General features: G+C 39.4%; 11 protein-coding genes and 1 long non-coding RNA gene across 18 annotated transcripts in view; 6 read left to right on the forward strand and 6 right to left on the reverse strand.

The window, feature by feature from the left end:
• The first annotated feature begins 1,065 nt into the window (after positions 1-1,065).
• LOC116204096 (protein LNK1) lies at positions 1,066-7,553 on the forward strand. 7 transcript variants are annotated; one of them, XM_031536176.1, is made up of 9 exons: positions 1,066-1,265; positions 1,352-1,438; positions 3,401-3,518; positions 4,172-4,728; positions 4,809-5,172; positions 5,508-6,203; positions 6,587-6,735; positions 6,852-6,990; positions 7,188-7,553. In XM_031536176.1, exons 3-9 carry the CDS (start codon positions 3,495-3,497, stop codon positions 7,281-7,283), a joined length of 2,025 nt encoding a protein of 674 aa, XP_031392036.1. In that variant the 5' UTR covers positions 1,066-1,265; positions 1,352-1,438; positions 3,401-3,494; the 3' UTR covers positions 7,284-7,553. The 7 variants fall into 7 exon arrangements, with proteins under 7 accessions (XP_031392036.1, XP_031392035.1, XP_031392034.1 ...); XM_031536175.1 differs by having other exon boundaries at positions 1,371-1,438; XM_031536179.1 differs by lacking the exon at positions 1,352-1,438 and having other exon boundaries at positions 1,068-1,265; positions 5,508-5,660; positions 5,730-6,203.
• Positions 7,554-11,977: 4,424 nt separating this feature from the next.
• Positions 11,978-16,728, forward strand: LOC116204687 (endoplasmic reticulum-Golgi intermediate compartment protein 3-like). The gene is made up of 13 exons (XM_031536889.1): positions 11,978-12,432; positions 13,304-13,377; positions 13,612-13,695; positions 13,848-13,928; positions 14,422-14,502; positions 14,686-14,778; positions 14,909-15,088; positions 15,194-15,261; positions 15,349-15,400; positions 15,681-15,734; positions 15,849-15,941; positions 16,206-16,272; positions 16,413-16,728. Exons 1-13 carry the CDS (start codon positions 12,291-12,293, stop codon positions 16,502-16,504), a joined length of 1,161 nt encoding a protein of 386 aa, XP_031392749.1. The 5' UTR covers positions 11,978-12,290; the 3' UTR covers positions 16,505-16,728.
• Positions 16,729-16,831: 103 nt separating this feature from the next.
• On the reverse strand, positions 16,832-19,598 carry LOC116204686 (5'-3' exoribonuclease). The gene is made up of 5 exons (XM_031536888.1): positions 19,159-19,598; positions 18,274-18,401; positions 17,662-17,976; positions 17,406-17,575; positions 16,832-17,313 (listed from the first exon to the last, which is right to left on the reverse strand). Exons 1-5 carry the CDS (start codon positions 19,474-19,476, stop codon positions 16,928-16,930), a joined length of 1,317 nt encoding a protein of 438 aa, XP_031392748.1. The 5' UTR covers positions 19,477-19,598; the 3' UTR covers positions 16,832-16,927.
• Positions 19,599-21,705: 2,107 nt separating this feature from the next.
• Positions 21,706-24,324, reverse strand: LOC116205260 (probable inactive receptor kinase At1g48480). Its single transcript, XM_031537797.1, has 2 exons — positions 22,590-24,324; positions 21,706-22,410 (listed from the first exon to the last, which is right to left on the reverse strand). The coding sequence occupies exons 1-2, from the start codon at positions 23,929-23,931 to the stop codon at positions 21,731-21,733; spliced, it is 2,022 nt and encodes a 673-aa protein (XP_031393657.1). The 5' UTR covers positions 23,932-24,324; the 3' UTR covers positions 21,706-21,730.
• A 136-nt stretch (positions 24,325-24,460) lies between these two features.
• Positions 24,461-25,976, reverse strand: LOC116205262 (chlorophyll a-b binding protein CP24 10A, chloroplastic). The gene is made up of 2 exons (XM_031537798.1): positions 25,657-25,976; positions 24,461-25,134 (listed from the first exon to the last, which is right to left on the reverse strand). The coding sequence occupies exons 1-2, from the start codon at positions 25,878-25,880 to the stop codon at positions 24,585-24,587; spliced, it is 774 nt and encodes a 257-aa protein (XP_031393658.1). The 5' UTR covers positions 25,881-25,976; the 3' UTR covers positions 24,461-24,584.
• Positions 25,977-32,740: 6,764 nt separating this feature from the next.
• Positions 32,741-34,228, reverse strand: LOC116206266. The gene is made up of 2 exons (XR_004156652.1): positions 33,572-34,228; positions 32,741-33,430 (listed from the first exon to the last, which is right to left on the reverse strand). It is a non-coding gene; the product is annotated as an uncharacterized LOC116206266 (long non-coding RNA).
• A 300-nt stretch (positions 34,229-34,528) lies between these two features.
• LOC116206265 (non-specific lipid-transfer protein-like protein At5g64080) lies at positions 34,529-36,726 on the forward strand. The gene is made up of 3 exons (XM_031539090.1): positions 34,529-35,115; positions 35,883-35,909; positions 36,276-36,726. Exons 1-3 carry the CDS (start codon positions 34,749-34,751, stop codon positions 36,464-36,466), a joined length of 585 nt encoding a protein of 194 aa, XP_031394950.1. The 5' UTR covers positions 34,529-34,748; the 3' UTR covers positions 36,467-36,726.
• A 3,764-nt stretch (positions 36,727-40,490) lies between these two features.
• Positions 40,491-42,946, forward strand: LOC116205050 (F-box/kelch-repeat protein At1g22040). Its single transcript, XM_031537491.1, has 2 exons — positions 40,491-40,697; positions 41,219-42,946. Exon 2 carries the CDS (start codon positions 41,343-41,345, stop codon positions 42,774-42,776), a length of 1,434 nt encoding a protein of 477 aa, XP_031393351.1. The 5' UTR covers positions 40,491-40,697; positions 41,219-41,342; the 3' UTR covers positions 42,777-42,946.
• A 389-nt stretch (positions 42,947-43,335) lies between these two features.
• LOC116202819 (tobamovirus multiplication protein 1-like) lies at positions 43,336-46,655 on the reverse strand. The gene is made up of 11 exons (XM_031534439.1): positions 46,150-46,655; positions 45,422-45,512; positions 45,258-45,310; positions 45,021-45,113; positions 44,838-44,909; positions 44,634-44,706; positions 44,390-44,435; positions 44,253-44,316; positions 44,029-44,082; positions 43,855-43,932; positions 43,336-43,749 (listed from the first exon to the last, which is right to left on the reverse strand). The coding sequence occupies exons 1-11, from the start codon at positions 46,336-46,338 to the stop codon at positions 43,657-43,659; spliced, it is 906 nt and encodes a 301-aa protein (XP_031390299.1). The 5' UTR covers positions 46,339-46,655; the 3' UTR covers positions 43,336-43,656.
• Positions 46,656-51,801: 5,146 nt separating this feature from the next.
• On the forward strand, positions 51,802-55,578 carry LOC116205193 (probable protein phosphatase 2C 9). The gene is made up of 6 exons (XM_031537704.1): positions 51,802-52,000; positions 52,133-52,255; positions 52,929-53,168; positions 53,927-54,203; positions 54,766-54,920; positions 55,014-55,578. The coding sequence occupies exons 2-6, from the start codon at positions 52,217-52,219 to the stop codon at positions 55,152-55,154; spliced, it is 852 nt and encodes a 283-aa protein (XP_031393564.1). The 5' UTR covers positions 51,802-52,000; positions 52,133-52,216; the 3' UTR covers positions 55,155-55,578.
• Positions 55,579-58,011: 2,433 nt separating this feature from the next.
• On the forward strand, positions 58,012-60,484 carry LOC116203201 (monoacylglycerol lipase ABHD6). The gene is made up of 4 exons (XM_031534865.1): positions 58,012-58,899; positions 59,250-59,342; positions 59,523-59,590; positions 59,745-60,484. The coding sequence occupies exons 1-4, from the start codon at positions 58,276-58,278 to the stop codon at positions 59,854-59,856; spliced, it is 897 nt and encodes a 298-aa protein (XP_031390725.1). The 5' UTR covers positions 58,012-58,275; the 3' UTR covers positions 59,857-60,484.
• A 4,993-nt stretch (positions 60,485-65,477) lies between these two features.
• LOC116204643 (cytochrome P450 89A2-like) overlaps positions 65,478-67,273 on the reverse strand; it is a 2,060-nt gene continuing 264 nt past the window's right edge. The window contains exon 2 of the mRNA XM_031536824.1: positions 65,478-67,221. Coding sequence (XP_031392684.1) covers positions 65,667-67,221 — 1,555 coding nt within the window. The 3' untranslated portion in view covers positions 65,478-65,666. The remainder of the gene's footprint in view (positions 67,222-67,273) is intronic.

The following is a 67,273-nucleotide window of genomic DNA, read 5'->3' on the forward strand; positions in this document are numbered from 1 at the left end:
TTCGACACCTCCGAAGGAGGGAGGTCAAAATATATAAGATTCTAATGACGGCCTATACCATATCTAGCTAGTCCATCCGCTGCTGCATTGGCCTCACGAAAGCTATGCTTTACCACGAATGAGCGAAAGCCGGTCGATCCCCTTGCAATCATGGATAAAAGCAGTAAGCAACGTACATCATTCAACAAAACCGAAATCAGCTTCAAAGCAACCTTAGCATCCAACTCCACTAAAAGACATTGGATATTAAGGCTATGAGCCATAATCAACCCATCTTGCACTGCCCATAACTCGGCTATACCGAGCAGAATCTTGCATCCAATTCCCATTATCATCCCGTAGGGCGCCCCCTAATTAGGCACTAAATCAAACCCCTTATTTTTGTTAAAACAAAAATTCTCCTACTGAACTTACTGAAATTAGTATGGTGGTAAAAGAGTGATTTTCTAGAAAAATTATAGATTCGAACCAATCCGCAAGTTATATAGGAGACTGCTCTCTATAAGATTACTTGCACGGCATGTGGTCGGATTGATCTATTTCGTGGACTCGTATTCACTTTGATCATGAAATTAGTCGAGCCAAACCCCCTCATTATTTGGGGGGAAAAAAATCTCATTTTGTCTCTGCTATAAATCCCGTCCCATTCGCGGCACCAAACACAGTGGACTGTAGTTCAGCGGTTTCTGACTTCGTTTAAACGATGAACACGTGGCACGCACTCACCATTAAATAACTGAAAAACAATAAAAGAATTCAATTAAAACAGTTGGGCAAACTGGTAGCACGGGTAGCACGTGGCTTGTGGGCCCGACCTCCCCGAGTAAAAAATGAGGTAGGGAGACGGAGCTCCTGAAGCAACTTGCGCCGGACAAGTGTCAGAATCAGGGGAGCTGCCATGGTACGTGGACCAATGATGCCGAGGAAACTGATTGGATCTCCTAACCCGCTCTCGTCCACGAATTCTGATATCCTCCACTTGCGTTCGGCCGGAACCCGTGACACGTGGCGCCACCTCGTCGACGTCCTTTATTTAATTAATAAAAAAATTGAAAATTATTTTTTTTTTCGCCCACCCCACCCTCTCTCTCTGTTTGAGGGGCTTTGGTCGCTTGGAGGACTGTCGAAGCTCCCAGAAATCGCAGATAATTGGACGAAAGAGGAGAGTATTAGGGTTTTCTGAGCAAGCAGGTGCCGTTGCTGCGATATTTACCAGTTTCTGCGCCTCCGGATTTCTCGCTCTGCTCGTGGAATTGGGATTTGAGGTCAGTATGACTTGCAGATCTGTGCTTTCGTTGTTTTGGAGCTAAAATTTTCTGATTTGATTGATTTCTGATTGTTCGGAGCTCAGTGGAAGCTTAATTTGTCAGGATGGATTTGGTGGGGCTAGCAGAAGACTAATTAGAGCCACTGTCGACTGCTGGCTCTGCTTGCTTAGGTGATTTGGTTGATGATGTTTAGATCTTCTCTTCTTCATATAAGTCCGACAGCGGGCTGCAACAGATTTGCAGCACCTGTTATTCAGGGCAACGGTTAATTTTATTCTTTTCGTGGAAATTTGTGAGCTTGGGAATTGCTGAAATTGTTGCGGGGGTGAAAGTTTTGCTCCTTAAATGCTTTCCCGGTTTCTTTTTTGTTTTGGTGGGTTGTTAATTGGGAAAATGATGGACTGGAAATTGAAGTAATGAGGAAATTGGGGCTCAATGTTGCTTATTCTGTGAATTGGATTCCTTCTCTCCTTTTTTTCTTGTTTTTGTTTTTGTTTTTTTTTTTTTGGGGGGGGGGGGGTTGAAGTACTGCAGTTCATAGTCAATCCGCTTTGCCGGAATGATAAGATGGTTATGGATAATGTATGAGGATGGATATCTGTTTACCTGTTTGACCATTTGAGAATTGGTGGAGTTGACACTTCTTCATCAGTGGATCCAGTTTATTGTGTTTATTCCAGTCTAGCTTGTGAATAGGAGAATCAACAATTGAGAATTGGACTAGAAATACTTATCCTTGAATAGGAACCGGCGTGTGTTCTCATGAGAACCCATCCACATAAGCCAGTGGGGGCGGGGTTATAGTTAATAAGTTTTGCATAGATATGTTCTTATTAAAATAGGTCTTTTTACTGAAGTAGGCTTATGCTCCAAATCCCACGTTTTTTAGGATATTTTCTGGTTGATCAACATGGAACAGTGGCATTTTCTATTTTCCTGCTGTTTCTGGAGATGTATACCTTTAGATTGTGCGTCATGCGGTTCAGACCTTGGCATCGGAGTCTTTTGGAAAAGAAAGCAAAGGGTGTTGCTAGAAAAAGGATTATGATATTTAGCTGGAATCAAACTCTATGTAATGTATTCGTGGAACTAACACGATGCGAAATTCACCGATGCAAAATAATGGTGTTGGTGGGCTCCTTTGTATACTGACTCTTAAGAAGCATGATGCTTGTGTACTCTTTTGTGGTCGAGTATTAGGAGCCTCTCGGTGCTTTCATAAATAGATAGTTTCGTATTACTGATCAAAGAAAGGAATATGTGTTGGGAACCTGTTTTAAATGACTATACTCGGGGCGGAAGTGATATTTCAGAGTTAGAATGATCCTAATTCTTAAAATTTTGCAATAATCAAGTTTGCCTGAGCATGTTGAATAATAGCATCTATGGTGTACCAACCCTCGAGCATTATTAGTCATTTCATTATGAATGCTCATCACATGTCAAATAGTTAGTAAACCATTTCTTTATCTGCAAGGTTGTCCTTTTAGAGTAGATAGTTTTGGAAACCTTATAATGTAACATGGTACCTTGAGTGTTGATCGAGATGTACTGCAAGCATATGGTTCTGTTGAATTAATTTCACGCAATAGCATTTTAATTTGTTGCAGCCCATGCATGAGGGAAAGTATTAAATGTTAGCGTGTCGTTATCATTAAAAACAAAACATTTATTCCATTATACTTATAATTTTACCATTTTGGACGTTATTTCCTGAGGAAGAACATTCATTATTTGGTTGTTCTGTTTGTAGATTTTCATGATGTTATTGTTAGTTTGATTAGGCTTCAACTTCTTTCCTTTTGCATGTCTCAGCTTATCGAGAAATATTTATTCCTTGTCATATCCTGCATCGTCAATAGTTTGATGATTCAAATTCACAACCAGGTTCTACAGTAGAGATTGGTAATGAAGAACCTGGATAAATTGAATCACAATGAAATTGCTTTCTCTACTTCTTAGAGAGCATACGGTAACAGTGGTGGCAGATGTGATAATTAAATGGTAGTCAAGGTCAATCATTATTTTTCTCCATGCGACTGAGATGAATGTCAAACTGTCACTAGTGTCCAACTAATTTGAGCGACATCAGCTTGCTATACTTGTTAATAAGATGTCTATTTTCTCCCCAGATAAAAGTGCAGGTGGGTTTGAGACTTTTGGCACCAAAAATGAAATTTGATCTCTCTGTGGCGTGTGTATTCAGTGGTGGATAAAGATCTCGGAATGTCAGACTTGTGCATATATGAGGTGGGAACATTTTGTTCTGTTTCTTTTCTTTTAGAAGCACGTCTTTTAAGTGATCTTCAATTGGATAAACATTCTGATGACTCTGAGAAAATGTGCTTATTTTTTCTTTTTTGGATAAGACGGAGAAAATGTTTGGTGAAAATCCATCTTAACAATTTTCAGATATCAGTGATGAGTTGCCTATTGAAAAAAGTAAATAAATTTTAAAAAAAAAGGAAATAAAGGAAAAAAAAGGCCATGCATTAGTTATGTCACTTGAATTTTTCAAGGGTTAGGGAAGGAATTCTCATCATTGTTTTGATGTTTCTGTGTCGGGGAATGGGAATGACAATGAAAAACTTATCATTCTATATACATGATAATTTGGAGTACCGAAGTATTTCCTGGACTCTTCAATTTGATGCTACCAACAGTAACAAAAGCAATCGACATGTCTCTCTCCTATAAATCATTGTTGGGCGCTGGAAGGGGAATTTTTGTTTGCCTGGTGAGAATTGCCCATCGAAAATTTTGAAAGAAAAAATAGAGAAAATTTTAATATAAAAATTGATGAAGAGGAATTTCTGTTGGGATTGAGATTAGCTATCTGTATTATCTTCATATATGTAAGCATGAATGCAGCAGCCTTGATAACTGAAATTCTGTTGTTACAGCTTCAAGACAATGTGTGGGACGAGTTTGGTGAAAGTGATGATCATATAGTGCCACAACCTGCTGATGAAACTGGGAAGTGTGCAGTTCAGACTGATAGCCATAAAAAACTTAGAGTCGAGGTATCTGGCATTTCAAATGATGTTGACCATTCAACTAACTTTGTTGTTCTGGGAAAGAGAGAAGAAAGTTCATTGACTTCAGCAAAGAGGAACAAAATGTTGGAAAAGGGTTCATGGTCACGTGCAGCTGATGATGGGTTTCCTGCTTCATGTGATGGCGATTCAGTTAAAGAAACTGCAAGCATGACATCTGATGATTCAAGAATGTCAAATCATTGTTTTAAGAGTGGTAGTACTGGTGAATTATGTGCCAGAGATGCTGTCTTGGTTGAAGGATCTGCAGCAGTTGATGATAATTTGTATCATTATCCTCTTAATCATATTTCCCAGACAGAGAGCAGTCTCAACTTTTTCAATGATGAAGACAAGGAAGGCAATGATCTATATTACGAATGGCCTGATATTGGAAATTTTGAGGATGTTGACAAGATGTTCAGGTAGTTTAGCTGGAACATTTATAAAGATAGATACTCATTATTAAACTATGCTTCTTCTTTTTTTCCCTCTACACTAATAGCACTTCCTGCAGAAATTGTGACTCAACATTTGGAATAGGAAGTCTGAGCAATGATGATGACTTGGGCTGGTTTTCACCTTCTCATGCTATTGAAGGGTCGGAAGATGCACTAAAATCTGGATTCAAGTTCTCATGTCCAGAGTCAACTGAACTAAGAAGTGTATCAGAAAACCACAGGGATTCTGGGCCAGATAGTGGAGATCTTTCAGTCAATGATTCCCAGGCGAGAAATGCGACGCAGTCCTGTAATATGAGTTCACAGATCACTTGTGCTCATGAAACTGCTTCATTCGATCATCTGCAATTTGTGAACGGGTTGGACATGAAATCTGAAAGTAAGGAAGACTCCATGCCCACGGAAGAGGTTGTAAATTTCTTATTCTAAGCTCTGATTGATTTCTTAGATGAATTATTTCAGAATGGTTTTACTGGTCATTGCTTAGGCTTCTCCAAATCCATGAAAGAGTTTTAAAAGTACCTATTGCACATAGTAGCTGATATTATCAGAAAGAGTGATTTGATTACAATTATATGATAAAACAATTCATTTTGCAAACTCATGCAGTTTCCATATTGAGTTCGTAATAGATATAGTGCCCAAGGTGAAAATGACGAGATTTGCACTCATCTTCAGTTCTAGATTTTTAACATTTTTAATGCTCAGAGATATAATTAGATTCTGAGTTGGTGACATGACAGATGAATCCACATAGGAAGCACTCGAAGCTTCAACACCAATCAGAAGGGAAATGGAAAGACGGATGCTTGGGAAATGGTGATTCTTTCCAACATTATGATTTGTCGGAGCAGACAACGGAGGCAAAGATCCCATTTGGCGACCAAGCTCACCAGGTTCTCACTCCGTCCAACTATGTGCCGCATAAATGCGATGGAAGATCTAATTCATTCGCAAATATGCAGATGCACAGTTATACAGCTGCAGGCTACCATCAACCTGTTGGTCAAATTTCAGACTATACAACTTTATCTAGCATCAAATGTGAGAATAACGGTCAGCCGTCTCCTTCTCCAAAGGAATCGTCTTATGCATCAAATCAAGTGCAGTCCCCTCATGGCAGCTCTTTCGAGGCTCCTACTGCCAAAAACGATAAGAGAGTCAATCTCCATAGCCATCAGAACTTTCCAGCAGATAATCTCAATCATCTCGATGGAACAAGTCCAACCGCAATCTCTGACCCAGTTGCGGTTCTGAAGCGAGTCCACCAAACTGAAAATGATATTGATGGTCACAGTGAAGTCGACGGAATCAGCATTGGCGTAACGAAAGAGCTAGATCCTTCATTCGCACAGGACAACTCTTGCGTGAGCTCTATGTTGGATGAGATCTCTTTAGAAGCAACTAGTTTTCGTCAACTACAGCAAGTCACGGAACAGGTATGGGAAGTCCCAACTCTAAGGCAGTCTCCTTGAGTTTTATGTCAAAAGTGGTGCATTTGTGCTCTCTCTTGCTGATAATTTTTTAGTATGATGCATTGTTATTTCACACGCAACCAAAACCAATATATTAGAAATGCAGGACTCGTCAGTCTATATGTAATTTCACCGGGTCTTGATAATTCTATTGACTCTGCATTTGGCTCGGGGGTAGGTTTCATCGCTCACTCTGTGGTGGAAACTCGGAATACCTTTTACTTTTATAGGCCTTCCCCATACATTCTTTCTTTCTTTTTGGCAAGATATTTGTAGACTTTCGTGCTGCTTTCCGTGAGCGCCCCACGATACTAATCTACTGGGACATTTTGAATCTGTTGCATCAGTTGGACATTAGGACAAAGCTTTGTATAAGGGATAGTTTGTACAGACTGGCTAGGAGCGCTGAGCAAAGGCATCACTATGGAAATCCAAATGGTGGAAACAGAAGTGATGGGGCCCGCAGCGGTGCTCTGATTGTTAACGAATCAAATAAGTAAGTAATGGTGGAGTATCTATCAGAATGCAATCTCATCTTCTCCCGACTAACCCTCTCGAGAAGCATTTTGCTGATTCTCCCTCTTTTTCCTCCCCCCTAATGTCTTTATATAGGTGCAATGGATTCATGGACATGGAAACTGATACGAACCCCATAGATCGATCTGTAGCACATCTGCTATTTCACCGCCCCTCGGACCCATCTTTAGTGCCGGGCAGCGATGATGCTCTGTCTCCCAAGTCTCATGCCACGGTAATTAACCTCGGACTCAATTTTATAAATTTCATTAAAGGAGAAGGTGCAAAAAAAACAGCTAATTTGCGTTCTCCTCGTTCGCTTCTCTCTGCGTGGCCCTATGTCCTCCAATCGAAAAACATGTCTCATCTGAAAGCTGCTTCAATTTGTACGTTTGATTATAATAGCTCATGACTAGATCTTAAATAAAACAGATTCTCAGGTCTGTCAGTAGCACGCCTCCGACAGTTAACGAGAAGGAAAATCGCGGAGATGAAACTGCAACGGATCCTGATAAGATGACCAGCTAGATAGACGACCGGGAAAGGCAAGAGACCGAGAGAGAGAGAGAGAGAGAGAGAGAGAGAGAGAGAGACTTTCTATTGTTGGGCGATTAATGTGACCCCTGCTTCTTTTTGCTATGGTCATGTTCGTGTATAAATAACATTTCCATCAATTTTTAACTCGCTACTCTTTCTTGTGGATTCTCATTTTCTTTCTGTACGTGTGGTCTGGGACGCTACCTCACGCCTGACTTGCTCTTGATTTCGGTGAATATGGATGTTACGGATGTTCATTAATTTTCTCGATATTTCTCTTTTCTTTTGCCACATCCGAAAATCTTTCTCATATATATATATATATATGAAAGTAATATACGAGGTGGATCTAGTCAGATGGCCGCAGAACGCTTTGTTTCTAAATAAAATTTTCTCGATTTTTTTAGTTTTAAAATTTAAAATAATTTTGATTACAAAATTAGTAATAAAATCTGGTGAAATTATTTTTTCATTACAATATTCATTTTAAAAAGTTAGAAAATACAATCAAATCTTTTGGATATCACAGCAATCTCTAATTGAAGGCAATAGGAAATTTTTAAACTTAATTTTTAGTTTTTTTAATTGTTATTTACGGAATTATTTTTAGTAAAAATATTTATCGGTTTTCTAATTTTCAAAATTTGAATGAATTTTATTTTTGGAATTATATTTAATAAAAATAATTTCTCGATCTTTTGAGTTTTTTTAATTTAATTCAATTATAAAAGTAGCAACAAAATTTTTTGAAATTATTTTTGGTTATAATATTCCATTTAGAAATCGAAAATATCACAATTTTTTTTATACTATAGTATTCTCCAATTAAAGGCAATATGTATATTCTAAATGAAATTTTCTACATTTTTATTTTATTTTTTTTATTTTTTAATAAAAGTATATTTTTAAAAAATTATCATAAAATATGATTTCTTGATTTCTATAATTTTTAGAATCTACATAATAGGATGTATTCAAAATAAATGAAAAGATTTAATAATCTTGAATTTTTAAAATAAAAATAATATTTCATACATAAATAATAACATCTAAACAAGTATATATCAATATATATTCATACATAATAAAAATATATTAATACATGGTTACCACACATTTTCTTCTTAGACTTTTAAGCTTTAAAAAAGAATTCCTTAATTTATTAAAACATATAGATATATATATATGAACTTTTGAGACCATCGATTTTTTTAAAAACAATTAAATTATAAATATTTTATGAGAAGATCTAGATAAAGCAAATCATGTAATTTGCTTTTCAAAAATTAGATTAAATCATTAGAGGTGTGATGTGTTATATATATTTGCTTTTCAAAAAACAAAAAAAGATCATTTTTTTTAGATTTAGAGATGTGATTTGTTGTCTATATTATATTTCGTGTGATACGTTATAACTAATAGAGATCATACACAAACTACGATTGATTCAGCTTTGGGAAGTATTGCTACTGTTGGAGTTCTTAGGGGCCGTTTGGATTCAGAATTAAAGTTACTTTGATTTTGATTTTGATTTTGATTTTGGAAAATGACAAATGAAATGTGATTATAAATTTGACTTGGGAAACGTGTGTTTTTATTGTGTAGTGTGTTGAGTTAAAGTTAAAGTTAAAGTTAAATTTCCTTCAATCCAAACAGGGCAAATATTTTATACACACGGTCGAAGGTGTGTTCTTTAACCTTTTACTTTTTTCAGGCATAAACTTTGCTTGATTTCAAAATTTATATTGATTTCGTTTTTTTTATAATTTTTTCTTATCTTATTTGTGAAATTAAATAACCATTATCATATATATAATAATATTTTTTGATTGATTGTACATTACTATTTTCAATAGTTTATATGATAAATTAATCACATTCTATCTTGTGCAACGCACGGGCTCCATGACTTGTATATATAAGCTGGAAGAATGACTTCTTCTTAAAAGATGGCTTTCTTTTTTGTCAATGGTTTGCTTAAAAATTGCGACGATTCAATTCATTTTCATGATTCATTTCCAAACTATTATGCGTTTTTGTGAACTTTTAAATCTGCGCTCTTCTGTCCAATTTTTATGCAATGTTTTTAAACCCGATCCAGCCTGGCCGGTCGAACCAATTGGCTCACGATTCATTGCCTTGTCCGAGCCGGGTTCACACTTAAGTTGGAAAAATGGTGGATGACCATCAATAGTTGACCCACTCGTTACGGTCGAATGGCTTATTTCGGGAAAAAAAAATCTTTTCTTGCCTTAATTTTTTAACTGAAAACTAATCTCTCCAGATTGTAATCTTTTATTCTTTACATGGCAAAAATGACATTTTGATGTTTCCTTTTCAATTGAAATTCAAATTGCCATAGCATTATTATTCTAAATTTAAATTATAAGAACTAAAAAAGAAAAAAACCAAAGCAAAGGCCTAACGTAAAAACGTCATTCGCAACAAATTCAGACGCCATTTCTATTCTCTTTTTTTTTTTTGACACTTCTCGTTTCTTCTTATTCTCAAGAGATATGGCTACATTATCTTCTCAAAATCCCATCGAACCTTCTTCGCAATCTGCGCAGCCAAAGAATGATCCGACATGGGCATATGCTAGCGAAGGAGTTGCTCCCGATGGAAAATTGGTCATTAATTGATACTTTTCATTTATTTTTTAAGTCCTTAAAAATTATTGAAAATAAAAAATAAAAAAAGTTCAATCAGTGGTTGAACCGGTTAATCCATTCGATGCCGGGGCCATTTATCAAAACAATGTATTTTATGTAGTTACAAAATGGGCTATGAAACAGAGCCAAGTTGAATCCGAAGTTATCGTTGGCAATGACCCGTCGGTCTAATCAAACCAAATGATGATGCCATCTACCATAATATGAACATATGCATTCTAGATTTGGGAATTCCCTCCCACCATTTACTATGGTAGCTAAGCTATCTTAAGCAAAATCGAGCGTATATATACATAAGGATAGATGAATGGCACGAAATTACCCGAATTGAATTTTCTTTTAAATCTATCATAAACTTTAGTTAATACTTTTATTTTTTAAATATACCATGTCCCATAATTCGTCAAGTTTTCCTTTTATTTGATTAAAAAAATGCACCCCGTGTCGCAAAAAAAGAAAAAAAAGAAGATTTGACTTGGCACCACACGTGGAAAGACTGACCCTGACCGATGAAATTATAGTCCGACGCCGACCTCTAATAATTCCTTCTTCAGCAATTAGCGGGGGATGAAACGGGCACTTCTAAATTTATCTTTTTCTTTAAAATCATCAATTAAATTACATGAAATAAAAAAATTGATACAAATAACTCGAATAATTATCATTAATATTTTTTATTAAATAATTTTTATTAATTTTTTCTCGATACATAAGTACGAGGTAAGATCATTTAAGATTTTCTCATTTTAAGAATATCACGAACACACCATAAGGAGTCTCTATAATCATTTTTATTTTAGCGTTGTTTGATCTGATCTTGTGTTTGTAGAGGACATAAAAGAATTCTACTTGTTTTCCTAGAACGGTTTGAGAACACTTTTAAGAGGAATATGTTCTCTTATTATCACATATTATATTTATAATTATATCATCACGTATCTACACTCTAAACAATAATTATTACGAATCTTTCTAATATGCTCCATGATTTTTAGTATTTTTCCATTAAAAATAAGTTTCCAGCAAATAAAATATTACTTTTATTTATGTTTATATTATGATCATTTTTTGGTAAAAAATCTATACATTAAGCTAAAAAATCTGTACAAAGCGCCGTTCAGAACCAAAAGGTCATGGATTCGATCATCACCAATGGGACTTATGTGCCTATTTATTTAGTTTTAGTTTATTTCCTCATAATAGGCTTATGTGCCTCCCTTATTATCAAAAAATAAAGGATAATGATTGTGAAATAGATTCTTTAAGAGAAATATGTTTATTTATTACTAAATATTTATATTTATAATTGTGTCACATATCTATACTCTAAATAATAGTTAATACAAATGTTTCAAGTACATTTCATGATTTGTAGTATTTTCCCACTAAAAATAAGTTTTTCTACTGCAATATATTATTTTTATTTACATTTATACATGATATAATACTTTTTTTTATATAAAACACAGACATTAAATTTTTCAAATTTTATTTTCATTTGGTTATTTATTTTCAATTTTCTAAATTTTATCATCTCCTATTAAAAAATTCTTTGATAAGGAATAATCTTTTAATCTGATGTATCGATATGCCTTTATATTCTCATTGATTACCCGAAATTTTGCTAGAAATAACTAATACCATTAAATTTATTCACATTGTGATTATGACTATGATAATAAGTCCAAGTAATTTTTGATAATATAACAGTAATAAGAATAAATGAAATCTAAAAATTATTGTTGAAAGACTTCATGCTCTGCGTCGCGCGCGGATGAATTAATCTAATAGATTATAATTTAGTAAAAAAAGAAAAAAGAAAAAAGAAAAAAGAAAAAAGCGTGCGAGATATCATTCATATTGGGGAAAAGCAATATATGTATTGTATATAGATATTGCATATTATACAAATTATATTTCCAAGTTTACAAAAAAAATTAAATAAATATAAAATGGAAAATAAGAATAAGGTTGAACAGTGGACTCAGGCAGGATACTTCGGTAGGTCCGTCCATCCATCCATCGACCATCGGATGTGTTCTTTTTTTTGGTTTCAAACAGAACAATTTTCTTGAATCCATCCATTGGCATTCCCTTTTAGATTTCACGGGCCGGTCTACTCTCCCTGCCGGTGGGTGGGTTGGTTTGGTGGGCGCCTTCTAGTTTGTCGTTCTTCAGCTAACTTTACCGATTCCGTCTTCAACAGCGCGTCAACAAACGCGCCCGCCGGCCGTCCGTACGTCGTCCACCGCCGCCGCCTCTCCCCTCTCGCCCGGGGATTCGACTGGGGGCGGCTGGCCAGAGAAGCTGCAGCGGGACTAGAGGAATGGAGAAGGTGTTCAATAAGCTGAGGACGCTCGACGCGTACCCGAAGATCAATGAGGACTTCTACAGCCGGACCCTCTCGGGCGGCGTCATCACCCTCGTCTCCTCCCTCCTCACCCTCTTCCTCTTCTTCTCCGAGTTCAGTATGTCCCTGAACCCCGCCATCCATACAAATTACAATACCCCTTCTTCCCCCTTTTTCCTCTTTTCTCTGTTGTTGCCGAATCATATGCTCTGGATTTGGATTTGATTCTCCCCACCTTCCTTTGTATGGGTTTGCCTTCTGCTCTTTGGTTGGTTCAATTCATTGGTTGCTGGTTGTATATCCTTGATGTGATATGACGTCAAAATCAAGGGATATTGGAATTCTGTTTGACCCAGCATCCTACTCTGTTTAATCAACGCCTCAAAGGGCTGCTTGTGCTCTGTCTGGTCGACTAGCTAGCGGTGAAAGGTTTGAGCTTTTGCGAACTGAGCAAATCACGCGGTTTTGTGCTGTTTCTAAGCGTTACGGGTCTTCTGTGAAGTGTTTTGAGATTCAAGCAGGCTATTATTTCGATCCAGTTTGGCTCTTAATGAAGAAGTTTGGAAAAGGGTCACTTGATCCTTCAAATTCAGGCTCTTTAAAGTGTTTCATACCATATATGGTTGATGACTGACGCTTCCAAAATGTCGACTCGGCAAAGCTTTGGTGCTAGTGTATATATGCTGGATTAGGTCATATATATTGATTCTAGTTCACTTAAAAAAATTGGAGAAAGCTGTATGAGTAGCCCCGACACTCTCATTCTTGTCTTTGCATTCCCCTCAGCAGTCCGTTTCTGCTGCTTGCTTTTCTGTTATGGACATGTAGTCCTCGCCTCTGCACATTCATTGTCAATAGTTTGTTACCAGGTCTCTATCTTTAAACTATTTTCCCTTCAAATCATTCTGAGTATACTGCAACCTTGCAGGTACATCTATCTTTAAACTACTTTCCCTCTAAATCATTCTGAGTATACTGCAATATTGCAGGATTGTACCTTCACACTGTTAATGAAACGAAGCTTCTTGTTGATACTTCAAGAGGAGAAAAGCTGCGTATAAACGTAATAATCCTTTTCATTATGACTTACTGCTGCAAAAACGTGATTTTCATTTTTTCCAGAGTGAGTCTGATGAAGAAATATCTTCTGATTTATGGCTGCTGGAAAAGTTTTATTACATTAATGTATCTGACGTGGAACTGAAGTCCTAATGTGATGTTATAATGCCATTTTTCTTTCTGATAGTAAATCGGTGCTTCTTCTTCGGCTCACTCGCCCTTATGTATATAACTGCAGTTTGATGTTACCTTTCCCTCCATTCCCTGTTCGCTGCTCAGTGTTGATGCCATGGATATCAGCGGAGAGCAACATATTGATATCGTACGTGCTGTTGAACTCCCTTAGAATTGGCTTTTCCTTCATTACTTTTGCTGTGCATTTGTTGTTTGAAATGTTTTGACCATTCCCAGTGCTCTTTTCATTGTTTCTCTTGGTTCCTTCACTCAAAATAGCATTGCCTTGGTTTACTGCAGAGGCACGACATAACCAAGAAAAGAATTGATGCTCATCACAATGTTATCGAGATTCGGCCAGACGGGATAGGTTCACCAAAGGTTAGTGCAAGAAAGACTTTGTAACAGTAAAGTTTCATTTCATGCTTACTGAAAGAGCTGTTGAAATAATTAATAATAAAAAAAAACAGTTCAAAAGAGTACTGTATTGCTCATATATTTCGATGTGAGTTTAGAAGGCCAGGGTTCTATGTCCTAATAAGGCGACATATAATATAAGATATAGCTTTTTTCTAGATATCAGGCATAATTAGTTTTTATGGACAAGTTAAAAACTGCACGCTTAGATTTCTTTGTGCTAGCACTAGCATATGTGTTAAAAATTGCAATTTTTGCAGAACTTAGAATTTTATGAAAAATTTTTGTTACTTACCATCTCTGTCGCTTGACCTTGCAGTAGATATCATTCTGATTTCCCCTCTAATGCTTGGATAATTGTCTCTTGTTGTTTATTAAAAATTCATTTCTATCTTGGAGCATCATCTTCACTAATATATTTTGCATTATTTAACTTCTGCTTTTGCTGTTATATCAGATTGAGACGCCTTTGCAGAAGCATGGTGGGAGGCTTGAACACAACGAAACATACTGTGGGACGTGCTATGGCGCTGAAACGGTATACCTGTCTTATCATCTCCATCTGTCACCTCATCCTTCTGCTCACAATTTTTGGAGTTGCAGTACAATTATTGTTTTATGCGTCTAGTCTGTGATCCATACCATTTTCTCATGCTTAGTTGGAAGGTTAAGGTCCGTAGAATTATTAGTTAACCAACCCCCCCTCCCTTCTCCTGTCCAGTCAGATGAACATTGCTGTAACACATGTGAAGAGGTTCGTGAGGCATACAGGAAGAAAGGTTGGGCAATAACAAATGTGGAATTGATTGACCAGGTTCGTTTAAAGAATTTGTCGTTTATATATTGGACAAGGCTAAATCATATGTACTAAGTTTAAAGAATTTCTTGTTTATATTTCTCGTTCATATGTTCTAAGTTTCTTTTTGAACTTTTGTTTCCATTAGTGCAAGCGAGAAGGTTTTGTTCAGAAAGTGAAGGAAGAAGAAGGAGAAGGATGTAATATTTACGGTTCTCTGGAAGTGAACAAAGTGGCTGGAAATTTCCATTTTTCCCCTGGGAAAAGCTTCCATCATTCAAGTGTCAACTTGCAGGATTTGCTTGCTATCCAAAATGATATCTACAATGTAGGAACTTATAGATACATTTCATTTTCCCTTAAATTGTTTTAGCTGAATTTATTTTTCATTTTTGAAATTGAACTATTTGCTTGTTGAATACCTTTTTACCAGATAAGCCATAAGATCAATAGATTATCATTTGGTGACTACTTCCCAGGTGTGGTGAATCCTCTCGATGGGTGAGAATTTCTCTCCTTAGCTTTCAAGCCTCGTGACTGCTTCATCAAGAGACTTGTGTCTAAGTCTTTGAACTTATTTATTGTCAGGGTACAGTGGGCACACGATTCTCAGTATGGCATGTACCAGTACTTCATCAAGGTCAGTAATGTGGACAGGCTTGCATTTTAATTGTTTTTTTCTCTCTCTAGTTTCTGTTTCATAAGAAGTAGAGTGACAGGCTGAACTTCCTTTTAATTGGAACTAGTGTGGTTTCTTGGTGGGTTCTAGAAAGATCATTCGTTGTTCTTTCGGTAGCTTAAAAAAAATGAAACTTGCATGACGTAAAATTGTGATGAATATTCTGGTAAAGCAGATGTAAATAGTTTCTATCCCTAGTCCTGTTAAGTATGCCCATGCAAACATTTTCTGCAATTTTCAGGTTGTTCCGACGGTATATACAGATATCAGGGGCCGCACTATCAAGTCAAATCAGGTAACGCAGTGATTGAATAATCTTGCCAGGATAATCTCTGCCAAGAAATTTTGTAATGATTTGCTTGGTTGACTCGGATTTCCGATGATTGGGCCATATTGTCTCTATATTCAGTACTCAGTGACAGAGCACTTCAGGAGTAACGAAGTAGGACGCCCTCAAGCTTTCCCTGGAGTTTTCTTCTTCTATGACTTTAATCCGATAAAGGTAACTGGTCGGCTCCTTGTGTGTACGTCTATCATATATCAGGAGCTTTAGAGTAGAATTGATGGTCCTTCATGCCTCTTGCCCAACTGCAAAGTTTTATTCTTCGGTAGCAAATTTTTCTAGTTGATTCCACCAATGAATTTCATGTTCTCATTCTAAGAATCATTGTTCTGAAGAGGTATCAGTGTCATAATATCTGTAGATATTCTATATAACTTCACGCCAAAATAACGGTACTTGGTTATATTGGTCGCACTTGTGCAGGTTACTTTCAAGGAAGAGCACATACCATTTCTGCACTTCATCACAAATATCTGTGCCATAGTTGGAGGTTCCCCCTTCTCCCTCCCCCCTTCTCCCTCCTGTGATGTGCTTCTCGTTGATGGATAATATAATTATCGAGTTATTATTCTCAACCCTGCATCATTATAATTCAGTTATCAATGGATCCGCTTCGTTTTTTTCTCTCAGGAATATTCACGGTGGCAGGAATAGTAGATTCATTTGTGTATCATGGTCAGAGAGCAATTAAGAAGAAGAGGCAGCTCGGCAAGTTCAGTTAAATGATCTTCGTTTCCATGTATTTGCACCAGTATCGTGTTGAAGAGGGTCCTCGTCCATGTTCTCTCTCTCATTTCTTTCTAGCCTTCTAGGCAGATAGGTTTCCAGCGGGTCATGATCATGAGAATTCTGATTTTGGTCTCAGGTTTGGCAGTTTGTAAGTGACGTGATGCGCAAAATTTTGCTCAAAAACTCAGATCAGACTAATTTGTCTCCGATTATCCTGTGCCCAGATCTTATATACTTTACATAAGGTCGATCAAGTTCATAGTATGATATGATATGTTACATAGAAATGGAGTAGGATTCTATCATCGAAAGAACACATATGGAACAAAAAGACCACCTGCATCTGCAGGAATTAATTTCTCAAATTGATACATGGTGTGGTCTAAAAGCAACAAAGAGCTTAGCTGTTCTACCATCTATTGAATCGAGACGCTCGAAAACTTTGACTGAATAACTTTGAACTCCGCATTTTGCCTCTCTTCAACTGTCAACCACGAAGACAGGCAACGTTCGATCAAGTCCTCTTCACTAGATCCTGCAGAAGAGACTCCTTTCGAAACCCTGATCCTCCCAAACCTTGTGATTCTAGCTAGATTCACGTCAGAGGGCTCGTCAGCATAAGTTTGTAAAATGTCTTTTATTGCTTTGCACCAAATTGGTCTTGCAACTCGGAGGAATTCATGGAGGGCAATGATGGGGAGGTTTACGCTTCCGAGCTCGGACTCGCTGTTCCCGCCTCTCCCATGAAAATCTGATCCTCCAAGTTTCAGAAGACCGTAAGTATCGGCTAGGTCACTGTACGCTGTTTAAACCCAATCAGGAAAATACAATTAACTCCTGTAGTTCCCCATTTTCAACACCAAAGGGATGAACAATCCACAATTTGATTTATACCTGACAATTTCCCGTCACTTCTACAGACTTCTAGTCCATTAAGACCGGCTTCTCGTAGACCTCTGATGATCGGGACGGGATTTTTCAAAGCCCATGGATGTGCAAGAACAGAAACACCCCCTGTATCATGTATCAATCGCACTGTTTCTTCTGCAGAAGGCTCACTCCCTCTGAACAACCAGAAAGAGAAAAATTAACAAGGAAAGAAATCGAACAGAAGCAAATGAACAAGTGCCGAATAGCTGAGGAGAATTACGTTGAATAGGCAGGCCCACCGTCAAAAAGATACCGAGCAAAGGCCTGCTTCAGATTCTCCACATAGCCTGCTTCAACCATCGCACGGGCAACGTGCAATCTTCCTGGTGCTACACCTTTGCCGGCAATTCGGGCAACGCTCTCCCATTTGAGGGGAAGCTTTAGCTTATTGAGCTTCGCGACCATGTCCCGAGCACGGATAAATCGGCCTTCCCGTATGTTGGAGAGGAGCTTATCTAGCTCCTCATACCTCGTGGGCCCACAGCTGCTGTAGTACGCGAGTATGTGCACTGGTTCCTCTGTCTGGGGATCCAATCTGTTGATAATCAGTTACTAGTAAGAGATATCACTGTTTACCAGCATCATAAAAAGGGAATGAAAATTCGTGTAACATATATTTGTCTCTAAGATTTCGATAAATATCAAATTTTGCTTCCCCCACGTCCCTCTTACCCTCTCTCTATGAACCTCTCCAATCTCTAATAGACCTAACTACCTATCCCAAGATCCTTGTTCCATTCCTGAATTTGGGACTGATCATTCTAGATCCTTTGCATGCAAGAAGATTATACAAAAGGAAGAGAAAAAATCAGCAAGAGATCAAGAGCGAGACCCAGAAGAAGTGAATATAGTGCTGATCTCTACACCAGGGATAATCTTGATATTGAGTCTCCGAGCTGCTTCTAGGGCCTCAGGTATACCCGATAATGTGTCGTGATCTGTCAGAGCAAGAACTTTCACCTGTTATAAGCACATTGTCACTTACATAATTAGTTGAATGCTGCATCCCCACTGGACAGAAAGCTTAGATATGCTAAAAAAGCTGTGTTAAACAAGAAAAAAATTGAATTCACGAGCAGTGCTTCAGGGAGTTCCATAGAAAAGATAAAACAGAAAAAGAAAATAATCGAAGCTTTTCTTGTCCAGTCATAAAGATCTGTAGTCTGTCAGTCCTTGGAGGAATTTCCTTCTCAAACTATAGAATATTAAGCCAATCTACCCGAGGGACACCATAAACTGGGTGATGTGTCTTCGACTTCATAATCTGGAAACAGATATAGGGTTTATATATGCGAAAATATTGCTCATCGGACCCGCCAGAAAGTAACGTCTGTGATCTCTACTCTACATGGGAGCTTTCATCCTAAGCACTGTCAACACACTATGCCCGACCATGTCCTTCGAATACCAGATCATTTTGGTAAGACACTGCAAATTGCTATTTATCTTAATTCCTTCGACACCATTTAAAGTACGAACAACACAGTAAATCCAATGCAACCTAGTATTGAGTCAAGAACATGTACCCCATCTATAATACATATGTACACACTCAAAATCAAAACTTTCCATTATATATTAACAAAATGACAGCTTTCCATCGACAACTGTTCCTTCTCTCTCTAATTCCCAATTTCCAAGTCACTTCAAGGTCACATTTTGTGCAAGCTATTCGCAGAATAAGCACAGACACATAACTCAAAGGTTTTTGACTTACGCCATTGCGGTGAGCTCTCTCAATGAGCTTAGTAGGGGACAAGAACCCATCACTGAACTTGGAGTGACAGTGCAATTCGAACACCACCCTCTGCCCACCTCTCCCCAGGCTCTTCTGAACACCAAAATCATCCACCATGAAAGAAGCGGCAGCGTCAGCTGATGAAGATGGGGACTGAGAATCCAAGAAGACCCACTCTGTCACTGACCTGAAGGCCGCGCTCTGCTCGACCGTCATCTTCTTCTTCGTCCCACCGCGCTTGTTCTTCTTCTTCCGGCTCTTGTTCTTGGGATTGCTTCGTACCGCATCGCCCGCCATGGTTTGTTGGGTTTCTTGATTTATCAGTGGATCAAGAAAAGCAGAGGATTGGGTTTGGCGACGTTGGTCTCTTCGATTTTTGCCGACTGCTTGTCCTTCAAAGAAAAAGAGTTTTTTTTTTACTAGCATAAACATTTTTCCTTAACCTAAAAAAACACAAAATTAAAACAATCAAACATGGCGTCAAACTTTTAGTTAATTTAAATAGAATAGAGACTACATAGGGCGTCACAATTCCAATCAAGAGGAGGGCGACGACGATCATAATCGGGAGTGGTGACCGAAATCGAGGCCCCTTTCTCCCGGAATCAGGAGAATCCTCAACGGTAGGTGAAGTCACGATTCCGGTCATCACCCCAATTGGAGTTGCCGGTGACCTCCCCTGTTTGGGATCGCCGACGCCTTTTGCTACCTCGATTCCGTCCAAATTAATAAAAAATTTGACGCTATATTAGAATTATTATCAAATAGAAAATTTGTGTGTTAAGTTAATAAAAAAAATTGTATTATGGTTAAAATGTGAAAATTTTATTTTTTTGTTATTAATCCAAAAAAATTAGTAATTTTTTGATTTGCCCCACAACTTTATTATTTTTCATTTCATTCTTATAGATTGGAACATCCTTTAGTATGGCCTAAATTATGGAACATCTTCGAAGGTCCTTGACCCTTTATTTTAGGGTTAATAACCTAAAAAAACACGACATTTACACTTTTCTCTTATTCGAGCACGACATTTCGAAAATTGTTTGGAAAAGCACGGCCTTTCATTTTAGTCTCAAATCTAGCACGACGTTAAATTTTCCGTCAATTTTAACGGTAATGCCATGTGTGGTTACGTTATTAGATAAGTGGGTCCCACTTATTGTTATTTAATAAAAACTTCTAAAAATTCAAAAAAAAGGGAGGGGTCGACTAAGGCTCAAAGAAGGAGGGGGCTGGCGATGGTGGCCTTGATTGCAGCCACCACTGTCCCAATTGGGTCGATGATGACCCCTGCTATCGTCGCCGACCCTAATTGAGGCGGCGGTGGCCGTGAGCCGGAATCGAACGAGCTCAAAATTGGGGCTCCTTCAATTCTGACGGTGATGGTCTCGATTGCGGCCACCACCACCTCAATCCGTTATTGTCGACCTTGATTGGGGTAGTGCTAGCCGCAATCAAGGCCGCCACCACTGGAATCGAAGGAACCTCAATCGGGGTCGGCAACGATGCAGGATTCATCACCCCTGCTATCGTCACCGATCTCGATTGGGGCGATGGTGGTTGCAATCGAGGCCACCACCGTCGTTTCCTCCTTCTTCGGGCCTCAGCCCATCAGCTAATCCTTTTTTTTCCACAAAGTTTTTAATTAAATAAAAAGAAATGGGATCCACTCACCTAATATCGTGATGATATGTGGTACTATCGTCTAAAATTGACGAAAAATTTAAAGCCGTGTTATATTTAAGATTAAAATGAAAGGTCGTGCATTTTTTGGTAATTTTTAAAAGGTTGCGCTAGAATTAAAAAAAAAGTGTAAATTTCGTGAGTTTTTTTTTTACTATTAACACTTTATTTTATTGGGATAGATGGAAAATGGAGAAAATGGTTCCTGATAGGGCACGTTGTTCATCAAGATATCTCCATGCATATCACAAAATCTCTTTTTCTTTGAAGAAAAATTCTTAGAAATCTTTTCTATCGAGCAAAAAGATTATCAAACAAATAAGATGAATTTCCAGCACTTTTGTTGAATAGGAATTTCAGTAGTATAGCACAATTGATGTTTGACATCACAAGATACAAAGTTGCATAGATCGTTATCTTTGTCACTTTCCAAACCGACATCTCAAGGGAGTCGCCTTTCATAGAAAAACAACAAACTGCTCGTAATCTTTACTGGTTGTCAATTGTCATTGAAAATGTTGATTGAATCTCGCTCCTCAGAATCAATGCGAGCCCAAATCTTCGATTTTATATATGAAATAAGATCCCTGCCCTGCGTTCTTCCTCCGGTTGGTGTGTTGCTCTTAACAAAAGAACTAGTTGGCCTTTTCGATTCGAGACTTCGAGTTCAGCTAAACTCCGACATGTCCGCGGGGAGGCAGTCATCAAATTCGAAGATTATTGGGGGGGGGGGGGGGGGGGGGGGGGGGGGGGGGGCATTCGTCAAAAAAATTGTTCAGCGAAAATTCGTGAGAAGAAATGATAGTTGAGGGAGAGTTCTGCAATTAACCATTAAATTTAAAGTGCCCAAACTCTCCGGTCCGGATCACCGTGATTTCTCATCGCCGGCCGGTCCCGAGGCGCTGGTCGACGCCGACTCGTCCGTCAGTGACCGATCGTACGACATGTCGCTTTCGTCCTCCGAATCCACCGGCTTCATGCTCGCCAGCTCCCTCACAATCTCCGCCATCTCTGGCCGCCTCTCCGGCGCATTGTCGCAGCACCGGAGCGCCAGCTGCAGCAGCCTCAGCATCCCTGGGGCGGCGTTCCTCTGCACCGATATCTCCACGTCGAATATTTCAGCCGTCCACTCCTCCCTCACCGCCCTGTGCACCCACGTGCAGAGGTTCACGCCGCTGGTCCCCGGCGGGGCCGAGAATGCGCTGATCCGGCCCGACAGGAGCTCCAGCAGCAAGGCCCCGTAGCTCCAGACGTCGGATTTGTGGGAGATCCTCTTGCTGCTCTGGTACTCTGGCGACTTGTAGGCCATCATGGAGTGGCAGGCGATCGGGGCCGCGATGAGTGATGCGAAGCCATAGTCGGTGATGAGGACTTCGCCATTCTGGTCGAAAAGGACGTTGGAGGATTTGAGGTTCCCGTGCGGGACGATGCCGTTTGAGGCCCTGGAGCTGCGGTGGAGGTGCTCTAGCGCCAGCGCGGCGCCTCGGGCAGCTGAGAGCCTTGCATTCCACCTGAACGGTACCCGGTCTCGGCCTCCTCTTCCTCCTGCAAATTTCGGTTATTTCAGTTACAAACTTCTGACTTAATTTATTGACGATCAGTTTTGGCACCGAAAGTATTGACTCGATGACGATAATGATGATATTGATAGAGGTACTTGGTTTTAATCCTATAATTGATCGAAATCGAATGAGAATGGGCTTAAATATAAGTTCTGCACTCACCATGGATGCGGTTGAAGAGGTTGCCCTTCTCGGCGAATCGGTACACAAGCAACTTCTCGTCCTTGGAGTAGTAGTAAGCGAGGGGAGGCAGCAGGTTCAGGTGACTCAGGCTGGCAACGGAAATTAGCTTCCTTGTGAACTCCTCGTCTGTCATCGGTTTCAGATCCCTCAGCCTCTTCACAACCACGGCTTGCCCATCCTCTAGCAGCGCCTTGTAACTATTCCCGAAGATCCCTCTGCCCAGGCCCTCCGCGGTCGCCTTGAGGAGATCACTGAGCTCGAAATTGGCTATGCTCTTGTCCATAAATACGAGCTTCCCTTCCTTTTCTTCTGCACCGAACACGGACCTCCTGCCCTCAACTACTGCTTCCTCGGGCTTTTCTTGGTCTCTGTTGGCCTCCTCCAATCTCCTGCCTTGCACTTGGACTTGCACTCGCACTCTTTCGTCTTCCTCCTCCTCCTCCTCCTCCTCCTTGTTTTCGTCCTTCATGAACTTCTTCAGCTCCTTGGATTTCTTGTAGTACAGGAAGAACAGGATAACAACGGCAACAAGCCCAACAACATCGAAGAGCAGGAAGATAACTGCATAATGAGATAAGGAAGAGTTTTTCTTGTTCGACTTTGTGTTGCTTTCACCTGGAGGCTGCTCGGGAGCCTGCGACCCATCTTGTTGCTCTTTAGAGGTGCTCAAATTGCATGAGTTCAAGGTGGGCGGACCACACAATTTGGGGTTGTCCAAGAATGAGTCAGGCCCAAAAGACTGGAGGGTTCGGGTTGAAGGGATTAGCCCGCTGAGATTGTTGTTCGACACATTGAACAGGATCAGCGTGGGTTGATCGAACTCAGGAATTTGGCCTGTCAAGTTGTTCCCCTGGAGCTGAAGCGAGATCAAAAGATCGAGACTTGCGAGAGACTGAGAGATTGGGCCATGGAACTTGTTGCCGGATAGGTCAACACTTGTCAGCTGCTGATTGGCGGCGAAGTTCATCAGGGTCCCCGTGAGCGAGTTGTTCCGAAAGCTTAAGGCAACCAGCTCCGGGAGGAAGATGAACGTGTCGAATTTTATGGTTCCAGTGAGGTCCATGTTTTCTAACAAGATCCCCGTGACCCTTCCATTTATGCACTGAATCCCATACCAGTAAGGCGGTTCGTTCATGTAACACTGCAGGCCTGTCCAGTTTTTGTTCAGAAATGGGTGATTGAAATTGGCTTTGAGAGCATAGAGGGCATCTCTCTCCTGTCTGTCGTAACCTGTTGCAGGCCCTCCTCCAGCAACGTTTTGGTTTGAAAACGTGATCAGAACCGAAGCAAGAAGGATCTTACTAAGAGACCAAGAACCCATTATTGCTTTGGCAGAGAGTGAAAGGTTTCTATGCTTTGACTGTTATGGATGAGGACGCACATCGACTTCTCGACTTAAATGGTCGATTGAATCATAGATATTTGCTTGGTTTCTCTGTTACAGCTAATGGATAGCTTGGCTTTGTTGAAGATGGAAACGAGACAGACAGGATTTTATGCCATGAGAATTCCTAGAACGTGTTTTTTTTTTGTTATCACATTGTTATTTTCTTTCCTGATTGTATCATCGACTGTTTCGACTTAGAATGTACCCGAATTATACCAAATGGCCTCGTTTTGTCCCATCTTGTTTGCTGCAATTCCTATGCTCTCTCTGGTGGAAGGCTCGGTGAAAATTCCGAATTGGACCTGTGTACGGAATTTGGACACAGGTCCACGGACAAGATCAAAAACCACAGCTAATTGTATTGTACTGGACAATGCGATTGTCTGATGTGGTAGCATAGTTTTGGATTGTCTCGCGGTCTCCCTGGTCGTGTTCTACCTGAAAGTACGGTGAAACAGTGAAGTAGAGAGAGCATGAGCAAAGAATTTGAATTTATCAACGTGGGCTAATAAGCCCGAAGAAGATAGATTCATCATCTCCTGTTTATGGACTCAAATTATCTACACATGCTCTTTCACATTCCTCGCTTACAACCCGAGAGCTCCAAGAGGAGTCTTTCCTTGCCCTGCCTCGAAGTAGAAGATCAACATAGCCAGCATAGCGATCCGGGCATGCTTGATCTCGGCGACCTTGAGCCTCTCGAGCTTCTCAGTATCAGGGATGTAGACACCGTCCTTGATTGTGCCTGCTAAGCCCAGTGGGTCAAAGAACTTGCCTCCAGGGTATCCCTGTTCACCGGTAGCGTTTGCGAAGTTCTCAGCAGTGCGAGACCATGGGGTGGCCCACTCCACAGATTGGGAGTCCGGGTTGAAGAAGTCGACCCACCGCTTGCTCTCCACCCAGCCCATGAGGATGAGCTGGGTTCCAAGTAGTGACCCAAACGAGAACGGTGCAATCGCCCCGGGGTCTGCTCCAGCCTCGAACCATGGGATACCGCTCCAGGCCTGGCCGACGAAAATGCCGACCACTGCTGCCATGGCCCACCTTCCGTGGATCAGCTCGGCCTCCCGGTACCACTTCAGGAATGCCGGGTCCTTGCCAAGGCCCAATGGGTCAAACCCGTAGTCTCCTGGGAGTCTGCAGTGGCAAAGTTACAGAAAAGGGCAGTCGATTAGCAACTGATAATATATTTATTTATTTTTCATAAAAATGTAGGATATACTCACTGCGGTTCATTCCGTTTTTGAAAGGTTTCCATTTTTCGATTCAGATAGTTCTCTAAACAAGACGATCACATAAAAAATAGTATTCGGTCACAAGTCGGGTCTTACAGCTCGCCGAATTTGCAGTAATCATGATGGTTAGAGGAGGAAAACTCATTACTCCTAACTTAACAATTAACATCCATATAACTTAAGGAGGACATTTGCGCGCTCAACCCCCGGAAAATCCAACTGAGGTAAAAGTTCAAGCCATTTATTTCTCGAGGCGATACGCTACTACGATTTGAGGGAACGTTCTCGGCATCTCGCTCGCCGACAACGAGACCGGAGACAACTCAGGCTCGACAAACATGAGCTCAGTTCCAAATACATAACAACAATAAGCCATATGTTTTCACCAAAGAAACAGGAAAAGAGAGGCCGGAGAGAGACTCACGAGCCATCGAGCCACTCGGGGTCGATGAAGTTGCCGCCACCCCTGACGCCAGGGATCCACGACTTCTTGGGCTGAGCTGCCATGACCACCATCCTCCTAGGACCAGCGGGACTACCAGCAGTCCTGGCTCCCACACCGGACAGCAGCCTCTGGCTCCTCTTGCCGCCGCACAGGAAGGTCGAGCCGAGCCCATTGACCACCGCACCGGAGGTAGCCGCCGCCATATTTTCTCTGCAGCAGAGATTTTATGGGAAGGCTTCTAGAGCTATTGAGAGGCAGGGGTGGAGGAGCAGGAGAAAGTTAGTTAATGAATGAAGCGAGGAGTATCAAAAGGAAGGATATGTATGGAGCCAAGTGGGACAAGTGAAATCTTGAGAGGAAATCTGTCTAAGTGTGGTGGATAGATTTCGGACCAATCAGAGATTGATGTCCATCCACATCCCCCTCTCCTGGGGTGGTGTTGTGGACCCCATCCCTACCTCAATTTATCTCACCCTTAAGCTCGCAAAGATCCTAACGGGATTCATCCCGAACTCCATGGTAAATTCGGACCGTTTGATGATGCATATGCTGTCAAAGATCCTGCACTTAATGTTTCTTTTTTTTTTTTTTTTTTTTCTAATCCGAGGTGTTCAGGGTTCGCCCGATTAATCCCCGGGGCTCCGTGAACCCCCGGCGGCGCATGAAGCGGGTAATTACGCCAAAGGCGCTCCGGTGACCCAAGAGGATTCGAACCCGACTCTCGATGCAAACTTGGATGCATATTAATCATTAGGCCAAACTCTTTGGGATTATCCTGCACTTAATGTTACTTTGTCTTGGTAAGAGGCCTTCCGAATCTGAATTAAGAAAAAAAGAAATAAGTATTATAAGAGGATAATGTATGTGTTAGTCTAATCTAATATTTTTTCCAGTACTTTCCTTAATTCGTAACCTTATATAACATAGTCTCTTATCTTATCCTTCAAAATTTCTCTTAATATGAGCATGTGATGTAACTTCATATTTGATATGATAAATAATCATCAATCTTCAATAGTTTGGTAACTGTATGAGAAAGTGATTAACTAAGTTGATCGATGTACCTTCGATTGTCAAACAAATAAGTGAAAGGAACCATCGTGGTTAGTTTAAGGGATTTAACGTTTGTTTCCCTTACACAATGTCTTGAGTTTGAATCTTTTGAATGGAGGAAATTCATAGTGAAAGAACTTTACTTCTTAATGAGCTGACTTGACTCGAATTGAATTAGTCGGGGTTTATCGAATTTTCGGATATCAAGATTTACTCCGAAGAAAAAGTGAAAAGAAAAAGTGTTACCTTGGTCTAGAGTACAACGAAATTTACCGCAATGCAATTTGAAATTTGGCTTTTGGTCGTCAGCCTAGGAAGATGGTGTTCGTAATGAAAGTGGCTTTGGATCTTGCCGTGGAAGAATGAAGAAAGATTCTTTTTGGGCCAGATCGAAGAGAGTTTATGGGCGTGAGCGGTGCATTTTTTTTTCTTTTTAATTTTAATCAAAGTTCATGATGAACCTAGAAGAGGGAACACGAGAACAGAAAAAAAAGGAGAGTTCGAGAAGTTTCACCGATAAGAATCGAATTTAAATGCTCTCAGTCTTAAAAATCAACTGTGTAGTTAGCTATGGACTCCTCCATATCCCATACAACTTGATGCCACCCCTCTGAGTCTAATGATACTATTGACTACTGCCATGCTTATGAGCACAAGATTATTGAAGCCCAAAACGGCTTTTGTCGGGCTCCTAGAGAATCATGGACGAGGGGTCTTGGTGCGACTTACTTCACCGATATTCCGGTGTTCAATCGGGGATGGTTTTGAGGGGCGGCGCCGGGGATGTTTGTCCACCTTGGAGTCGGAAAAAGTAAATAAATTATACATTAGTAATTCTTTTACACGATTATCTTTTTTCACCTCCTTTAATTTTACTTTGTTAATATCTCTTTACCTTTTTCTGATGCCCTTTGCGTTCAACAAACAAATTTCTGCCAACGCATGGTTCCTTCTTTATGGTCAATGAGCATATGTAACTTTCCTCGGAGGAGATATTCGACCTTTGATCTGCCACCCGCTTGAGAGGGCCCCTATCATATATTAGCTGGTGGTTGGGTAAACAAGCCTGTGCAACGGCTAAATCATCTCCATCTCGATCAGGTATCACCTCATACGGGTCCAACATGAGCAGGCCGGACCTAAGCTTAATTAGCAGATTAATCTGAGGAGGCTAGTCTCGACGTGCTTCAATTCCTCCTGGCTTCCCCTTCTTCTCGACTGCTCACTCTTGTCCACGGTTTGCAAATGGCGTAGTGCAAACCGAGTTCCCGAAGGGCAACTATAAATGGTGTATGCCATTAATTCGCCAAAAAATGGAAATCGTGCCATAAACATAATCTCTTTTCAAGGTCTAAATTAAATTCAAGCTTGATGATCACTTAAACGGATGAATAACACATCGTGATTAGAATTAAGACAGCGTCAAAGTAAGAAGCATTTTCAACCAATAGATGAAAGATATCTCACCAATAATAGAAGGTTAAAGTCTTCACTACCGCTGTGGAAAACTTTACATTTCTTTGGGTTTCCTTATGAGTTTTTAATGCGTGTGTTCGAAATGGCAAAGATGTGCTCATAATGATATTGCTAATCGAATATTCACGAGGCCGTTCGATCGCAATCATAGCTCTTCCACATGCATGCCTACATATGTAATCATATGTAAAAAAAAAAGAAAAAGAATCTGATGGAAAATTTGACAAAAAAAAAGGAAGAAAAGAGTAATGCTGCATGAAAATTCGGTCACACGAAAGGAAAAGCAAGAAATGATGTCTAGTGTAATCTCACAGTATTTTATTTAAATAATTATATATTAATTTCTGTAGGTTAAAAAAGTATTTTATAATAATTTTAAGTTTTAATTTTTTTTATCCAATGAAGCATATTTTATTGAACACGCCGTAATTACATTGGGATGTCGTCGAGGCCACCGACCCACGCAATGACTAGCCCGTCGACCACGGGACTAGCCAAAATACAACCATCTAAGGAGCGACTACCAATGATGGGGTCAACGACATAGACCCTTATTAAGCAAACCCACAGCATAAACAACATTAGAAACATCAAGGAATCACACCTGTTGGATGGCAACCATATCTAACTCGACACAATATAGGACATAGCAGTCAACCATGAACTAATCAAACCGAGCACACCTTCGTATGGGCACTAGGATGATGGACAGAACATCGAACAGAACAACGGCTAGGTAAGTACCATCAGACTACGTCGGCGAATCGTCAACGATGGTCGTCTAGATAGCCATAGCATTTTTTGCCGGTGAACAGGGGCGGAGACCATTTTAAGTTTTAATTTAATACTACATAATTACTGGTTGCTGCAATCATTATATTGCAGGAGACTAGGGTCCCCTCCAAAATGTAAAAGTGGAACCACTTCTTTCTCATAACATTAAAACTATATTAGTAGTCGGTCCATCAATCCAACTGTTAAATCTAATTTAGTAACAAAGGTTGAAATTATGTACCAGCTAATATTTACAACAATCACCATTGTCTAATAAATCATCCTACAATGAAACAACTTATTAGTTATAAGTAGGGGGTTGTGCTTGCTTCTATTTCTCTTAATTTAATTAGAAATTATAAAACAAATATATATACCTTATATTTAACAATACTTAATTACGTTGACAAATTTGAGCAAAAAAATCACATTAACAACATTACTTTAGGAAATTAACGAGTTCAAATGACGCAACGAGATAAGCGTAATAGACAAGAACTATGCGGCGATAATCCTTAAAATATCCATAAGGGCCATGATAAACGAGAAAACCCTCGAAACTATACCTAAAGAAATTTTACTTAACGTGTCTCCCTATGGCCATAGACCTACAAAAGGTTTAAATAAAAATCCCATTACAACTAATTAAAGGAAATTATTGTTGCTTCTTTGGCTTCCTCTATGCAATTATGTTTCTTCTGTCAATTATGTTGTCTATAAGTTAGTTATTCGAATTCAGTTGATCTCTTGTATGCAGTTAAGATGATGTTGTGTTTAAATTCAAACCGTAGGGCAGTTACATGACAATTTTTTTTTATATATATATGTAGGTGTTCTGTATTAGACAGAGTGTTAATGAAATTTTTCTCTTCTCAAAAAAAAAAAATGAGGAAGTTTATAAAAGAGTTGGATAAATTTTAAAATAAAATGGGTCTAATTCGGACTCGAGCCCATATGCAACCCAAAAGTTTAAGCCAATGAGTTACTGAGCTTTTGTCTTTTATAAACTTTTCCCATATTTTCCTTTCAACCGGTGTGGGACATTTTGCCCTCTCACACTCCCTAATTTTTCTCTAACATCCCGCCCTCACGTGGTACCGTGTCGTCTTACACGAGCCACATGACCTTAATCAATCGATGAGACCACACGACTTAATCACAGCCGCCCTCACTTCGATGTCCCGACATCGGACACAACGGGTGCCTGCTCGAGGCGCACGTTACGCTTACACTCGAGCTTACGGGTCACACAGACGGACCCACGCATACATGCGCGTTATGCGCACCTCACGGCACGAAACCGCCCTACACACCCAGGACTATAACTATGGGCTCTGATACCAGTTGGATAAATTTTCAAATAAAAATTGGCCTAATTCGGACTCAAGCCTACATGCAATCCAAAAACTTAAGTCAATGGGTTACTGGGCTTTTGTCTTTTATAAACTTTTCTCATATTTTTCTTTCAACCAGTGTGGGACATTTTGTCCTCTCACACTCTCCAATTTTTCTCCAACAATTATAACCCTAAAGATATCAATACGACTAAAAAAAGGGACCAACTAAAGTGGGAAACATAATATTAGATTAATTACGCAATAAATTAATGAGAAATCTTGACAAATAAGGAAAATATCAGCTGAATCTTCTTGGGCAAGACGGTGCTATGGCACCGAAATCGGGTACTGAAACACTGTTTGCGAGTCAGTGTTGTAGCACGGAGAACCCGTGCTGAGGAACGGAGCATGCTGTTCGGTTTGGTGCTAAGGCACGAACTGACGGTGCTTTGGCACCAAAGTTGAGGTCTTGAACTTTCATCGATCAACACCCCATAAGCTTATCTCTTATTCACTACGCATCATTAACATTAAAGAAAAAAACGGATCAAGACATCTCATCTTCCCTTTCCAAAGCACGAGAACTCTTATTCGATTAATACGAAATATGCCTACTTAATTTCGGGTTACTTGAATGATAGATGGCTCGTATATTCCTCGCATAATTCAAAACCGCTCAACTTTTTCACGATCTCATGAATTCATAATTACTTATTCTGTTATCGGGGTAAATTTTTGAACATTGCGTTTGAAACGAAGATCCGCTAGTGAAAACTCCGACTTACCAATGAACAACTGCACATTCGTTGAAGACTATTTCGAGGGATCGATTTGCTGGTGCATGCTTTCGGTTGATAGACGTGGGATCACAAGACAGGAGCAACATTAGTCAACAATTCTTTTGCCTTTTGAAAAGTGGGGAGAATGACTTTATACTAGTCTTTGATGCCCCGACATCATAACAGGAACAACACATATGAAGATGTGCTTCTATTAGATTCTTTTTGTGGTCCCCGTATATATAGATGACCAAACATTATTATCTCAATCCTCTGCATGCGTCAACATGTTAAGACCGATGATTACTCCAAAGCAAAGGAATTTTTTTTAAATGATATTTTAAAGTGCAAACCTTGGCAAATAATTAATGTACATATAGTCAACAAAAGTGCTATATCAATATGCTTTTTCATTTCAATCATGAGATGTGACCCATATAAACGATCGATTACAATCATGAGATCTGACAACACAATTGGCAAACTATACATAAAGGAAGTGGACGGAGTATATTTTACAGTGTAACGGTTTGCTATCCACTGCTTGCGCTTCGTGGTGAGGACAAGTCCAAAATGTACTTTTATCCTTTAATATTAATTATGAGTAATTTGTTATATAATTAGGCATGATATATTACATAACATATAGTTTTATTATGTAGCACATTTAAATATATACTAGGTGGTCGAAATCCCCAATATGTTCTTTTATCGATTGGACCTTGAGCTTTTATATTCTTGTATATGACTAGGCACAATCAGAAGTGATGGTTTACTCATTTGAAATAAGTAAAAGAAATTGGATTTCAATTTATTCTTTTTTTTTCAATTACAGAAAAAGATTTTTCTTTTTTTGTAGTTTGTCGTTAAGAGAAAGATTATATATAGTGGAAAGAATTGAAACTCGTTCTTTTTTATCAAAGCGAATGAACGCGTGGCAGCATGAGCAAAGCTCTTGATAGCGCCGACTGCTACCGGCCCACCTTCACCATCCATAACAAAAGTGGAAAACTCTAACGAGTATATTAATTCGCGAAACCAACACTAACCAATACTTGAATAAAGATTAGTTTTATAACTATTACATAATGTAACCTTCTCTTGAAAAATTTGCATAAACTTTAAACTAATGTGCCAAGTTATTTATAGTACATCTTAGATGACCTAAAGTCATAAGCCAAAGCTACTAACTAGACCAATAATATCAATATGCCCGAACATGAACCCTTATGAGCATGGCTTATTTTTTGTCGTAATAGGAGACACTGCTCTAAAAATTATCAGGACATTGAGCATTTAAAGTTATTTTTTATCTCAATAAATAAACTTTTCGAAATTCAAATTTATATTCTACTCAGCATTGAATTGATTCTACTCACCACTGAAATCACATCTTGTTGGTGATTCATATGTAAACTTTTGATAGAGCAGTATTAGACTAAAACTTTTAAATCTAAATAACTCAACTAATTATTTTATCATGTAAGGCATAGGGAAAATTTTCAAATAATCTTATTTTATAATAATGTGATGAGAAAGAATTAATAGATTCCTATAATTAAAAAATTATGATAATTATTCGAACGATTAACACTCACTTCATGTTTTATTACAATCTGATCAGTAATTGATGAGACAGGCATAGGGAAAAATTTTAAATAATTTTATTTTATAATAATGTGATGAGAAAGAATTAATAGATTCATATAATTAAAAAATAGTAAATAACCTAAAAAAGCACATACAATTGACAAGTTCCCTAATTTAGCACGTGCTTTAAATTTTTTCTAAAAGAGCACAACGTTTCAAAATTGTCTCACATCTAGCACGCCCTTACCCTTCCGTCCATCCTTTGCCGTTAATTTTGACTAGGTGGCCGTTAATTGACACGTGTAACACTCCCATTGGACGTGCCATGTGTATGGCCATGAAAAACCTAGTGGCGGGGCCATTTTTCTTTTTCTCTTCCTCTTCCACTATTCTTCTTCCTCTTCCGTGTTCTTCCTCATGGATGAACTTCTATTGCTGAGTCAGAGGACAAGGGAGGCTGGGGTTCGTCAGGGCATGAGGAGCAGCGACAACTCAGTAGGGAACAAGTTGGGCAGCAGCAATGGAACTCAGGGAGCTTGAGAAGGTACCGCGGTAAGTGGTACAACAACACACCGGCTAGAATGGCGAGTCCAACAAGGCCAGGAAGAACGGCATTCTGTGATTTGCAATGTCCAAAACTTCCCATTCTTACACAATCTCTTTCACCAATCATCCGACAAATGTGAATCTAGTCGGTAATGCATGGCAGCATCTGCATTAAAACTGTCTCCTCCTCACCCATCCCTGCTAAGAGCATTTTTAACCAAAAGTTAGCTCATTTGCTACTCATTCAAATACAAAACTTATACAGATATCAAGCCATGAGGAACTGGAGATAAATCAGAAAAACTTGCGCACATAATTCAAACAGAAATGAAAACCTACCTCTCATCAAGTGACTGATCTTTCTCATTCAACGTGTTACTGTTACATTTGGAAGACTCGGAATGTTCTGAAGCCATGGACAGTCCGAAACATTCAATGTTCTCAGGGACTTCAGTTCCTCGAGGCCCGAAATCTCCAGAAGATTTTCATAACCTTGCACTTCTAGCGCTCTTTAACCTCTGCAGGTTTGATAAATTAGGCAACCTTATTGCTTTACATCCAGTGAGGAGGGAAGGAGGCTGAGGTAGAGGTCGTAAGCTGGGGAAGGCAGTGAGGAGGGAAGGAGGCGGCTGAAGGGATGACAGAGGAAAGAGGAAGTTGGTGGAGTGATGGTGTGATGTAAGGAAACAAATGTAGGAGGATGTGGATGAAATATGGAAAGTTGTGGAGGGGATGGAGAAGGTTGTGGAGGAAGGAATGGGCCGCGGGTGTCAAGAGAGATAGAGGGAAGGAGAAGTCGGGAGGAAGGTAATCGATGACGATGGACGAGGCCGAGCCATAGAGAAGAAGCTCAAGGTCAGGCTGCCACCGCTGGAGCTTGTGTGTGAGCTACTGGCAGTGGTGGTCAATCGGAAAGGAAGAGCAGGGGAGGAGGAAGAAGAGGGGAAGAATTGAAGGGGAAAAAAACTACCAATGGGAGTGTTACATGTGACAATTAACGGCCACCTAGTCAAAATTAACGGCAAAGGATGGACGGAAGGGTAATGGTGTGCTAAATGTGGGACAATTTTGAAACATTGTGCTTTTTTAGAAAAATTTTAAAGCACGTGCTAGATTAGGGAACTTGTCGATAGTACGTGCTTTTTAAGGTTATTTACCCATTAAAAAATTATGATAATCATTTGAATGATTAGCACTCACTTCATGTTTTATTACAATCTGATCGGTGGTTGACGAGATAGAATCACCTCAGAATTTTTAAAAGGCGCATAACTTCTCACTACTGGATAGTGGGTGATCAACTTTATGTGTTGTATTGAATGAGTGTCCAACCAGAGAGCTTTCCCTTTATTAAGGAGCCTCTCCTCCCATCCCAGGCATTATCAGCAATCCATATCATAGCTTCTTTTTCTCTGTCTGTACTCTCCCCTCCATATAGAGAAAGAAGAAGAACTCATCCCTCTCTCCGTCTCCCCATTGAACGTTCCTTCATCTCTCTCTTATTTGCGCTGAGCAAATGGCAATGCCTTCGAGGCACTACGCCATCCTCACCGCTATGGCGGTCCTGTTTGCGGCCGCTGCAGACTACCGTTACTGCGTATTGGGTGCTTCCTCGCCACACGCTCCGGCCCCGGCAGTAGACTGCTCGAGCCTGGTGCTGACAATGGCAGACTGCCTGTCATTCGTTTCGAATGGGAGCACGGTGGATAAGCCGGAGGGGACGTGCTGCTCAGGGCTGAAGACGGTGCTGAAGACCAACGCCGAGTGCCTGTGCGAGGCCTTCCGCAGCAGCGCCCAGCTCGGCGTCATCCTCAACGTGACCAAGGCCCTCGCACTGCCCTCCGCCTGCAAGGTTCCTGCTGCCTCCGCCAAGAGATGCGACCGTGAGATTCCCTTGATCTCATCTAACTATTACTTAGATATGTCCATAGTCACTATACCATATGAGCCCTACGTACCATAAATTTTTCGAACTTACTACGATATGTTTTGTCACCGGATGTGCATCATTTCATGATCTACATCTTTCTTTCTTGGTCTTCTTGCTAAAGACACAAAAACATGTCAGATTCTACTTAGAACAATGTATACTTGAGACATTCGGCGTCCTGAGTTTTGTCTATCTATCAGGTCTCTTATGCTCATCCCCAGTGATGTTTACAAGCAAAGACTGGCCCCAACAAATACCATATTTACTATAGGGTCTAGGCCGATCTCAGTGCACGTAAATTTACTTGATTTTAGATGGGCTGTCGAAAGAGATATGTGACATGTTTGCTGCAATCGGAACCTTAAAGCTACCGCACACATTCTTGTGATGTTTGGCTTATGCCATTGTATTGGCTCTAAATATATATGTTTGGTCAAGCTACTAGACTTCTGATCATGTTCTCTTCGGTGTGACAAGGCTCTTGAAATGCAGAGGTGATCCATTTGATGTGTGTTCATGAGGCTTTGGTTCTAAATTGAATATCTGTATAGGATAAAACCTCTGCAAAATTAGGGGCATCTCAACATTGTCTATTTGATGCTTGTCTGATTGATCTAACAAGACAAGACGGGGGAGCTGCTCTGTTTTCCTTTCTCCCTACTGATGTAGATGATCCAGATTTATGACTCTTTCCCTTTTTGGCTTCTGTTTGCTTTGCAGTGTCGATCGCACCAGCTTCTTCTCCCGGTATGTCCTGATCTTGACTTTCCCCTGCTTCTACTCTGCTGCCGTTTACCTCCTTCACGATCAGTACATGTTGGAAAGATCCTAGACTAGACCAATTTAAGCAAGTTCTTTAGTAATGAAATGGAAACAACAAGAACGGTCAAGTGTCAGCTTAATGTATGGCTGAAAAGATTTTTTCCATTAACAAAAGTTGTGTGCACTTTTGAAATTTTTTTTGATGACATTGCATTTTGAAAAATAAAGTCGAAGCATGCTGTTAGTGGCTGCTGTTTTGTCCGATCGATTTTTCTTTTCTCTACAGTAAGTGAATCGATGCCATCCTCCACTTCGACACCTTCTTATACATGTCTCCTTTTGTCTCCTCAGTCCTTGCCCCAGAATCTTCTCCAGCAGCGGATTCCAGTGCTGCGCCTGCCACAAGTGAACCGGCAGCAGCAAGTGACGAGGTCTCGGCTCCAGTTCCAGCCCCGTCTCAAGGAACTTCAGGTTCATCTGGGATTATTGCTTCGTTTGGGCTGCTATCATCCTCTCTAGCAATTTCCCTGCTCTTGTTCTGAGCTGAGTTTGATGTTAATTCAATTTGGAGAGCTGGGGAAGGATGAAGAACAATTTGAGAGGATGCTACTCTGATGAGACGCTGATATATTTCTTTTTCTTTCTTGAGGATGTCTGGTTGGTTAGAGAAGGAATTGAATGTTTTTTTTCATATTATTCTTCTTGGTTGTGATCGAGGTAGGAAATACTTGGTGTCCTGATTGAGAACATCATGTTTATGTTTGTTGACATTATTTTTTCTTACACATGTCGGTCTCATTAATCATATCATCTATGATAAAATAAAGATATAGCACGAAATAAAGTGCACCAGTAATGGCCGCGAAAATGAATGGTATACAGATATAGCATCCACTACTCACAAGAGTAACCCATAGCGAAACGTGAATTGGTCCTTGTTGCTAGTAATTCTAAATCAGATAAACGGTAGAAGAATGAATTTCCACAAATCAACATAGGTCAGAGCAACCCATGATACGTACTTTCATGGATAGGGTAAGCATGGGAGGCAGAGATGAGACTGCAGCGAATCCTGAGACAGCAGAGCTCAGCAGCTCAAGAATGTTGCCTTCCGCAGCCTTGTCCACTACGATGCTGTCAACAACAGCAGCATTGCCATAGATGGTTGAGTTGAGGCAACTTGGGAAGACAGAATTTAGATCTCATGCACTCTGACATATTCACGAGTCTCGCAAGTACAGTGTCTGGTATGAAAGAACGGAAATTTTCAAAAAACGAACATGACACTATCAGCATTGTTCTGGGTAGTGATTCCAATCCATTACCTTTTTAATTATTCGAACCAAACTTGGCTGTAGTAGAGATGCTAGAGATAGGATGAATTTGGTCCCTTAGCTTCTGGTGGTTGAGTATGGAAAAAAGTAAATTGCACTCCACTTTCGTCGACCGGTATCTATTTGCAATTGCCCAGCTTCTATCGAACATAACGTGAGCTGGATTCCTAACCAAGTGAAAGGATGATGGATCATGGGCCACATTACCTTCTAGCCCAAGTAAGGGGCACGAGCAAAGCTGAAGTTATTAATGGCAGAGCGTGGTCATGTCTAAGCTTGACATATCACAGCAAAAAAGAAAGACCCCGAGAAGAAAAAGGCCCACATTCATTGTTAGTCTTGGGTTTTTTAAGTAGGATAAGAAATCGGATTCATTCTGAAAAGATTTAAGAGACACTATAAGCATCTTCCTTGATAGAATTTCTTTCCCGTGCTATGAAGTCTTGATTCGGATTGCTATTTCTACTTCTCAGACAGACATTACACACGATCAGATTTATCTGACCATTTGCCTGATGTGTTGAAGGTTCAGGTCCCGCCAAAGCATAATATTCTCATCACGAAATCATGTTATAAATTTGTATGCGTTTAACACCAATTGGTTTGTGACATATGCCACGTGGTACTTCCTTTACATACAAGACTTTCTCGCTTCAAAGACCAGGAGGGATCGAGGAAGTTCTTCCTTGGCATCCAAACCCTGTTCCTGGTGGTCTTTGCGTGAATGAAGGACTACAGGCTGAGCATATTCAGAGGCGATTTAGTTGCCAGTCTCACCATTCTAAGCCTCTGTACTCCTCAGATAACCTAATAACTTCATAAAAATAAATAAATTATGTCGCCGCTTCGCAATCATCGCCACAATCAATGCTGGCATTACCCAATTCACCCTTGGGTTTTTGGGGTATGTCGTTAGGAACCAAACTATTTTCCCTTAACAGAAAACTAGCCAAAAGCATCTGATATCTTCTCGTTGAGCAAAAAGACCATAAAAAAAATAAAGACATTATGCAATTAGCTACTTCTCTACGATCTCAAACTTACACTTGCACCTTTTACTGTTTGCAGCTGTAACAGACATTGATACGTCCCGAATCCATACTTTGAAGAATTGCAGAAGTGTCTTCAGAAGAGGGACATTCGGGTGGACTCAAAAATTACAAATGTTCTATAGATTCTAACTTGGAAACATGCTTTTTCGTTCTTTCGAATCGTTTCTTTCTCCAATACAACTCGCTCTGGTTGATCCCAGAGTACCAGCCTTGATTGGCAAACTCATGCATCCCAATATTCAGAGTTGATCCAGGCGCACGAGATCTTTCTCATGGCCGCTGATTAAATTCGAAGCAAGCTTTACTTCTCGTGCTCTCCTGTGCTTTTAACCTTCACGAAATCACATTCTTTAGAGCAGGCATCGTGGCTTTGGCACATAACCTGGACATGGCTACCTAGGATTTGATCGAAAATCCAAGCATAATATGTTCAGCCAATACGATGCGAATGTTTTTCACTAGCCGCCTTCCGTTCTTCAGGTTTGTACAATGTTGTTACAAATTTCTTCACCGAGTTTTTGTTTATTCACATTGTTTGGGTTTTCTCGGTGTCTTTCTTCTGTGTATTTTCCCCGTAACATTCCAAAATATATACTTCTTGTTCGGTCGATCATAAGAAATGTGTTTCACACAACTTAATGGAGACATCTTCAGCAATTGCTGTCTGACAACATCCGCAACACCACTGAAACCACGCATTCATTCTTGCAAGGAAACAATTAAATGCCCAACAACTATCACCGTACAGGGCACGCATCCTATGACAGAGAAATCTTAGGGTTAAAAATCTACAGAAAAGTATGAGAAATTTTCCGTTCCTGGTCATCCTACAACTGTCGTCCCCAGAGTTGTTGGATCAATACGTGATTTATTCCTAAGTGTTGATCCAACGGCTCCGAGGTGGGAGTTCGTAGATGGATTCCACTTCGGGACGTAGAAATATATCTGTGTGATGCAAAAATGAAAGCGTAGATTGTTGAAGCTTATACTGGATTGTCATGAAGTAACAGAAGTCATCCCAAAGTCCTCTTCTTAGTTTAGTATCCGACGGACCTACACGAAGTCCAGCCGAAACCCCCTTTCTTCCATTCACACACAAAACAAATGCATCATATTCATGTCCAACCTTTTCTCCTTTAATTTCATGGGGACTCCCTCTGGTTTCTTGAAACTGCAACGGAATTTTTTGGTTGCGGCGGAGAAATATGTTTGATTTTTCCATGCGTGTCATGCTTTTTCTATGGTTAGGACAGTGACATACTTAACGTGTCGGATCGCACTGTAGAGGACTAGTTGGAATATCACATCAACGCGTTCTTTCTTTATCTTGACTAGTACTTACTATGGAAAAAAGAATAGAAGACAGTCGTATGGAGTCGTATAGAAAGATTTCGCCTAACTCGGGATATCGGAAGGCGACTTGGTCTCGGGACTTTCATACCACAAAAGAGTTGGGAAAAAAATATATCTGATGGATGAACAGTGACCTGCATTATTCATGTGGTTGCCCGAAGCCACACCAAGAAGATCTACACTGCAATTCACTTGTTCCGTCTTCACATCAATTTCCCGACTAATTCCGACTACCAAAACGATTAAATAAATAACAAATAAGGAACCGTCAACAAAATTGTAAAGAAAAAGGGGCGAGTAAATTGTTGGGGCCCACCGTCGATGGGTCTCTCTCGATAGAAATTATAATATTTCGGTTTCATATTATTGGTGAATGTTATCGTGCTAAATTCTCCTTCTTTAATCTTAATATTTCTTTTTGATGGCGAGCCGGCATAAGGCGATAAGATGACTACGGTGATTTTACAATGCTACATAATTGACATCAAAGAGTAATGAATTGATTAATGTGCGGAAGCAGCCAGCCACATGTGGAATATATGCATTTCGGGTTACGTAAACTGATGATTATTTTTAATAATTAATAAATTAATAAAATAAGGTGCTGTAGACGGATGAATCATGGTTACAAAAATTATCTATATTAATTTATTTTAGGTACATATTTCTTTCTACTATACCTATATAAAAAAAATTCGATTGATGTGAATAAACGAAAAAAAAATTTACTGAGGACAAGGATGGGATAACGCCAGGGAGTAGTGAGGTGGCAAGCGTGACGTACAATATTATTTACTATTTATAGCTTGAAAAAGCAGAATATTAAACGTATCGGAAGCTCGCACATTATTATCCGCAAAAATTGAAAAAACATATTAATGTATTTTTTTTTATAGGTTTCTTCGATTCTCCTACGATCCTCTCTGTCTGCTCTCTCTCACTCTGAAGCTCTGATTCCGGAGATGCGGGTGGATTTGGTTTTCCGCATCTAATTTAACGAATTTCCTCCTCCGCCCTCTGTCTCCTTCTCACTGGTGAGTACCATTTAATTGATTCTCGTCAGATTCCTTTTCGATTTTTGCCACTCGGTTCATTGATAATGGCCGATTGATTGAGTACTGTACTTTGAGCTGAAGGAGATCTTTCGTGTCAATTAGTGATGCCCTTTTTGGATCTTGCTTGTGGGTGTTATAAATGCGAATCCTTCTGCCCAATTCTAATCTGGGTTGAGCTCAATTTCTTGTTCTTGGCTCGCTTGACGAAATTGTACTGTTCTTGTTGTTCTGTGTTTCCAATCCCTAGGGCTTTCTTTTATTGTTAAATGTGATTTTATCTCTATTCTACATTGAACTGTAAGAAGGGCAGAACCTGGATTTTTTTATTAGTGTCTCTTTCTGTCCACTTCTCGATTTGGGTTTGCTCATGTTTCGATTCCCTGAATGCTGATCGGCATTTAGTTGGAGTCAGATAAGTTTGTAAATCTTTCTGTTTCGATTAGCGTTTAGAGTTTTCTGTAACTGTCATAGTTCTTATGCCTCGTATGATATCTCTGCAGCTAGTTATTTCAGCTCAAGTTTGGATGAGGATTTCCACGATGTTTCCTATTGGAGTGGTTTAGGTTGCATTTCTCCCTTCTGGTATGGTGTGAAACCGAACTTCTGTAAGCAGAATTAACTCACATGGGGAGTATTTTGAGCTTAAATAACCCTAAAAGTAAAGAAGGGGAAAGTTATGAGGTCCGTACCGGTGACAATTGCAAGAGGCAGAGGCTCTCATCGAGCTCTTTTGAGGAGAACACGAGGCTCATACCCAACCTTCCGGATGAAATATCCCTTCAGATACTCGCCCGGATCCCTAGGATACACTACTTAAACATCAAAGCAGTGTCGAGGTCGTGGAAAAATGCTGTCACGGGTTCTGAATTGTACAGCTTGAGGAAGGAACTTGGGACGTCTGAGGAGTGGCTTTACATACTGATGAAAGTGGATGAGGACAGACTCTTATGGTACGGTCTAGACCCCTTGTCGAGAAAGTGGCAGAGGTTGCCTCTGATGCCCATGGTTTCTCTTGACGACGAGAGCGAGAAAGGTCTTGGTTCAACTCTCAGGATGTGGAATGCGATGGGCTCTAGTATCAGAATTGCTGATGTGATAAGGGGATGGCTTGGGAGGAAGGACACTATGGATCGGATGGCATATTGCGGATGCTCTGTTGGGGCTGTGGACGGTTCCCTCTACGTACTGGGTGGGTTTGCAAGGGCATCAGCGCTGGCGAGCGTGTGGCGGTATGATTCAGCCCAGAACTCATGGGCTGAGGTCAGCCCGATGTTGGCCGGCCGTGCCTATTGCAAGACAGGGGTGCTGGATGGGAGGCTGTATGTTGTGGGTGGGGTTACACGGGGCCGTGGTGGTGGCCTGGCCCCGCTCCAGTCAGCTGAGGTCTACGACCCCCAGATGGGCTCGTGGACCCAGCTGCCAAGCATGCCATTTTCCAAGGCCCAGGTGCTCCCTACAGCCTTCTTGGCAGACCTACTCAAGCCCATCGCCACTGGAATGACCTCATACCGAGGAAGACTGTTTGTTCCCCAGAGCCTCTACTGCTGGCCATTCTTTGTGGATGTTGGGGGAGAAGTGTATGATCCCAAGGTGGGCTCGTGGGATGACATGCCTATGGGGATGGGTGAGGGGTGGCCTGCAAGGCAGGCAGGGACCAAGCTGAGCGTTACTGTGGAAGGTGAACTTTACTCTCTAGACCCCTCGAGCTCCTTAGACAGTGCGAAGATTAAGGTTTACGACCACGGAGATGATGCATGGAAGGTTGTCGCTGAGGATGTCCCCATTCGTGATTTTACGGACTCCGAGTCACCATACTTGCTAGCTGGATTGCTTGGGAAGCTCCACGTGATCACGAAGGATGCCAGGAGCAATATTGCCGTAATGCAAGCAGATGTTCAACACAATATCTCTCCTTTCCCTTCATCTTCAAGTTCGTCTGCTTCTCCGGATAGCCCGTCTCTTCCAGTGGTGGAATCAGAGATGGGTCTTTGGAGGGTGATTGCTTCGATGAGTGCAGGCTCGATGGACCTTGTAAGCTGTCAGACCCTCGGCATATGAGAATTTCATAGATGATATTATCATCTTTCTCTTGAAGTAGAGTTCGTATATTTATGTCTGATAAATCTATTTATGTACAAAATCTCATATCTAAATCTATATTGTTAATCTTATCATTGTTGGTACTTTTGATAAGTGGAAGTTATTAATGAAACAAAACCATTTACAGAGGTCCGAAGCACGGCCAAAATAGCTGGCCACAGTTATCGATTCTCTCATTCATATTCCATCTAAACCGCGACTCGGTCATTCGTATTCCTTCTAAACCGTGATTCTGTCATTCGTATTCCTTCTAAACCGTGATTCTGTCATTTGTATTCCTTCTCAACCGCGATCTACTCGAGAAATTGTTTTAGCAGACGTATAATCTGGCTTATCATTAGGATGATAAACAATAAATATAAGCAAGAGCGAAAAGTAGCAGAAAGGGGCAACTGGTCTCTCTCTGAATGCTTTGCGCTGAAGGCAAGGAAGTCGAGTTCTTCCGTAAAACCAAGTAGCTCGTAATCGCTTGATACGCGTCATGAATAAGAAATCTGTTTTAAGCATGTTGCATCCATTGATAAAACACGCATTCCTTCTAGAGCACTTTATATTCAAGAACTTGTGTTTTGGAAGCCGAAACCCGAAGGGTAAGAAAACAAATCAATATCCTACGTCTCTGTCTTCAACCACCAAAACTTCCATAAATCAGAAGTTCTCGAAAGAGATTTACATGAACCCGCTTGGGGAGAGCGGCAGAATGTGTAAACATCAAAATCACTGATCACTTTTGTCTCCCCATTTGCAAGGCCGCCGCCATAGGATGGTTTCGAATGTATTGAAATCGGACCGGGTCTTAATTAGATTTGATGTTGGGTAAAGAACAACCAGCAGCCGCTCATCTGATTGGGTGATATCGATCCGATACCCGCCTCGGTGGCAGCTTCCTTAAGATGAACAGGACCAATGCTGAGGGAATGACCTCCACCAACTGCATCAAACCGAACCAAGAAAAGGAATGGTGATCTCGGATTTTGCTCGACTACCACAGTAATTTTATTAGTTTACCATGAATCGAAGCACTAAGTCGGCTTACGGTGTAGTATATGAGATTCAAGACGGGATGGTCCAGGGTGTTGACGTCTGCATTTTTGTTGAAAGCAGAAATGGAGACCTGAAAAGATTTCAAAATGGAAACTGAGGTCTTCGAGAGTTCCAAACCTCTAGTGATTCGTGTGTTTGCCGAGAATCTATTGAGAGAAGAACTCACCACCAAACACCTTATCAGGAAACAAGTGCAGCAAATTCCTGTCACACAACCGACCTGCGTAACAATTCAATTTCCGGTTAGGTGATGGGATTATCGTAAAACCAAACCCTTTTTGCCTGTGCACCGTCAAGTATGGCTTTTTTCCGGACCCTGAGCAGAGAATCATGTACTCACATTTTTCTTTTTTGATGAATAATCAGCTGAATTAGGACGAGAAAACTAACCTCGTACAATTTCTTTTGACGCCCTCTTGATTCAATTGGGAAACGCCTCAACATGACAAAAAGCCTGAAAGATTTAACAGGGTTAAGAGAAGAGTGAGATATTATAGGACCTATACCTAATATCTTTGATCATTTACCTGCCTCCGTATATCACAAATCCGAGAGCCGCACAGAATGAAACGACTGTATAAAAAATTCAGAAGCGCAGTTAGCATTTAGCAGCCAAAAGCTTAACTGTCAAAGATATCGGAGAAGATACTCGTCATGACCAACTTGATTTCCCTTGAAATACAACATATGAGTTCAACAGTCTGAAAAGAAGACGGGACACATGGAGCAACAACGCCTGATCGATTTAATTGATTGATCAAGTAGATGGACCTGAAAAGAAGAGCCTAGAAATTTCGATTGCAACTTCGTTTTGGGTGAGCCTCATGAATATCCATATGCATACCTGTAGTAACCCCATGAAAACAAGTGAAGGAATAGCTGAAATGTTACAAAATGGAATTCAGTTTCGGGTTTCTTCCCTTAAAAAAAAGCAAAAACGAGTGAAAAGGACGGTAATTTGATGGTTGGTCTCACCTGTACGAGGTAGACGGCTCCATTGACAGCATAGTATGTTGGCCTAAGCTTATTGGTGGGAAGGCTTCTTGCCTTGTTTGACCCCGAAAGAAAAACAATCAGCACATATTTTTCACATAGTGATGAATGACTGTTCCATTACAAAAGAAGGAAAGCGATTGGGGAAAAGGATTCGAGGGGCACCTGTTGATATATCTCAGCCCAAAACAGGACGAGCAACGTATATGTTGAAAAGAACAGAACACCCGGGAGATCCAAAAGAACCATTTCAAGCGCCTGCAAGAGGAGAGGAAGTCGGCCAAAAATTTGATCAGGCGAAATAATTTAGCTCGTATTTTGTTTTCCATTTGAAAAATGAAACTCGAAATGACCAAATACAGCTTCTATATGCGAAACTACAAGCTTCCAAAGCAGGAGTACCTTAGGCCTGATAAGAAACACAGTCTTGTATAATCCGAATGTGACAGCCCGCACTGCCAAATTAATAAGACTATCAGTTTGGACTCCAACGAATCAATGATCGAGTCCAAGATCGAACAAACACAATGACCCGAGAACAGATATAGAGAAAGAGAAACACTTACATCCATTAACAACAAAGTTCATCAAGTGGAAAACCTTCTGTGTAGTCCAACCGTATTCGGGAACTCTCAACTGAATCCGGACTAGTTGCACCTGATGACAAACCAACCAATCAATTTCGGGTTAATGATAAAAATGCTTATCTTTTACCCTTCTGAATTATCATTTATTGCTGAAATGGCAGAATATGTTACAAGCCGTTAGCTTTTCTCTTCACTCAGTAACAGAAACATGCTTTTTTTTTTTTTTCTTGGTTGAAATAGTGACAAAATCACGCTTCTTTCCACTAAACTGTCTTGACATTGAATAAACTAGTCATCGGCAATATATATAGTTCCTCGGTTGGCAATTCCTGACAAGATCTATAGATAAACTTTTTTGTAACAAAAGTTATATCAGACCGAACTGGGCACGCCCGGGTGCAGTCCCCAGCCTTTACCATAGAAGTAGAAGGACCCATGACATGACAACCAAAATACATTCAAATTCTGCATGCACGAAGCATAGTAAAAGACCCCCACAAAAATCATTCAAATCTGGTCCTGAAGATTCTTGTCATACGTTGCATGTGTTTACTACATTCCAAATATAAAATGGCAACGTTATAAAGACATATAATATATATATATATATGTATATGTAATAATGTAATGTCTTTGTCCTTCCTCCTCCACCATCCTAACATAAGAAAGAATTATAAGTTAATAGCTTTGGAAGGCTAAAGACTTACGAGGGCGACGAAGGAGATCAAGGCGTAGGAGGCGCAAAGGGCGTAGTAAACCCCGCGTTGCCAATCCTCGGACTCGTCGATCCGGTCCCACCAGTTGTCGTGCAATGCGGTCTCACTCCCATTGATCAATCCCTCCGATCCCCGCTGCAACAACACCAGCAGGCCCCTTCTTCTAAACGCATACCCCATAGCCCAACCAAGTTCTTCAAGAAAGGGAAGAAGGAAGGAGAAGCATAAGAAGAGGATGACGATGGTGGATCGAAGATGATGAAGACGACGATGAATATCTGTTCATCTGTTCTGTTACAGAGAAAGAGAGAGAGAGAGAGAGAGAGGAGGGAGATGTTGAATTGAACAGAACAGAATGGAACAGAACAGAGTGTTTCGGGGGTGGCAGGGGAAGGACGTGGAGGCCTGGTGAGGTGACACGTGGGCAAGGCCGGGGGAGCTTCGTGGTCACCGGCCCCGGTACGACGTCCTCGTGGCAATATGCTTTGGCTGGTTCCATTGCACAGACAAGAAGAGAACAGCGCAAGCAAAAGGAAAAAGGAGACAAAAGGGAGAATGGAATTGCTTTTCCTATTCCTTTGGTAAAGCGGAAACGGAATTCTTTTCCTTTGCTTTGGGGTTTTCATTTTTCCTGGAGCGGGAGAAGAATTTTCCGATTCTACTTTATCAAGTTTTTTTTATTATAAATGAAATTTAATGGTCTAGTGTAAGAATCGCAAAAAAAAAAAAAGAAAAAAATAAAAAAATAAACAACATGGGAACTCTACCAACGAGAATTGAATCTGGAACCTTATGGTTCTGAATCTGTAACTTGTACTACCGTATCAAGTTTCGTCCTGTTACTTTGCCACATTTCTCCCGAGAAAAATTTCCGAGCCTATTTATATATAGGGTAATAATAATAAAAATATAATATGGTTCTTGCATGGAGTGCCGGCCGAAGAATGGGCTATGTTTTTCTTAGCGGAATCAATTAGGTGACTTTGGTAATATACTTGTGATATACGGTCACAAGTCTTTGGAATTATGGGAGGAAATAGTTATGTATGATAATACTCGTTCTAGTTCGAAATTTGTTAGAAGGATTTTTACATTCACGCATATCCCATTATTAGTGAAAAAGATTATCATTGTCGAGTTCCTCTGTTATTATTTATACTCTATTGTCGTAGACATGGAACTTGATCGCAGAATAAAGAGACATCCTTCGATGCAAGTCTATGATGTCCAATGCAACCAACCACCTACTATGTCTTCACAAGAAAGAGGGTGTAGTGAGTGGCACCCGTTTGAGAATCTAGAGGTTTCATGTTCTATTTTCGCTAGTAAAATTTTTTAATTATAAGAGAGGTCCATAGACCTAATATACTACAAAATAGAAATAATGATACAGGCAATAAAAGGGCATAAATAGCTCATATATTTCGATTTTTATTTTCAAGTATTACGTTCACAGACCTCCATTTGTAACAAATTTTTTTATATTATAATTTGTGTATCTATTTTTCTTAATATTAATGAATTTTATCCTAGATATTTGTAATCGATAAGGAAAAGTGGATCCTATAGATTCAAAGTATGTGTTATTTGATAATAATAATAATAAACTATCATCCATCGACTATGGAGATCAATTTTCCACAAACAGTCCTGGAATTGCAAGAAATGTCCTCATTTAACTCTAACTCTAACTCACTTAATTTTTATTTTAAATTGTAAATTTGTAATTAAAAACTTTAAAAATTATCATAAAAATAACATGCATTTTCTAATATAATTTTGACTTATTTGGAGATCCTCCATTTTATTATGTACACATATTACAAAATCTTTCTTTGATGTTCTTTTTTTAAAATTATTACAGATTTCTTTAGTGATTGATTTTTTTTTGGGATAAGTTCTTACTAATTGAATTACATCTTCGAATCTTAGAATTCGTGGTTTGTTGTTTGAAGTGGTCAAAATGTTAATGCTCCTCGCTAAGATAATTAGAAAAAGTCATATGTTTTGAGTATGAGAACAGCAAATTTTAATTTACATACTAGTAGTTTAACAATTAAATAACATTTTGTTTAGTTGATCTAATAGGAAATAATTAATCCACATATATATATATATATATATATATAAAAAGTTGTAACCCATTTAAGGGTAAAAGAGTAAATAACTTAATAATTTATTATATTATATTGAAATTGAATAATATTAATTATTACAACCTATTGCCTACTGAAAAAAATTATTACACCCTATTAAATAGAAATGGAAGAGTAAATGTCTTAACTCTTAATACATTATTAGATTATATTAAAATTGAAAAATATTAATTATTATTGTTGAATAATATTAATTATTATTGTAAATAAATAAATAAATAAATATATATATATATATAAAGTTGTACCCCACACTATTAAATAGGGGTAGAAGATTAAATGTCTTAATAAATTAGTATATTATATTGAAATTGAATAATATTAATTATTATTGTTGAATAATAATTAAAGAAGATATATCTAAAAGAACATCAAAGAACAATTCTAATTACTTATTTTATAAGCAATTGCTATTCTATTGATAAATGAATATACATAATCTTAAAGAAATTAAAAATGATTGAGCTTACTTAATTAATTTTAATAATCGTCATTAGCCTTATAAAATTAAATTAAATTAAATTAAATAAATCCCTCATCGAATTGATTAGTCATTCTATCTAAAACTATTTAGATTTACAAAACTTAATATATGAAACACGAGTGATAAAATTTCAAGTTTCATGGGGTGTACAGAAAGGTAGGATAAGGAGAAATTCAAAATTTCATACCTATGAAACTAGATCCTAAGAACTACTAGAAAAATAGAAATAGGTAAGGTGTGCCTGAAATTTTAAAATTGTCGCCCGAGCGCTTCAAACGTGACGCCTTTACAAGTATCCACACCGACTTCATCGACGAGTCTTCTAGATTGGCGATGCTAGCAGCAAACTCTCGAAAGAAACGCCAGTGCGACACCTAGAATTATTAGACTAATTGGATGTAATGAGTTGAACAATTCAACTCAATTCTCCCCATTTATATACACACATGCATATCCTGTATATACACGTGTATATACCCACATCTATGTTATTTTTCTTTCCCATTTTCCTGAACTTCGTGTTTCTTTGTTTTGATTATTGATCAGTGCTATGTGCTTTCTGATGTTTGGAGCACTCAAAGCAAAACGTCTCCTTGAAATCTTTACCCAGTAATCTTTTTCCTCTTCCGCTGAGTAGCATTCCTGCTAATTTCGGATATGGGATTCAATTGGGATATGCCGATTTCGCATCAGGGATGTGTGAATTGCACATTCACACTCTAAATTTAAAATTATTGTTTGATTAATCCATTGAAAATTTCACAAGATATTCTGCAAATAATAAGATGGATTTACGACTGGTACTTTCTGAAGTTTTTAGGTAGAGAGTTTGTGATTAATTGTCTCCACAGAAGGGAATTAACGTTTTTATTGGGTTTTATTCACAGATTGCTGAATCAGATTTTACAATGATGAAATTGGAAGCCCAGAAGACAGGAATTATTGCACTATTACTGAAGTTCTTCTGGTATGTATTCCGATAGCATTCTTACGACAATTTCTTTTTTCACAGGAGATATTTGTTAATATTCTTATTTAGAACAGTGTAGAGGTTTTGATGTCCATATCAGCTCCTTTATCCTGTGGGGTAGCCTACCAACATTGAGTTTTTCTTCAGTGTATTCTGTGTTTATTTTTAACTATTTCATGTTTCAGGTTCCTACCCACTTTTCTTCCTTCCCATGAGTTTTGTTTTATCTTAATTTGCACCTAGTGAGTGAACCCTATCAGTAGGGTCATAAGACGTTTCTCCCAACTGCAAGTAGGTTAGTTCCAAAAGATAATCTGCATTATCATAATAGATTCACACACTAACACTGGGTTCTCTTAAATCGCAGGTATTGAAAAATACTCATACAAAGTATTTTTCACGGTCGCTCTCTAATTTCCTTTCCACATTTGCTTCTTCATGAATCTTATCTTTTTTATCAGGTCCTCCAACAATCTTAACTTCTATGTCCGGCAAGAGTCCATCGCTCTGAGTCTAATAAGCAAGTATTATCATTAGGAATCTTGGCCGAAGAGAGGGACGTAGGACTAAGGTCAAGCTGCAAGGAGAAACAAACCAAATTGCAGGAATATCAGCGTAGTAATAATTGTATTTGGATCTTGCAATTTCATTTTTCTTTTCCCTTAGTGATGGTTAAACTTTGTGCCATCTGATCATATAATTTTTCACACTTACACTATGATCACTGAAATGGCAGGTATTAAAAAATATTCATACAAGTATTTTTCACTCCCACTCTCTAATTTTCTTTCCACATTTACATCTTCATGAATCTTTTTTATCCGGTCCTGCAACCCATTTCCACTCCTTTTATCTCCTGCAAGAGGCCATTGCACGGAAGTTATTGATGGAAATTTTGCTTATGTGAAGTATCATCCTTTCTGCATTTTCTGATACTATACCCGTAAGAAAGAATTACGATAAATGTACATCTCACCAAAAAAAAAAAAAAAGTTCTAGGAATGATCATGTCCTCTGATGCTTTCTATAGGCACATTATAGGCATATTATAGGCACATTGCAGGCTGCAGTGTTGCCTAGCAATTTCTTTAACCATTTTTGTTAGGATGGACACAACTATTAAAAATCTAAAGGTAATAGTACAATAATTTGGACTATTAAATCAAAAATTGAGTTTGACCCCAAGTACAGAAGCAATCACGCATGCGCAAAACGTGAGGACCTCGCAATTATTTATGCATTTTTGATCAAACTCGAGAAGTTATAATTGTAAATGGGAATATTGTAATATTTTATACTGTTAATCCACTGATCGAGTTTGTTCATAGGCTCCAAAACAATAATTTGGACCGATAAACTGTTATTCGAGTTTGCTCTCAAGCCCGAAAGCAGTCACGCATGCGTGAGGGCTAGTTTTAATTAAAAAAGAAAAATCTCAGCGTAATTACGAAAGTATTTTTTTTTATATATTTGATACTCATGAAAAATAAAAAGTGGTTGAATAGATAATTACTCACGACATTAATATTTGTATGAATATTCTTTTATTGTATACAAATATTCTTTTATTGTATCACGATGAGAGGATATTATGCGAAATTATTTTTTAACAGATAAAAAAGCATAAAAAATAATTTTTTTTTGCGCAAAAAATACGGGGTCGAAGCCCCGAATGGTTTCCCTCTTCAATGGATGGAAGATTGCCGGCATGTCAAAAATTGTTAAGAAGGAAATAATGGGAAGTTGCTTTTGGTCAATGGTCTGCCAGCAAAGCAGGTCAACAGTGAACACAGTTTGAAAAATGGGTTGACTTCCAGCCCCAAAGACGAATCGGGGGCAACACTAACGTCCCCCGGACGGTGACAGATACCCACTCCAACAGTCACCCCTTTTCTTTCTTTTTTTACAGTTACTGCAATGGTGGTCGGGTCGTAGGTTAAGATTGATGTCTGAGTGATGGCATTAGGAACAGAACAGCTGTAAGCCTTCTCTTTCGGACAAACAAACAAACAGAGACTCTGTCAGTAATGGAACAAACCGCACCCAACCCCAAAGTCAATAAGGGCAACCTCTCTCTTCCCTTTGCTTTTGCCCCTTCGAAGACTCCCTCCTTCTTCTCCTCTCTGCTTTGCTTTGCCCGAATCAGACTCTCTCTCCCGCTCTCTCTCTCTCTTTGCGACTGTAAAGCTCTGAGCAGAGCTTCTTGATCGCTTTTGGAGGTCGATCTGTCAGGTAAAGCCTTCATCTTTATTCCGGATTTCATGTCGTGGGTGTTGTCTCGTTCTTGCTGTTGCCGTCTTGGGATTATCGAAGTTCTTGGTCTTGATTCGGGGCTGCGATAAAGTCTTGGGGGGTTTTTGTCAGGTGCGTTCGTGGCGATTTCGATGTCTTTGACGTCAGCGTAGGAGGGTACATGTTAAGTGGCAGCGCAAGGAGAGGCTGAATTATATGGACAACCTATGCTGCTTCAATTCCTTGTACTCCCAGGTGAGGCCAATTCTGGGAATTCAACCCCTTCTGCTTTGATCATCATTTCATCACTGGTTGAATCTTCTTGTACTGATGATGGTATTGGTTGCCCTGCTGCAAAATGTGATCTGTGTGCTTTGCTTTCTTCTGGTCTTCTGTTGGAGATTGGAGCAGCTGGGGCTTTCTCTGTTAGATGTCAAGATGGAATTCAATTTTCGTTTTGGTTTGACCGTTGATTGAATCTTTGAGGTTGATATCGAAAAAATATCTTCTTTAACTGAACGAGGAAATGGGTGTGTTTGATTGTTTACTTTGATTTAACTTATTTTGAGCTCAGCAGAATTCTGCGAATACCGAGGTTTTGAAATGAGGCATAAGTGAAATAGCAAGGGAGACTGTTAGAATCTTGCAGGCGTGAAAATTTCTGGAATGAAAAATCATCCTAATATGATAGGTTGCAGAAGCTTTATTTGCAAGTGTAATTAGGATTTGGGAACCTGGGGAACTTGCAGAACTTGGGATAACTCAAGTTGCTGAAGAGAAATTTCAGGCTCACTTGGTCTCCTTACCCTGTGATAAAAGGGTGCGGTACCACTACTGTCCAGACCTTTATCAACAGTAAAATGTTGATCAGGATTATCATTTCAGAAATTTCTGGATTTAAGGCTTAATTCGGTTTTGTTGAATTCAGTTGGTAGGAGGAAGTTCCTCATGTAGCTCGGGCAAGGGGAGAAGCTCCCATGCCCCGATCAAGTATGGTTTTAGTTTAATGAAAGGGAAAGCCAATCATCCAATGGAAGATTATCATGTGGCTAAGTTTGTCAAAGTCAAGCATCACGAACTTGGGCTTTTTGCAATTTTTGACGGACATCTTGGAGACAGCGTGCCTGCGTACCTTCAGAAACACTTGTTCTCGAACATCCTTAAGGAGGTAACATCATCAGCTCTATGCTTTTCTGATACTTCATCAATGTTTGTTACACCAACCCGGAAACTTCTTTCCAGCAATGCTTGCAAGTGAGGATTTGATTGATGGGGTGAACTTCCACAGAACCGGACTTTCAATGGTAGTCTAGTGAAGTCCAACCAATTGGGAGAGAATCAATAGATTCCAGTCTGGAGGGGTAAATACCTAGAGAAAAAGTAAAACTGGGGAGGGATGGTTACACAATGAAACCTCAATAAAACTTTAGAGGGGACAAAGGTTGTAGAAGACTTTTCTCAGATATTCAGCAAGTTGAAGGGTCTGTGCAGTTGGAGAAATAATCCCTATATTCTCCAATTTTACGTTTATATAAGCTTGAAATATAAACACAGGAAAACAAAACTTTCTGATTTCGGTCAATGATTTTTTCAATTGTCCAATCATGTAAGGGCACTTTCAACGCTCTTTACCCTTTATTTTCTTGATTTCTCAACTGAGAATTTTATTTGCAAAGTATTATAGAACCAATAGGAGCCTGAGGAAGTGATGGTGGGTGCAATGCTGCAGGGAGACATTGACCCGTTTCTAGATCGGTTTACATGGGGACTGTCGAGAGCAATGAAATGAGAGAGCGAAAGAGAGTTCTTGACAAGAAAAAGAATAGGACGCCCTTCAACCTAGCCTCATATTGTTCAAACTAGCTCATCCTTACATAACTAGCATGTTCTTACCATGCCTAGTAATGCTTCATAAAATCATTTCAGGAAGAATTTTGGACCGAACCAGCCCGCTCCATTGCAAAAGCGTATGAGAGAACAGACGAAGCCATCCTCTCTCACAGCCCAGACCTAGGACGGGGTGGGTCCACAGCTGTCACTGCGATCCTTATTGATGGGTGCAAATTGTGGATAGCTAATGTTGGAGATTCACGAGCAGTCCTCTCGAGGAGGGGTCAGGCAGTTCAGCTATCAATCGACCATGAACCGAACACGGAGAGGGGCAGCATCGAGGATAGAGGTGGTTTTGTCTCAAACATGCCAGGTGATTTCCTTCATCTTAATATCAGTGTTATATTATTGGCTCTGAGATTCTTCAGGAGGAATCTATATATATTTTTTCCTTGCTCTAATGGACATTATATTAGAAATACACATACCGCGGTTGTGTTTTACTCTTATTGAAGTAGTTAGTTAAAGTTGTGTATGAAAGCCAACAGTTGCTTCTGTTTTTTTGTTGGTCTTTCTAGATTTCAAGGTGGCTTTCATAGTTTTAATCTTAATCTGAAATAGTACCTCTGATAGTGTTAGTTTTATCAATCTACTCTTTCTATTCTCTTGTAAAATCAAAGTCAATCTTCATATTTTGGTGTCTTGAAGAGAGCTTGCTTTTTGCAACCATGAAAACAGAAGAGCCTTTGGTTTTATCGACTTTTGACTAAAGGAATATGTATGACTTAAAAGTCCCTTTGCACTTCTGGGTAAAATCTCCGAGTAGCAGTTGCTCTCCCAAGAATGCAAAAATAAAGAGCTGGGAGGAACAGAGCTTTCAGCTCTATGATGTGGACTGTTCAAGCAATTGAATTATTGGGTTTTTGATAAACCAGGGGATGTTGCCCGTGTGAATGGACAGCTGGCAGTTTCTCGTGCCTTTGGAGACAAGAACCTTAAGTCTCACTTAAGATCTGATCCCGATATTGTAAGTGCTGATGTAGATACTGACACCGACATCCTCATTCTTGCAAGTGATGGTCTTTGGAAGGTCTTTTTCTCTTCCCCATACGATCTTCTTAATCGTTTGCCTTCATCAAGAAATCATATTTTACCTTTTGGCTGTTTTTTAATGATTGTTTAGGTCATGTCTAATCAAGAGGCAGTTGATATTGCGAGGAAGACAAAGGACCCGCAGAGAGCTGCCAAGAACCTCGCGGCGGAGGCACTGAATCGGGACAGCAAGGACGATATCTCCTGCATCGTGATCCGTCTAAAGGGCTAAAAGATAAACAGAATGCCCCAAAAGGAAGATTCAAGAGGTATTGTCAATGTATACATATTGATGTATCCATACCTTGATGGGGGATTTGTATATTTTTACATGGGTCTATCAATTATTGCATGCGTTTGCAATTCTTTAGACCAAAAAGGAAGAAAAAGGGAAAAGTTTGCTGCATCAGATTTCCAATTTGCAATATGGTTTCATAGGGTCTTAAGTTGGTTGTAAGTCTCTCTACCCTTTTGCTGCAAGATTCGGGTTCTCGCACTCCGGTTTGTACAGCTTGTGGTTGCTTTGATTCCTTGTAGATTCATGCAGGGTTGATTCTGTGTAATTTGCATACTCGACTCTTCTAGAAGCCGCGCAAACACGGTTGTGGATATATAAATTATCAGTAAATGGTGATGCAAATAATTGTTTTATAGAACGATTGAGCACAAGACGGATCAATTTATCAATGTTGCAATACAGAATAATCCCTACATTATATATGTCTAATGATAGGTCGACTGTGGTCTGATAGTGCCAATTTTGGATTCAATTTCCTTGTTTAGATCGATTCTTACGACATCCAGGTCAGTCACATACAAGGGTCTGGCAGGATCCTCATAATTCAACTCTGGTCTTCCTATTATCCGATGGCTGTTGCTATGAAGTGAGCTTATAGCATGCATGCCCCGTCCGATGATGATTTCTTCCATACGTTAAATCTAATTGAGAAGTGCCTCCTTGAATGGCCTTTTGATATTCCGGATATCTGCCCATCATGTATCGACCCCATGTACACAAGACTCGGTAAATGGAGGTCGATATGGTTCTTGTTATTTATGGTGGTCCAGAAATTGGGAAATCGAATTACCAATAGATTGGTCATGAAATGCCTGCAGATGGGCGGGACAATAATGGACAGGCCCCAGGCCGATGATGTCCCTGTGAGCATCTATTAACTTAGGTTAATAAATAATTTATTGTGCGGCTAAATCATCGCGGCAAACTCGCAGAATCCCTTAAGAACAACCGAAGCCGTCCGAGTGGGAGAGGGACCCCAGGCAACCTTGGGGCTTGCAGAACCCGAACCGTCAGCTCCGATGATTCCTCTAGGTCTAGGTAACAGCATTTTATACCTGGAAGTGAAAGCCGATTTAACTTCCAGTACTACAAGAAAAGTGGTCTATAGAGACACGCTCGATCGGATCGGAGACCCATCTAGCAAGCGTCACTAAGCCGATCCCGTCTTCTGCGGGGGAGGCTGACGTGTCAGGATTAAAAAGGCTTTGGTCTCCCATTGGTTGACTGATTAAGATTTATCCTTAATTGAGAATTGCTATTTCTCCCTATTGATTGCGCCGAGAATTCTGTCGAAGGATACCTGTCATCCGTCTCCGTGGGGTGCATTTAATGCTGTTGTTATACTCTTTTTTTTTTTTTTTCTCTTTCTATCCAAATTCCTTCTCTATAAATCTTTCCAACATCCTATCGAGAAAAACAACAAAATCTGTCCAACATATTAGTCTACAAAACAGAAATCTTACATGCTTTCTTCCAATTCAATGTGATCAGAACTTCTATGATATTTAGTCCAAGCAAATGAGTATAAAAAAACTTCTATAAAACACTGGAAGACATGATTAGTCTTAAGAATACATAAAGTTGTAGAAATTACAATAAAGTTTGAGCGAAAATAGAGAGAAAAGACTAACGTAAAAAGATATACTTTCAGTTTGATACTATAGAAAATATAGTTTCTAATTTCATCAGAAAATTTATACTTATTATTCACAAAAAAACTATAAATGAAATGATTATGCAATTCGATCTAAATTCAATTTAAGGCACAAAAAGAGCGGAGCGCTTATAATACATATTCAAAAACTCTCATTATCAAAATTAATATACAAGTATTCCTTATCAAGACAGATTAAGTCAAATTGATTGTACATCTTCTTATTGCCCTTTTGCAGAACTAGGCCATATAATTGGCTCATTAAACTCCATTAATTGCCTTTTGCATATAAAAACTAAGAAAAAAAAGTCGGTTCTGATTTTCAACCTCTACCGTTGGATTAAATTTTGTTCTCGGCCTTTTTCATTTAGTTTGCTTCTAATATTGTAAACATTTTTTAATAAAAAATACTGACGTAACATTCTATTCGAATAAAAATATTTTGTACAAATTAAAAATAAAAAAATATGAAGAACAATAAAAAAATGAGAGGTAGAGAGGGAGGGTGGTGGGGTCCTCACCATTGGCTACCACCACCCCAGTGAGGCTGTCAGTTGTATCGTGGAGAGGCAAAAGTGGCTGTTGGTGATGCCTCATTCAAATATAATTGGGCGATCTTAGTCCGAAAAGAAACTTTTTATTCTTTAATTCTCATTTGTTTGAATCTAGACAAATTCGTGAGTTTCAAGGGGGAAAAATAATATTCATAAGTGGTCTGCTAATGGTAATAAGTAGCACGCGGGAAAGGGCAAAAACACACTAAAGGGCACAAACTGGTTTGAGGTAAAAAGGGCAAATACTGGTAGGAAAGAAAGAAAGAGAGAGACGGTAAGTCATTAAATGATGACTGACACGTGGCTAATATTCATCTCTCGAAGGAATTTTCGGTCCCAATAATTTAATGAGTATCTGTAAATGAATAACAATCAATGAAAATATTTATAAATGAGAATCTGTGGGTCACTTGTGAAGTTAATTTTTCTCTTTTGAGCATTATGATTGAATATTATATGGTCAAATCGCTGAGTAATATGCACCTTATAATTGCTTCAACGCGGGGGAGGAGATAGCATTTCTCAACCTTAATTAATTTTTACCTAATTACCTAACTTTAACCAGATCTAACAGCTGGTTTCTCTTGTTGACACCTGCGATGTCCTAACGCATTCCAAGGAATATCATTTTCGCTTCCTACAATTCTTTTCCGGCCGTTCACTTATTCTTAGATTGATTTTGCTGTCTTTCCATCTAAAACTAATGAACCAAAGGGAAAAGGCGATTCTCCCAAATCACCAGATTAGATCAATAACACCTTCTTGATTAATTTTCTCGAATTAATTCATGGTGTCGAATCTCGGGCATTAGGTATATCTAGGCATTTCTAAGCACGATCCACCGGAAATGTCTACGTGCTTCAGCTTCACGGCGTCCAAGGACCGGTTCTACCGGCACTGGTTCACGAGTTCGGGGTTGCGCTCCGTGACGACAGAGCTCGGGGAAGGGACCATGATGCACTGCTGGATTCCTAAGGTCCACTGGTCGTCGAGGCCGACGCTGCTTCTGGTTCATGGATTCGGGGCCAATGCCATGTGGCAGTTTGCGGACCACGTCCGACACTTTACCCCGCACTTCAACGTGTACGTGCCGGACCTGGTGTTCTTCGGGGGGTCAAGCACGGCCCGGCCCGAACGGTCCGAGGCATTCCAGGCCCGGTGCCTGATGAGGCTGATGGAGGTCCACGGGCTCTCCAGGGCGAGCATGGTTGGGGTGAGCTATGGCGGGTTTGTGTTGTACAGCCTGGCCGACCAGTTCCCGGACGTGGTCGAAAGGATCGTGCTGTGCTGCACGGGCGTGTGCCTCGAGGAGAAGGACCTCAAGGACGGCCTGTTTAGGGTTTCAAACTTGGATGAGGCGGTCGAAATTCTGCTGCCGCAGAGCCCAAACAAGTTGAGGGAGCTAATGAAGTTATCGTTCGTGAAACCTGCCTGGGGCGTTCCCTCTTGCTTCCTCTCAGACTTCATCAATGTAAAATCTCTTCCTTCAATTCATTCTGAAATTTATCATATGGCATTGTGTTTATTTATTCGCTACCCCTCTTGTCAATGGAGCTCATGCAATATTAACTATCGCGCGTATATGTGGACCGACTTATAAGTTGGAAGACACGATGTGCAAGGGTTACTTCAACTTATAGATATGCGCCATTGAAATATCCGTCAGGATTTAATTTAAACCTCAATTTCTCAAGTGTCTATGGCCATCCTACACCAGCTGTCGACTCGACCAACTGTCTTTCGACCAAACGGTTGGCTACGCGGTCTGTGACATTTTCAGGAAAGGAAACATGATTGATCTGTCCTGATTTTTCCTAACAGGTGATGTGCTCGGACTACATCCAGGAGAAGAAGGAGCTAATCCGTGCCTTGCTCAAAGATCGAAAGCTTTCGAATCTTCCCAGAATCAAACAGGTAAGACTAGGAATTACCTAGTAGGATCATGTACAACATTCGATGTGTTCGCATGAAACATCCTACTTGGCCAATAGCTAAGACTGCGTACACAGGTATAATCTTTAATTGCTTATATATAAATGTATATGTACAGTTCAATAACTAGTTTTTTTTTTTTTTTAAATCTCTTTCCGACAGCCCACGTTGATAATATGGGGAGAGCAAGATCAGATATTCCCGTTGGAGCTAGGGCACAGATTGAAAAGGTATAATAAATAATTACTTAAATCGACATTATTTTTCTTTTAATTTTAATTTTCGATATCTTTCATTGATGTTCTAAATTTTATTGCAGATGAATTATATATGAATTATGATACATATGCATTTTTTTATTATTGTATTTTATTGTGTGCACAGCCACATAGGAGAGAATGCTGAGATGGTCATCGTGAAGAACGCAGGCCACGCAGTCAACCTTGAGAAATCCAAAGAGTTCGTGAAGCATTTGAAGCCTTTTCTCGCACAATGATCTCCATATTACACAATTAATATCAGTTGATTAACTGTTTTTGTGAGTCGTCACGCGGAGGAAAGCCGGCGAAATTGAAACTTTCGTGAAGAGTTCTCATAGGCCTAAAACTTTTTGAATGGTGATATCTATTCTAGCTGGGAATGGATCGATAAAGGATACCGATGAATTAATTTCCCAGCTGCACTGTTGGTGCCTGGGAGTTGGGAGAGCGTCTCGCAGCAGAGTATTCGGTTTTCAAACAATAAAATTTGATGAGTACTTCGGATTAATTAGCGGGAAATGCCTCAAAATTTAACTACTTAAGACGATTGTTATGAAGGGCGGGATGTCGTAAGAGCTTAATTAAATGCCTTGGAGAAAATAAAAGGATTTTGCAACTCAAATTTGGACTAGGAACTTTATAGATAGGATGTGATCAATATAATAAAAGAGCCTAAGGACGTTCATAGAAAAGACAGAAAACAAACATGAGACTCGTGAAATTGGTTGTATGCGTGTGTCCCTATTTGTGGGTTCATCCTTTATCTATAGGCAAATATGGTCTCGAGTTTCAAGTATAATGGCTTGAGCCTCATAATGTGTCAAATGAAATGTCAAATTTTCGACAGTTAACTGTTGCTAAAGGTTTGTATCCGTATCATTATCCGCTTGTTTTTTTCTTTTTCTTTTTTTTCTCGGAAATCAATGAATGACCATTGATTGCAAAACAAATACCAGAGTAAAATGTCCAAGATAAAATCACAAGGATTGGAAAAAAAATATAGCAAATCCAACAAGAGCACTGGTTGGTTGAATGTTTTGATATCCCAAGTATTAGGGGTAACTAGCCCCAGTAATAGAAGTCAATGTTAAGGTGTGTTTGATAATTGAGTGCGGAAATTAATTTTTCAGCACTTAATTCAATATGTTTGGTAAATGCAATTCAAATTGACTTAATTGATTAAGTTAAGTTCAAATTTTTACGGATCATGCCTTAATCAATTAAGTATAAAATTTCTACCTATTTCTTCACTTAATTCGCTCAGCTGGGATACATTTTAAGATATTTGCGTGAGGGAGGAATTGAAGAGAGAGAGGGGAAATCGTGGCCGGAGGTGGCCTCGATCTCGGCCACCACCGCCCAGTCGGGTCGTTGGCGACCTCGATTAGGGCGGTCGTGGCCAGAATCGACAGCACCACTGCCTTCCCTAGATCCCAATTTGCTGTCTCCTTTTTTTAAAATTTTTTTATTTTTTTTATTTTGAGAAATTATAAAAATAAAATAATAGTAAAGATAGGGATCAAAAGGGAAAAGAAAGAAAATAGTAGGCTGGCATGCAACTACCAAAAACTCTAGACTTTCAACACTTAACTTTATCGAACAATTTTTACTTAATCAATTAAGCATTTATTTGATTAAATGCTTAAAATTTCAACACTTAGTTTTTCAGCACTTAAAATTAAGTACAAACGAATATAAGGTTGCTCCCTAATTGTTCCTCCTCATTGAAGGAAACCAAAAATGGCGGTACAGCTGCAGTCACTCTTTTCCTTGCTCCTTGAAACACCCTGTTGCTCCTTTTCACCCATATGTAATAGATGTAATGGTACCACAGGAGCTTTTTGATCATAACATCCAAAGCTCTACCCTTCTGTGACACAATCCACAAACTCCCTTTGTGATTTTGCAGAATAAAAGGAGATGCTCCTTCCCCCCTTGCTCCTGCTGACAAAATTAATATTTATTAGATCGTATCAGGATCTTCCATCGAAGTAATATGTCTTTTATAATCAATCTGTTGAACCACGCCGACCAACAAACAAATGACACTTTAGGAATATGCCCAGTGAACCAGACAGCCCTGATCAGGAACCTATGTAACAGAGTCCGATTCAGGCAATGGGGAAAGCAGCAGCGAGATCTTTTATCAATGATAGCTAGCCATCAGAGCTTCTAGGACAATGCCATCTATTTTCTCTGAAAACAGTACTCGCCTTTGCATCTCGGGGAATGGAAGGGAAGCACGCCATGCCATTGGAATGGAATGCAATTAGGGGTCCAATAGCCAAATATCATATCAGAAAGACACGGTGCTTCCAGTCCTATTCCTATACTCAATCAGTGGCCTAATATAATCCCTAAGTCAGAGGAGTTTCCTCAAACTCCAAGAACAATCTCCTGGTACCTTTCACGGCCCATAAGCACCTACCTGCAATAGTATAATGAACTAATTCAAGTAAAATTTTTCTCAAAGTTTATATAAGTAACTAATAATATAAGTGAAGATTCTTCAAAATTCTCTAATTTACTTCAATTGTAAGTAATTTACTAGAAATTTAAGTTATTTATCCACTAATTTCTTAAAATTCATATAACTTACTCGAAACACGCTTAGCGTGGAACTATTATTCGACTATATGTGAATTATTAGATAATAATTCTGTCATATTTTGCATTACTTAAAACTTTAGTAGAGATCACTTAAAACTTTAGTGATCTACCAAAGTTTATTGAATTTTATTCAAAATGTGGCCCATTACTTAAAAATTTTTGTAGATCCCTTATTGGAGCCGATAAATAAGATAACACATAATACACAACTAATTAATATATATTTTGGATCACATTATTGAATAAAATTCAACATCTCGATCCTAGCCACCACATAGCGAAGGTAATCGATGATGTCGGAGGGCTTCGATGACCTCGGCCACCAGTTTGTAGTCGGTGCTGATGATTCCATTTGGCCATGTTGGAGACTTTTTTCCCCCCTTCTTTATTACGGTTGACTGTTGGAGCTTTATCACTGGCCATCAATCGTCCCAAGTAGCTGTCAAACATTTTTATTATTATTATTATTATTATTAAGGAAACTCGTGAGTATAGAATTTGAAATCTCTTAATTACCATATAAAAGCACGCGGTACCACATTCTGACCCATTTCTTGACAAATTCAACCTCAGCTAGTGTGAGCAGTGCTGGTGCGTTCGCCTGCTCTCTCTCCCTAATGCTCCTCTCGTTGGATACATCTGAGAATACCCAAATTATCTGAAATCATGATGATCTATGAGGAACTCTCAATCCTCATCTCTGATTCGCAAATATTCCTCTCAGTGTCATCATTTCTATCTTAATTGAGTTTGATGGAACCATTTACTCGTTTATGTCTCCCTCATAACCAAAAAAGATAAAAAAAAAATTTTGAGGGATATGATTAATTAACTAACAAGAATTGAAATCATATATCCTCTTAGTTCTATTGCCACTGGATCACACTCTCTTTTTCAATGGCTCTTATGGTTTTAATATGAATATGGCCTTAGTGAAATTTAAAAAAAAAAATAGAAGCAGAAGTAACCTTTTAATTATATGCATATAAATATGTATTGATTAGACTGAGGCCCGTGTGTTGTACGGATTTTGTTTCGCCATAAATATTTATTGTATAAATTTTAAATTTCTATTCTCACAATATTTCTATACCTGTTAATTTTGTGTGCCATTTTTATCAAATATTAAATTGCTAGGATTAAATAATTATAAATCTATGAAATTGGAATTAGCAATATATTTCTAAAAACTGATAAAGCATTTTTTTTTATATAAAATGTCTGTTAGTTTAGTTAATTTTTTATATTACCGAAATATAATGCAACTTTCACTTTATATAATTCTGCACATTTACTCTAATTATACTTAGAAATTAAGTAAATCTGAAAAGAAAAGATTCATTTTTAGAGTTAACTGTTTTTCTCTTTGTAATATAATTCATATTATTCTTATTATTATTATTATTAATCGTAGACCACCCCAATAATATCTTAATATATCTCTCCTGTAGTGACTCATACATGCATGAAGACTAGGAGAACCAACAACTTTCCCATGGGCATTTATTTGGATCCTCAACATAGTTTCTGAGTCTTCGAGTTTATGTATGTGTTTGCTTTCGGAATGGAATTCTACTTAACTCGACTTCACTCTAATAAATGAAGACAAATAGTTATGAGAATTTATTATTAAAAAAAATTGATTGAAATAATTGTTAAGAAAAAGTATGTGAGAGAATTTATTATAAAATTAAAAAAAAGACAAAAAAAAATAATGAATAGTTTGGAGAATCTAGTATTAAAAAATTAGTTATTATAATAGTTAATAAAAAGTATGTCAGAGAATTTATTATTAAATTAAAAAAAAAGAGTAAGGATAATGTTGTTGAATTGAGGGGAAAATAGAGTAAAGGGAGTAGAATTTTAATTTGAAAACCAAACAAAGCCAATTATTTTAAATTTTTGGAGAAATTTTTTACCTTTTCTATTAGTTTATTATATATCTATATATATTTACTGAATCGTTATCCAAAAAATAATTTTAAGAATTTTCCTCCTAAAATTTCATTTATATAACACATATATATTATAAATATAACTCTCTTAATTTATAATTATAAAATACTTTTTAATGACTATTATAAACTTTTTCTGAAAATTTTCTTATCATAACCAAATAGGAATATGGTCATAATTTAAAATGTAGAATATATTTATATATATGTAAGCAAATTTCACCATTCATTGTCTGATAAAAATGTCAATGAATGTAATTCATTTACCTCTTATGATATAATATTTAATAATTTATACACATGTCATTGAATGAAATCAATAATTTTCTCAACAATAATAAATTCATTCCTCCAAATTTAATTATCTTAGATATCTATATCTAATTACTTCGATTTCCTAAAACGATGATTCTTTTGGCGGATAAAATAATTATCTTAAATTGCTTAGTTTGTTCCTACTGCAACATCGAATCAAAACAAGCGATTTTATGGATAAGTTTTAGTTATGATAATCACTGTAGAGAAAATAATTAATTTTTCTCGACTATATATTTTAAATAACTAAGGCTATGCGTCTTTCTATATTTGAAAACCGACACATTACTTTTTTTGGCTTAAAATTATTTTTCATTTCAAATGGTATAATGTCAATTGTTTTATGTGATTTTGATTTAGGACACGAAAATCCTACGTAGGATACCAAACTCCGGTTTTTGGATGAAAGATTAATAATTCTTTAATAAACTCATTTAATTTTCAAGTTAAATAATTTCTCAATCCATAATATTTTTAGAAAAATCATAACATATTTAGTTTAAAATATTATTTTCTATTAAAAAATTATTAATCATTCCAGCGCAACACGCAGGTTCTTATGTAGTTATAGAAATATTAATCCACGCAATCTTAGGTCACCAAATCGAACCGGGCCTTCAGTTCCGATTTCATATACACACGCGTACATACTGTGCGGACTTAATTCCTAATTCATGCTTTGGCTCAATTAATTGGTTGATGATATAAATACCATAAAAAAACATGGACATATTATGACTATACTAGCTACTAGGCATACTTATTAATAAGATGAGATTCCGATATTCTTGGCAGTCATTCGCATTATGTTGCTTATATGTGCTTTATAATATAAGCCATCAGTAATATTTGTATCTTAACAACTTTAGCCAAAGCATATGCGCGGACTCTCGTCTAATTATACTGAATCCCATTATCTCAAATCCGTCTATAATTTCAATGTTCTTAATCTAGGACAAAAATGTAGAGAGGGCTCATTCTATTAACACTTTTCTTGAAACATGAATGCTAGCATACGGTTTCGAACCCCATTGGCCTTTATTACTGCTTCTTGCACACGGGATACACCGAAAAAAATAATGAAAGTAAGAAAAGCATAATTCGACCAAGTTAAACCCAACAAAAAAAAAAAGAAAAAGAGAGAGAAAATTACCCTATTGTTAGATCTAAATTCTTCTTGGTTTGATCTGAACCCTCAGCGGAGTCTTCATGACCATGGTGAAATCCTGGACCTCAGATAAATCCACGTCCTCCGGCGCTCTCCCTTCCTCGGGGCTCCATTCAAAATCCCGAACCATGTTTGCAATAAACAGCTGGACGTGGAGCATGGCCATGTCGATTACGGGGCAGATCCTCCTGCCAGCCCCGAATGGCATCATCCTGATCTCCCTCACGCTCTTTATGTCGAACTGCACTTCCTTCCCATCCCCCTTCAGGAACCTCTCAGGCCGAAACTCCATCGGGTCCGCCCACATATTTGGGTCACGACCCATCTCAGCCACCGTGAAGTTCACGATCGCATCCTTTGTAATATCATACCCGTCAATCTTCGAGTCCTCCGTCACAGCATGAGGGAGTATGAAATGCCCCGGAGGATGCCTCCTCAGCGTCTCCAGCACCACCGCCTTTAAGTACGGCATCTTCTCCATCTCTTCCTCCTCGATCTCCTGGCCTGGTTTAACCACCGCATTGATTTCTCCTAGTATCCTATCTTGTACTTCCTGGTACTTCACCACATTGGCCATGATCCACTGCATCGTCCCCACAGAGGTGTCCGTGCCAGCGATCATGAACTCCATGGCCAAGCTCACCAGCTCCCCTTCTGTGGGCTTCGACTTGGTGTCCGCCAGCTGCAGATCGATGATGCTGTCAATGTAACAGGCGCTCTCTCGCTTCCCGTCTTTCCTGTCAATCCGAGACCTTATCAGGGGGAGCATGACATCTTCTTGATCTTTTCGGATCTGAAGCATTTTCCTCCACTTTTTGTTGAACACGATCCTCGTCAATCTCGGCACAAAATTGAAGACAATGAATTTATTGATGTTCATGGTCGTGGCCCTTTGGACTTCGATGATTTGTCGGACCATTTCTTCATCGAATTTCTCCCCAAAGCACATGTAAGACTGCAAGGAGAATAGCGCTACCTGGATAACATCGTACATGGGAATGGAACCAAGGGAGGATCCCACGGCCTCCGCCAGGAGCCGGTTCTTGAGGACCTGAACTGCCCATCTCCGTCCATCCGCATAGGCCACGAGGCGCGACGGATGGGTGAAGGCCATGAGGTTTTGTCTCAGGAGCCGCCAGAGGGGGCCATACGCAGCTGTCCCGATAGTGCGCTGCCCGCTGCACATGACTTTGAGGGACTCGAAGGGTGGGGGGCGGCTGGCAAAGGTGGTGGGGTTGCGGACAAGGGCCTTGTGGGCAGCCTCGTGGCTCATTATGAAGATCGACGGGCGGGACCCTATCTGGAGGCGGACGATGGGGCCGTACTTGGTCCGGAGGTGGCGGAGCACTGGCTCGATGCTCGAGAAGTCCCGCGAGGACTTGAGAAGCCATAGGATGCTTCCCAGCAGGGGGAATGTCGGCGGGCCGGGAGGTAGCTTCTTGTTTCCCAGAAGGCCAGAGAGCCCATGGAGAGACACCAAGACACACACACATGCCATAAGGAAGAACCAAAGCTCCATTAGTGGAGGTCGGGGTCGGGAAGGATTGCGAAAACTGTAAAATTTTGGGATGAGGAAGGAAGAAGGTAAGATCAGGTTGTTTATTG

Source organism: Punica granatum, chromosome 4 (genome assembly GCF_007655135.1).
Source record: "Punica granatum isolate Tunisia-2019 chromosome 4, ASM765513v2, whole genome shotgun sequence".
NCBI classification, from domain to species: Eukaryota; Viridiplantae; Streptophyta; class Magnoliopsida; order Myrtales; family Lythraceae; genus Punica; species Punica granatum.

What these genes read in the sequence shown, in the direction of transcription:
- LOC116204096 (XM_031536176.1), top strand. Translation starts at nt 3,495, where the DNA reads ATGTCAGACTTGTGCATATATGAG. An exon ending in CAGACTTGTGCATATATGAG is followed by an intron (nt 3,519 to 4,171) that starts GTGGGAACATTT and finishes CTGTTGTTACAG; the next exon opens with CTTCAAGACAATGTGTGGGA. An exon ending in TACAGCAAGTCACGGAACAG is followed by an intron (nt 6,204 to 6,586) that starts GTATGGGAAGTC and finishes CTGTTGCATCAG; the next exon opens with TTGGACATTAGGACAAAGCT.
- LOC116204687 (XM_031536889.1), top strand. Translation starts at nt 12,291, where the DNA reads ATGGAGAAGGTGTTCAATAAGCTGAGGACGCTCGACGCGTACCCGAAG. An exon ending in ACGGGATAGGTTCACCAAAG is followed by an intron (nt 13,929 to 14,421) that starts GTTAGTGCAAGA and finishes CTGTTATATCAG; the next exon opens with ATTGAGACGCCTTTGCAGAA. An exon ending in TGTACCAGTACTTCATCAAG is followed by an intron (nt 15,401 to 15,680) that starts GTCAGTAATGTG and finishes TGCAATTTTCAG; the next exon opens with GTTGTTCCGACGGTATATAC.
- LOC116204686 (XM_031536888.1), bottom strand. Translation starts at nt 19,476, where the DNA reads ATGGCGGGCGATGCGGTACGAAGCAATCCCAAGAACAAGAGCCGGAAG. An exon ending in AGAGAGCTCACCGCAATGGC is followed by an intron (nt 18,402 to 19,158) that starts GTAAGTCAAAAA and finishes TGCTTATAACAG; the next exon opens with GTGAAAGTTCTTGCTCTGAC. An exon ending in GGTGGGCCTGCCTATTCAAC is followed by an intron (nt 17,576 to 17,661) that starts GTAATTCTCCTC and finishes CTGGTTGTTCAG; the next exon opens with AGGGAGTGAGCCTTCTGCAG.
- LOC116205260 (XM_031537797.1), bottom strand. Translation starts at nt 23,931, where the DNA reads ATGGGTTCTTGGTCTCTTAGTAAGATCCTTCTTGCTTCGGTTCTGATC. An exon ending in CCTCTTCAACCGCATCCATG is followed by an intron (nt 22,411 to 22,589) that starts GTGAGTGCAGAA and finishes CGAAATTTGCAG; the next exon opens with GAGGAAGAGGAGGCCGAGAC.
- LOC116205262 (XM_031537798.1), bottom strand. Translation starts at nt 25,880, where the DNA reads ATGGCGGCGGCTACCTCCGGTGCGGTGGTCAATGGGCTCGGCTCGACC. An exon ending in CCCGAGTGGCTCGATGGCTC is followed by an intron (nt 25,135 to 25,656) that starts GTGAGTCTCTCT and finishes TTGCCACTGCAG; the next exon opens with ACTCCCAGGAGACTACGGGT.
- LOC116206265 (XM_031539090.1), top strand. Translation starts at nt 34,749, where the DNA reads ATGGCAATGCCTTCGAGGCACTACGCCATCCTCACCGCTATGGCGGTC. An exon ending in CTCCGCCAAGAGATGCGACC is followed by an intron (nt 35,116 to 35,882) that starts GTGAGATTCCCT and finishes TTTGCTTTGCAG; the next exon opens with TGTCGATCGCACCAGCTTCT. An exon ending in CGCACCAGCTTCTTCTCCCG is followed by an intron (nt 35,910 to 36,275) that starts GTATGTCCTGAT and finishes TTGTCTCCTCAG; the next exon opens with TCCTTGCCCCAGAATCTTCT.
- LOC116205050 (XM_031537491.1), top strand. Translation starts at nt 41,343, where the DNA reads ATGGGGAGTATTTTGAGCTTAAATAACCCTAAAAGTAAAGAAGGGGAA.
- LOC116202819 (XM_031534439.1), bottom strand. Translation starts at nt 46,338, where the DNA reads ATGGGGTATGCGTTTAGAAGAAGGGGCCTGCTGGTGTTGTTGCAGCGG. An exon ending in GGGCTGAGATATATCAACAG is followed by an intron (nt 44,910 to 45,020) that starts GTGCCCCTCGAA and finishes GGGTCAAACAAG; the next exon opens with GCAAGAAGCCTTCCCACCAA. An exon ending in GTCAAAAGAAATTGTACGAG is followed by an intron (nt 44,083 to 44,252) that starts GTTAGTTTTCTC and finishes ATTGTTACGCAG; the next exon opens with GTCGGTTGTGTGACAGGAAT.
- LOC116205193 (XM_031537704.1), top strand. Translation starts at nt 52,217, where the DNA reads ATGGACAACCTATGCTGCTTCAATTCCTTGTACTCCCAG. An exon ending in TTTTGTCTCAAACATGCCAG is followed by an intron (nt 54,204 to 54,765) that starts GTGATTTCCTTC and finishes TTGATAAACCAG; the next exon opens with GGGATGTTGCCCGTGTGAAT. An exon ending in CAAGTGATGGTCTTTGGAAG is followed by an intron (nt 54,921 to 55,013) that starts GTCTTTTTCTCT and finishes ATGATTGTTTAG; the next exon opens with GTCATGTCTAATCAAGAGGC.
- LOC116203201 (XM_031534865.1), top strand. Translation starts at nt 58,276, where the DNA reads ATGTCTACGTGCTTCAGCTTCACGGCGTCCAAGGACCGGTTCTACCGG. An exon ending in TCCTCTCAGACTTCATCAAT is followed by an intron (nt 58,900 to 59,249) that starts GTAAAATCTCTT and finishes TTTTCCTAACAG; the next exon opens with GTGATGTGCTCGGACTACAT. An exon ending in ATCTTCCCAGAATCAAACAG is followed by an intron (nt 59,343 to 59,522) that starts GTAAGACTAGGA and finishes TCTTTCCGACAG; the next exon opens with CCCACGTTGATAATATGGGG.